The sequence below is a fragment of the Prosopis cineraria genome, unplaced genomic scaffold (assembly GCF_029017545.1).
Source record: "Prosopis cineraria cultivar Desert tree isolate PC_DT_omini unplaced genomic scaffold, ASM2901754v1 PC14, whole genome shotgun sequence".
Lineage (NCBI taxonomy): Eukaryota > Viridiplantae > Streptophyta > Magnoliopsida > Fabales > Fabaceae > Prosopis > Prosopis cineraria.
Window position 1 is genome coordinate 27,320,600 of NW_026555345.1, and position 67,486 is coordinate 27,388,085.

Below are 67,486 nucleotides of genomic sequence, written 5' to 3' on the forward strand. Positions count from 1 at the left end.
AATAATGATATTAAAGGATGAAATGTGGAACCATTGAATAGTAAATATGTGACGGATGAGAAGTACATATTTTTATATATAAGGGAAAAAAATTATGTCATACTACTTCCTTTGATTTTATTTATAAGACACCTTTTAAAAATAATTATTGGTTCAAAATATATAATACCTTATAATAATTAAATTATTTTTTAATTTTATCCCCTTTTGATTAACATGAAAGTATTTAATGTAATTTTATTATTATTTAAAACTAAGGGTAAAAATAAAAGTATATCTCACTTTTTACAATATCAAAAAAAAATTAATATTTCTTAATATGCGTGAAATGGTTGAAAGGAGGGAGTATTTAAGAAATTCAATTAACTATAATAATTATGTTCAAAAATAAAAAATTGGACTAAAATATCTTGTATTAATCAACATAAGTATATATTAATTGTTTTTTATTAATGTAAATCATGATGAGTGATTTATGAAATTTATAATAAATTCCCATTAAATTATGTGATTTTACTTATAAAAAATACAAGACAAGAGTGATAGTTTCTCTGTTAATAAAGAACGGAGGGAGCAATTAAGAAGGGAAAGTTGTAATTAATATTTTATGTTGATTTTTGTAATTAAATACATTTTATGTTGATTTTTCTAATAGAATTGTTAGTGTTACAATACAAATTTGATCATTGAACTTGACGAGTCCGATATTAAATAGGGATAATGACAAAAAAATTTTAAAAGGATTAACTAATTTAAGTTAAGTTTTAAATGTTAAACTTCATAAATTTATAATTCATCTCTCAGTTTTATAACTACATTCTGATAAATTTATAACTTTTTTTTTAAATTTTAAAATGGTTGACGAATTATAGAATTTGTTTTTTCTATAAAAATTTGAAATACAAGTTGTAAATTCATCATAATAGAATTACAAAATTAAAAAATTGAGTTATAAATTCATAAAATTTAATATTTAAAATCTAATTTAAATTAATTAATCTTTTTAAAACCTCTATATCATTCTTCTTATTAAATAAGTTGGGTTGAAAAAAGAAATACCAAGGTATTAGGAAAAGGATAAACAAATTTAATTTATTCTGCCCTCCAAATGCATGTTTGTTTGTATTGCCAATACCCAATCAGACCTCTCTGAGACAGTCCCTAGCCCAATTTCTAAAATTAATATTCATTTATTTTATACTCCTTTCATCCTAAATTATAAGACATTTAAAAAAATTTATATATCAATAAACTTCATTAAATATACTTAACAATATCATCTTTCCAAAACAAAAATATAAAATTTTAAAAATATTCATCATTTAATATATTAAAAAAGAAGACATGAAAATTAATTATGGAGAGAGAAAAGATAATATTGAAATTAGTGGATTTAATGAAATCTTAATTTATTAAAGTATCTTATATCTTAGAATGAAAAAATCTTTTTAAAAGTTTCTTCTAATTTAAAACAGAAGGAGTACTTAATTACAAACACTTCACCCGCCGTCCTAGGTTGCCTCATCACAGCAATTATTTTGAGCAAGAAGTGACTAATAGTAAATCTTTATTAAGATAATCACTTGTTTAGCTCGTTGGTTAATTATTACTTATGTTTTAAATAAACATCTTAGGTGGCAAAAAAAACTAGTGAAATTTATAAAGCTCAAAAGTATTACTTCCTTTGTCCCAAATTATATGATGTTTTTGAATAAATTTTTTTGATCCCAAAATATAAAATACTTTGGGCAAATTAAAGTTTTATTAAATGCATTAATTTTAATATTATCCTTTCTCTCTTTATAATTTATTTTTGTCCCTTTTCTTTTCAATATTTTAAATGATGGGTATTTTTAAAAGTTTATATTTTTATTTTGAAAAGATAAGGTTGTTAAGTGTATTTAATAAGGTTTATTAATATATAAAATTTTATTTAAAAGTATCTTATAATTTAAAACAGAGAGAGTATTTTATAAAAACAATCCTTAGGTAGATTTTTTAATAACCCGATGAGTAAAATAATGATTGATGATGTTTATTATATTTTTGTGATAGTGTCCAGGCTATATAATATTTTAAGAGTTAAAATGCACGGCAATATTTTTGCTTCATTTGCCGTGACATATGGTCATTTTGTAAGAGTGAATCATGACTCAAGTCCATGCGCCATGGTGCACTAAATTCATTGAAGTCCCTTCTCTCTATGCGCATGTGCCGCATATAAAGTTGATCAATATTCACCTGTGGTCCATTATTTATTGCCTTTTTTTGCTTTTAATTACATCTTCAAGCATTATTTAACTCTTCATTATTATGATTGTCTATTAGAAGTCGCTTAAAACAATAGAAATATTTTAAAGATTAAATTAAGGCAAGATTTTTACAAAAAATACCAATAAATGCTATGACTAAAGCCAAATTCAGCCAAAGTTATTTTTCTATATTTGAACTTAAAATATTTACAATTAAATCAAATAATATATAAAAGTAAGGAAATTGTGTTGAATGGACATCAATTGCAATAAATTATCACTAACTAATGATTGGGTAAATTTAAATACAATGCTAAAAATAGCGAGGAGATTGTACGAACATAACTTTTAATTCCAGAGGATTTATATAAGTTTTTAAACTAATTAAAGGTCGTTGTAATTAAGGGGGAAAACACGAGACATCAAAATATTTAATTCAATTAAGTAATATTTACTTTTCCTTCCATATAAACATATTTTTCAGCTAAAAAATAATATAAAAAAAATTAGGTTGTATACTAACTACAATCTTATTTAACTAAAATACCATTATTAGAATATTGAATATCATGGCATTTGAGCTCTGCTCATCATTGTGTTTTTAATCATGAAGTTTAAAATAATTCAAAATAATTAATATTATACTTCCCTCTAATCACAATATCAAGTATTTTGTAGAACTCTTATTTGATCTAAAATATAGGATATTTAGTAATTTTTATAATTATTTTTTAATTATATTCATACTTCACTTATTACTCTTTTTAAAAGAATGATATATTAAAATTTTAATTATCATTATCAAAGTATTTATATAAAGTATTTAATGAGAGTAAACTTAAAAAAAGACAAAAAATTTTAAAAAATCAAGATTTCAAAAGAAATATTTAAAATAAAAATAAAATATTAAGGGATCAAGTACTTACTAGTTTGGGTTGAATATAGTAGCATGTAATTAAACATACAGGAACAACGTGGCGAATAGAACCATGAGTGGTAGCTTTCAAGGCAGCCGAGCATATGGAAAATAATTGTACTGGACAATATTTGTTGGCCCACCAGGCAGCAGAAGAGATTCGAATCAGACACAATTTTGTACTCCACCAACAACTAAAGAAAGTCGAGCATCACGCGCAACCATTATTTTATTTCCGTACCTTCCCTCGTTGTCTGTACCCACCTCGGCCATCCGTGTTTCTTGGGTCGAATTGACATTTTCGCCTTCATGAGAACACAATTACCTAAATATCCTTTATTTTCAGATACGAAAATTGAAGGGGTCAAAACTAAACACAAGTACTATCGTATACTGCACGTGAATAATTGGTTGACAGATTATATTATTAAGATTAATAAAGGGAGACTCATGAGACCCCACCTCTTTTAATTTCTTCCATGCCAAGCTGGCTGGGCTCCTACTTCATCAACCGCGCATGGTACCGAAAATATCCCTCAAGAGGGCTTATAAATAGCCTTCCCTAACTCCTCGCCACTTCACAAGCAAATCTCAAACAAACCATCACATTTACAGAGAGAGTGAGAGAGAGAGAGAGAGGATGGCGGGTCTGAACAAGAAGGCAATGATGAAGGTGGGTCTGGTTCTGTTCCTGATGGCCTTCACTGCAACTGTGGAGGCTCGCTTCGATGCAGACAACTTCCTGGCTCAGGTGATGAATGAGAGTGGCGAACCCAACTACTTCATCAAATCCACCACCACTGCCTGCTGTGACAAGTGCATCTGCACTAAGTCAATCCCTCCTCAGTGCCATTGCAGAGACGTCGGAGAAACCTGCCACTCTGCTTGCAAGGCCTGTATCTGCACGCGCTCATATCCTCCACAGTGTCGCTGTGCTGACACTACCAGCTTCTGCTATGATAAATGCTCCTCTTCTGCTTAATTCTGTAATGCTACATATGTATGAACCGCCCAGCCTACTGCTACTGCTTTAGACTTTGTTTCTCTCTATGTCAACTCTATCTCATCCAATAAACTATCTTGTGCCTTGTTTCCGGTTTGCACTTTTGCAAACTGGCTGCTTGCAAGGTCTTGATCCTCTTCTATCATCCAACTTTATGTCACTTCTCATTGTTCTTTATCTTGGTCTGCTCTTCAATTTATCTTAGCTCACATTCAAAATAAAAAAATGCACACAAAAAAGAAAGAAATGCACCAGATCGATTATATTCCTAGACAAAGCTTTCTTACCTAGAATTTTGTGCCAAGGAATCTGATTCCATTTTCCTAAAGCTATAATAATAAAATCCGGCCTTTATCGTTAAATTATTTTTATTTTTTAAATACTTTCCAAGAGGGCTAAACATATGACAAACTGAGTGGGGAAAAAAAAGAGATATGGACAAAGGTTGAACCATTGAATGGTAAATATTTGACAGATGAGAGGTAATTTAGAAGGAAAAGTTGTAATTTATAAATTATACTTTACGTTGATTTTAGGTTGTAATTAAATGAGCAAATTACTTCTAAATTTATTGTGCAAATTATTCTTTCAATTTTTAAGAATAGTGCAATCTGGTTTCTGTTATTAAAAAATTAACTTTAATTATTAGTTGACCAAAAAATAATAAAAAAGTCATTGCCTATAAATTTTAGGTCTTTTATTGTAATTTTTTAGTCATTTTTATGTAACTTTTTTATTTTTATGTAACTTTTTTGGCTCAGAAGAAAAATGTTAGAAAGTTGATTATAAATTGAGTAATTATCTGTGGCCAAAAAATTGTGTAAATAAAGAAAAATAAAAAAAACGTGTTTAAAGAAGTTAAAAATGTTACAAGCATGTGTTGGAACCTGGAAAGAAAGTGTTAATTAATTAGTCCCCTGGTTTTAAAAGTATTATTTCACTTTTAACTACCTTTCTCATTAAAAGAAGAAAAAATTATCTTATTAAAATGATCTTAAAATTGAAAAAATTACCATTTTTACCCTAATTAACACCATCAATAAAAATAAAACTCCTTTCATTTTGAAATATAAACGAAATTTTCATTGAATGGACAATCTCTGCAATGTCAATTGAGGCGTGGGACAAAAACTCTTCACAAGTAAAGCTCTCAATATCACAACTAAGTCACAGAGAAGAATATAGAGCGAAAGATCGATGGGTTTGAACCAGAAGGCGGTGGCTATTATTTTCATGGCGACATTGTAATAAAATAAATTATTTTTTAAAAAAGTTAAAAATAAATTTTTAGTGACGAAAAACTTTAAAAATATGTTTGTCGTCACAAAAATTTATTAGCTATGATTGTTAGAGTGGCAAATTTTTTAAACTCGCCGCCAAAAATATATTTTTTTAATGAAAATGCAAAACTTCTTAATAATTTGAAGATTTTTAATTGAAGCAAGTTCCAAGTTAGTGAAAGCTCATTTGTACGGAGCACATTACTCAAAACTTGACTGTCTGTTCATTGGGTTTGTTTATTTATTTCTTTATTTCAACTTGGTTATCTCCTATATATTACTGTTACAGAGAGGTTGATAATATGTTAATATATTAATAATAAGTTATGGATAGTAGTTTTAGAATTTATATTTTATACAATATATATGTCAATAAGCCTTTTTATTTATCTCCCTTTTTTTAAAAAAAAATTAACTTTACAAACTTTTTAAAGTCACTTTCTACACCAAACATGTGTGTAAAGAAAAAAAAAATCTTTAACCGACCAGGATCGTTATACACGATAGGTTAATAAATTGGCTCACGAATCACGTGATATTATAATATCCTAGAAATGGCCTTATAAATACCTCTCACGATGCGATGATCTCTTCACAAGTAAAGCTCTCAATATAACAACTAAGTCACTGAGAGAAGAAGATAGAGCGAAGATGGGTTTGAACCAGAAGGCGGTGGTGAAGGTAGGCCTGGTGCTGTTCTTGATGGCCTTCACATCTGCAACAGTGGAGGCTCGGTTCGATCCAAACACGTTGCTGACTCAGGTGATGAGGGTGGCGGAGAAGGGTGGAGAAGGCAACTACATGATCAAGTCCACCACCACGGCCTGCTGCGACAATTGCGTCTGCACCAAATCGGAGCCACCTCAATGCCAATGCAGAGACATCGGAGAAACTTGCCACTCTGCTTGCAAGCTCTGTATCTGTGCTCTCAGTTATCCTCCACAGTGTCGCTGCGTCGATACCACCAACTTCTGCTACGATAAATGCTCCTCTTGATCTACTAAATCATTTTGTAATATCATCAGCCTCTTGCGATGAAGCCTCCTATATGTGTGTGTGTCAATGTGAGGGCACCCTTTATGATGAAATAAAATATGTTGCGCCTTGCTTCCAGTTTATTTGCTTCATGCAGACTGGTACGTTCTTGCAAGGTCTTGATCTCCTTCTATTTTCAATTATGCTTTTAAGTCAATTTGCTATTGAAAATAACAAGTCTTGTACTTGCTAGGTAAAAGTATATATGATGTATGAAGAATATGGGGTGGATTATATAATTTGGTCTAAATAACTTGTTGTAAGTGTTAAGTTGGATTGGAAAAATATTGACTCCTATAAAAATGGATCATTTTTGGCTCTGACTAGATAACTCGTTATAGGGTTAGCCCATTTAATCCATGTTCTTTTATCAAAAATAAAAGAAAATTGATGAAAAGTAAAAAATGGAGGGAGTTTTGGTGCTAAAACCTCACAAATTTTGAAATGAGTCATGATGAAATTTATTAATCTTATGCATGTATGATGTGAATTTTTTTAATTCTGTAAAATATCATATTAGAACTTCTCATTTAGGTGTGATTGTCTAAAAAAAATTATGAAGGTTGGGTTGGGATTTTTCCAATGAGTTGAACCTAACCCAACCCGTATAGACTATTCCCACCTCTAGGTATAATTAATACTTTTCCAAATTAAAGTATAGGGCATTAGTAACTAATTCACAATTTAGGAAAAATGTTAGTTAAAATCTTAGTTTCTTAAAAAAATTACATTTTTTTCAATTTTACCCTCATTAAATATTCTAAACAAGTGTTTTGATAATAATAATTAAAATTTTAATACATTATTTTTAAAAAAGAATGATAAATAAAGTAGAGGTATAGTTAAAAAAAATTATAAAAATTATCTAATGTCATATATTTTGAATCAAACAAAGTTTCTAAAATTAAAGATGCCCTATATTGTACATGGTATAGAGGGAATGTCAGGATTTGGAATCAAATCCTCATGAGAGTGATCAAAAGAAAAGTTTAAACGTTGGAAAATTTTATGTTGCTTATTGTGTCAAATTATCCCATATGGGATAATGGATTTATCTATCGGATTGGATCTCCATAAATTATCCCATGTAAGCGGACCAAGCCCACATGCATGATACATGATATCTTCGAATCAGTACTTAGTTAATTAATTTATTCAACCATTCACGTGAAACCACGCATCTATTAATATTGGCTCACAAGGACAACTAAATATGATGGAATATTTTCATATGTATGTAATTATTATATGCATATATTATACATATCCATTTGACCTGATCAACAATATTTATTAGTTTCTCTATACTGTCTATAATTATGTGTCATGTGATGGAATCTGTGAAACCTCAATCACAAGCACTTTTATCTACTTAACCTCCACTGCAAATCTGAATTATCAAATTTCCAATAAATAATTCAGATACATATTATAAATTTTAAATTTGAACAACATAATTCATCACATATCTATTGGTCCAGGTGGAGATAAAATTGATGGCGGGTGCTCTGGAGTTATCAAACTTCCAACAATGAATAATGCAAGCAACATATGACAAATTTAAAATTTTGTACGATTGAAGTCGAATTATCTGGTCATTTAACAAAAACTAAGCATATAATACGTCCTTTTTTAAATATTGAAACTGTTCTTAGTTTTATATACTTAACATTATGAGTTAATTCATCGATCAACAAGCCTATTAAACATTGAGGCAAGGCATTCGGTGGAATTGAAATTCTAGATTTCTATTAATTAGATACCGACATTTAAAGTAATTAAATCACTTCATTTTAATTTGATATATTATGGATATCCCTCTAATTCTAGAGTAATCTAATTTTGAGTAGGATAAGGATGCTACTTACTCCTAATAATTTCAAATATATACCTATATATAGACTATTTTTATATTCTTCCACAATGGCAGTGGCGGAGATAAATGGAACTGGCTGGGTAAAAGCCATGGTTTCTCTTAGCTAGTTCAATTTTTTAATTCTTAGTATTATGTGTTATACAATATTATACTAAAAAACTTATATAAATTTCATAATGTATAAATATTAATCTTATGATATTTTCTATATGTTTCGGTTTATTCAAGCTAGCCTAAATATGTATCTCCGGTCTAAATATATTGAGTCAGATAAGAATAAGCTCTTCCTGTTCGAATAAGTTCTATACATTAATTAAATCCAATTGACTCCATTGTCCCTGTCGAATAGTGTACGTACGTATAACAAAACGTGATCATTTCTCTTATAAATGATATTTCGTGCTATCTAGATTAATTTAAGTCATAATATAGACCTTCTACTAAGAAGGGGAAAAAATGCTTCTACCCCAAGTCTCTGAGGATTTCAAATATTATATAGGAGGCTGGATATCATTGGCTGGAAACATATGCTAATTATGAAACAGAAGTTTAATTACTTTTCAAAAACACATCACACACTAATTTAATATGAAAAAAAAAAATGAAGCTGTCATACATGGATCGACATTTAATTATAAATTTTCACATTGATCACATAATCCTATATATGGGTTGGATTTATCAATGTGCCGGCCACCAGCTTCTGCTGTGTGAGACAAACACTGTAGTATATATGAATAATTAAGACAAGCGATTCTCTGTATTATTGACAGTAATAAGTTCTGGTTAGCCAAAACTACAGAGAAAGTTCAAGTTTAAATTGGTAATCTGCAATAAAAGGTACGCAGAAATATAACCACAAACAAAGGAAGAAAATATCAGAAAGGAAAGGCACAGAATAGTCACAGAGAAGACAAAAGCATTTAACCAAATTTGATGAACGTGGAGACAAAATGTTTATAGTTCCGTGAGCAAATACATTATTCAGGCGGCCATGTGATAGTTTTATATATTATCCAAATGAAATATAATTATTTGACCGGCTAGACGATGAGATCAAGATATCGATATTTTAAGGGCATCTCAGAATCTGGATATATCGAATGATATATTATTTTAACTATTTAGTTTTAGTTCTTCTTTTAGGATAAGTCTTAATGGTTATTATAATTTAAAATAATTTAAGGTAGCCCTTGGATTGATGGATTTAGACTCAAATTTGGATTGATTTGAAAAATATTTCAAATGCATGTATTTAAAATTTTTGTTTGGATAGTTTAAAAAATTTTGAATGAAAAAAAAAGATATGAGCTAAGATTCAAAACAAAAATAAAAAATTGAAAAACACAAGTTTATTTATATTTTTTTAATCAACATGAGATGTGAAAAGATAAAAGGGTTGTAGGGGAATGTATCAATAATGAAAATGTAAAAATAATAAAATGTTTGAATGATTAAAATTTCAAATGACTAAGATGTAAAGAAAATTTAAAATTACAAAGGAATTATAATTTGAAATGGATTTGAATTTGAATCAAATCTAAGTTTATACTCTCTCTATTTTTTTATTATTAGAGAAACTATCACTTTTTTATTTATATTTTTTTATAAGCAAAATTACTCATTTTAATAAGCATTTATTACACATTTTTTAAATCACCGTTCGTAATTTACATTAGCAAAAAATAATTAATACATGCTTATATTGATTAACATAGGTCGTTTTAGTTTAATTTTTAATTTTCAAACATAATTATTATAGTGAATTAACTTTTTTAAACTATGTAATATAATTTTTTCTCTTATATATAGAAATAGAGGGAGTAAATTTTTGTATATCTAAATGAGGAATTTGGTCTAAATCCAAATCCAAATCCCCATTGATCCAAACACACTATTATAATTATACTTCTCCCAACTAGATTATTATATTTAAGAGTTATGATTCAAATCTTTAAATATTTGTTTAAGTGACGAGAGGCATAGTATTTTTTTTGCTAACATAAGTTGATTTTAGTGTTTTTTCAATAATATGACTTTTTATGTTTATTTAGTAACACATAGTGATACACCTACAAGTATATACGTTTTGCTCAAAAAAAAAAAGAAAGTATATACGTGAGAATTCTATCTACCATGCTTTCCATCCGCTTCATATTCACTGCAAATGAAATCTGAACCATTAGATTTGCAGTACTGAATAGTTTAGATGGACATATTATATTTTTACATTTTAATAATATTTTTATAAAATATTAAATGTCAAACTTAAATCTGAACCGTTCATTATAAATTTAACAGTTTAAGGAAACCAAAGATGCAAAATCCAGATCTTACAAACAGAAAATAATCCAACAAATTAAAGCCTCTCAGGCAAGTGAAGAGAATATTTATTTGGTTTGATTATTCTCTACACTAACACCAGGATATCAACAAACAGGAAATAAACTAAATATATGACAAACTATCATAGGCTGAAGATAAAGGCATCACGAGAGGAGAGTCGTGTCAGATCTACGTGTGAGATTGGTACTAATAGATCACAAATTCATTATTATATTTATGTATACACACATGTAGCTTTCTGAGCTCCTTATGATTTATAAAATATCATAGGCCGAGGATAAGGCATGTTTTGTCCTTAAATCTCAACCCTTGGCTAATCACTTGGAACTGTAACATTCCCTCAAATTGGATTATAAATAAACCCTTAATATCTTCCCACTTCTTCACAAGAAAATCTCAAGCACACCAACACACTTACGGAGAGAAGATGATGATGAAGGTCGGTCTGGTTCTGTTCTTGATGGCCTTCACTGCAACTGTGGAGGCTTGGTTCGATCCAGACACATTCCTACAGGCTCGGATGATGAATGAGAACGGTGAAGCAAACTACATGATCAAGTCAACCACCACAGCCTGCTGCAACAACTGCGCCTGCACCAAGTCAGACCCACCTCAATGTCAATGTTATGATTTCGGAGAAACTTGTCACTCTGCTTGTAAGGCTTGTATCTGCTATGAATCTTTGCCTCCAAAGTGTCGTTGTCTTGATACCACAAACTTCTGCTACGATCCTTGCTCCTCCTCTGCTACTTGATTTACAATCATGTTTGCGTTACTGTAATATAGGAGCCTAGCTCCTAGCTACTTCTACTTTAGGCTTTAATTTAATTTCAATATGATGAACCCTTTCGGATAATGTAAAATAAAATATCTTGTGCCTTGCCTCTTGTTTTGCGTTGTATATGCAGAGTGGTAGCTTTGCAAGGTCTTGATGATCTTCTTCCACGTTTCTTTTTCAAATATTGCTTTTTAAGTTGGTTTGATTTGATCTCGAAGTTATTAAGTACAATAGCCGAATGAAAGTTACAAAAGTTTGAACTAGAGTTGAGCGAGGAATTTTCTTGTTTCTTCTAATTTTTCATTAGTTAGCCAATATAATTCACTGGTTTTCTGTTTGACCAGTTCTGTAGAGGCTTGGATCATTCTGTTGGATATTATAAAATATTTTTTGAGTATTTCAAAAAGGAATTATTATAAATTAATAAGATTAAATATAACATATATATTATACCACATTATTACATGAAACTGTTTTTTAGTTGTGTTAAATGTGTTTTATTGCCCAATCTTGACGTCTGCTCTTGACCCTTTTGGTCTCCTAGTGGCCTAATAGTGATTTAAATTTGATATTAGAATTATTAGTTTGAGTGTGTGTGTGTGTGTTAGTCTAAAATTTTATAGTTACTATTCAATCCGTCAAGATCGAATATATTATCCAATCACTCTTTGATTAAAGAAGACAGAGGCACACAAATTCGGGTGAAATCACAGGGGGCAAAAACTAAAAAATAAAAAGAAATGAGAAAGAAAGCCATCACCATTGAGTTAGGGGACGTTAGAACATATATATATAGTTAAAATGTAAAGCCACATGATTTCCTTCACATACACAAACTGTTGACTGTTTGTCAATGCCGACCCAATGAAGTCGTCTCTATTCTATAGTCTCATATTTTGCTCTTCATGATGTCAATTAAATAGCTACAGAAGAAAATAAGGACTAATTAATTAAGAGACTCTTTTATATTGAGAAATGCTTAGAGATGGATCATTAATACTAGACTAACAGTACTTCAAACTATTGTGAGCAATTAGGAGATCATGAAGGTAATTCATATGCTTTGATATAGATTAAGCAAAAATAATTTTCAGTTGCATGTCTTTATACATGATCTTGTAAAGAATTATTGCTAACACTTAATCCAATATCGTTGCTAGTTTATTTTTTATTTAACTTTTTTTATTAGTTACACACAGGTATCCTCCTATTAAAGATGTTGGCGGTAGTTAGGAAAGTGAAAGCTTGAGTCGTGTCAAATGACACTATCCTTAAGAACTATTTCGACACACTAGTATGGTAGATTGATAGTTCTTTAGGATTAAATAAGCTCATCCTGCAAATAAGCAAGGCCACAACAACACAAACTAATAGAAGTAACTCAATCAGCATAGCACATATGCAGGAGGAAAGAAGCGGCTTGAAAACTTAAGAGCCAGGCGAAGTGTTTTATCCGCATGCATGCCTATATATAGGCCAAGATCCTAGACATAAACGTTGGGTATTTAATCACTGAAATAAACCACTATTAAACCTTGATTACATGTGTATTACTTTTAGAGCCATTGGGGGACAAAATGCTAATGAAAATTGATTAGTAAAATTCATTTAATAAATTGCTTAATGCCAATGGTTAAGGTTCAAATTCAAACTTCAAACAGCCAAAAAATAAGATTTTTTGGTAAGCTAATTTAAATAAATAATTATTTATTTTTTGTAAAAATAATTTAGTAAAAAGAAACCAGTGCCTCTTTAACTCGTGTGTAAAGGGCAAATCGGCTATTTTCCAACTTTGATTGCCCCAACTTGGCTTGTTTTGTGTGTGTGACCCACTTCTCCTCCAAGTTTATTTTTCTAGCACATTTTAACACACACAATAACTATAACAATCCCCACGTGTGTCAAAAAAACTACTGTCATCTGAGTTATTCACTTGGAAGATAATCACTTTAAATTTAGTGTCTGTCAACTTAAACTAAACCTAGATCAATAAAACTTAGTATATAGAAAAGTCGGTGTAACTTTGTTATTGAACTAACAAATCTTAAGTGTGTACGAGAGGTTTTATTAATCGGATTATACCCCCATAGTCTCTGCTGTTAATATCAATTTTGCATGTTATCGACCATGCGTGCACCGAGTTTTAACAAATGCTCTAAAGATTTCACCATAATCTCATAGGAGTGGCCCTACTTTACATTTGTATAGGTGTTTTCATCTAGTGTATCTATAATGAATGCACCATCCACAAGGATTATGAAAACAGTAAGTTTTCTCTTAGCCTTCATTTAATGCATTTTAGCATTTTCTCAAGCTATAGGAAGGGATAAAAAATTTTAATGCTAGCAAAACTAACAAGTGACTTATTCCTACCAGTTGAACCTTCTTCATAGAATCTCCAATCACAAGGGTTGGGTTGCCATCACTGTTAATTTCAAATAGGCTCAAGTCTTATTCCCCTCAACATTTTGATAATACATTTCTTCCCCAAGGGCTTAGTTAATAGATTTGTTAGATTTAACTTTGATCTTACATAATTGATTGAGATGACCCCATCTTTGAGCAACTACCTCATAATATTATGTCTCAATTGAATATGTCTATTTTTGGCATTAAAGGTCTTATTTTTAGTTGTTGCTATTGCAGATTGGCTATCACAATGTAAAGACACTGATGGTGTGGGCTTTTCATCTATTGGAATACTCACTAAGAATTTTTCAACCACTCAATCTTAGTTCTAGCCAGTTCCATGGCAATAAATTTAAAATCCCTCGAGGATTTCGTATTGATTGTCTGTTTTGCAAACTTCAGGTTATTGTACCCCCACCAAGAGTGAATATATAACCACTAGTGTATTTTATCTCTTTTAAATCCAAGATTCAATTAGCATCATTGTATAACTCTTATACTATAACAAGAAATTCACTACACAATATACCATAGTTCATGGTATCTCTCAAATATCTTAAAACTTTAACCAAAGCCTCCTAGTATTTACTGCCTGGACAGTGAATATATCTGTTCAATCTGCCTACAACATAAGCTATATCAGGCTTGGTAAAATTCATCAAATGCAACAGACTCCCAATAATCTTGCATGCTCAAATTGACTAACTAGGTCACCCTTGTGCTTTTTTAATTGCACACTCGTATCATAAGGAGTATTCAAAAGAGAATCTTTAAGATGTTCAAACTTTTTGAGAATTTTCTCAACATAATATTCTTAGAAAAGTAAAGTTCCATTATCATCACTTATTATTTTCACACTCAAGATAACGTTAGCTTCACTTATATCTTTCATATCAAAATTTAAAGAAAAAAAATGTTTGGTTTCATTAACAACATACATACTGGAACCAAAATGAGCATGTCATCCACATATAAGCATATAACCACACAATCATTATTCACAAGCTTTGTATAAACATATCTTTCTACTTCAACAGCAGAAAATTCATCATTTGTCAAAACTTGATCAAGTTTTTCATGCCCTTACTTAGGTACTTATTTTAAGCCATATAAAAATTTGACAAATTTATAAACTTTATTTTCTTAACTAGAAATCATACATTCCTCAGGCTACACCATATAAATCTGTTTTTCCAAATCACCATTCAAAGTTGTTGTTTTAACATCTATTTGGTAAACAGAAAACTTGTAAATTGAAGCCAAAGAAATAAAAATTCTTATAGAAGAAATTTTAATCACAGGAGAAAAGGTGTCAAAATAATTAATATTTTTCTTTTGTATAAAACCCTTGGCTATTAGCCTTACTTTATATTTATTGATTGAACCATCTGAAAAATATTTTTTTTGTTAAAAATCCATTTACACCCAATAACCTTTGCTCCTTAAGGCAAATATGCTAAAATCTAAGTTTTAGTTTTCCTTATGGAATCAATTTTAATATCAATGGCTTCTCTCCAAAACTTAGCATCAAGAGAAGAAACAGGTTCACAAAAATTCAATGGTTCATCTTGCACTAAGAAAGTATAAAAATCATCTCTAAAACTTGTTTCTTTTCTTTGCCTTTTACTTCTCCTTAAAACTAAATTCTCATTCAAATTTTGTTCAAACTCAACATTTTCAATATGTTTAGAAACACGCTCAATTTTCAAGGAAAAAATATATTCAAAAAATTTAGTATTTTTCATCTCGACAAGTCTAAAACATCACTTTTTAAAATTAAAAAATGATAAGCTATATTTTGTTTAGCATATCCAATAAACATTCAATCATAAGTTTTAGAACTAATTTTTCTCTTTTTAGGATTAGGCAATAAAACTTTTGCTAAACACCCTCACACTTTCAAATATTTTAAATTTGAGGTAAATCCTTTGCACAATTCATAAGGTGCTTTCTTTATTTTCTTATGAGGTATTATGTTTTGTAAAAAACATGCAAACAAAATTGCTTGACCCCATAAGTTATCAGGTGTAGAAGAACTCATAAGCAATGCATTCATCATCTCTTTTAATGTTATACTTTTCCTTTCTACAATACCATTAAGCTCAAGAGAATAAGGAGGTGTTTTCTTACAAAAAATTATTTAATAAAACATATTTTCCACCTCCATCAAATCTAACTCTTTTAATCCTTTTATTTAACTGATTCTCAACTTCTGCTTTATACAAAAGAAATTTTTTTCAAAACCTTAATCTTTATTTCTTAACAAGTATACTTTACTATATCTTAAAAAATTATTAATAAAAGTAATATAATATTTTTACCACCTCTAGTCATAGCTTGTTTCAAATCACCCAAATCAATGTGAATTAAAGACAATAACTCAGATTCTCTTTGACTAGAAAAATAAGGTTTTTTTACTTTGTTTGGTTTCAACACACATTTCACATTTTTCAAAATCATTATTTTTAATTTCAAAAAGAAGTCCAAGTTGTCACAATAACCTTTACTAGAGTGAATAAGTCTAGCATGCCATAAACCAAAAAAATCAATCATATAAACAGGCATATACTTAGAAGATACAATATTATTCATTTTATCAACATTCAAAACAAACAATCCCTGATTACAATACTCTTTTTCTACAAATACATTATTCTTTGTTATTACAATCTTGTTAGATTTAAATGACACTTTAACCCCAGCTTTTCCTAATAAAGCAACTGAAACTAACTTTGCTCTAACTTTAAGAACATGCAAAACATCTTTCAGTGCTAGAGTCTTTCCTAATGTGAGCTTTAAGACCACTTTTCCTTTTCCTTAAACTTTAGTAGCTTAGGAATCAATAAGGTAAACATGATCTTCCCCTTCCTTTATAGGATCATAAGAGATAAACATCTCCCAGTTAGCATGTATGTGCCTGATAGCCCTAGAGTCTACCACCCATTTCTTCACATCAAAAGTTAAGAGAGCTTAAGACACACCGCAGCAATGATGCCATCATCACTGTCATCTCCTCTTAAAACCAAATTCACATTTGGCTTTGAAAGGTTTATGATGATTCGCTCTCTTCCTGCACTGTACTGTATAATGTCCTGGTTTACCATAGACAAAATAATCTCCTTTTTTTTCTTGAAAAAGGGGTTAGAAGCACTAGGTTTGTAATCAGATTTCCTATTCTTTTTGTTATCTTTGTTTTTAGGGTCATGCCTCTTGTTGTGAGGCTTTGTCTCCACCAAATTGGCTTTGGATGTCATTTCTTTGCTTCTAGCTGCATGAACTACTTTTCAATTAGTTTCTTCAATCATGATGTGAGTGATTAAGTTAGTTAAAGATAATTGCTTTTGTTTGTGTTTCAGTTATTGCTTATAGTCATTCAATGATTCTGGTACCTTCTCAATAAGAATTTTAGTAATGAACTCATCTAGTAGGTTGATATTCTTAACACGAAGCTCCTCCAGCAACTTATGATACTCATTTATCTACTCTTTCACATCTTTATTCTCAGTGATCTCTCATCTATAATAGTTTCCCACAATGAACTTTTGCTTGCTAGCATCCTCAACAGTATATTTTGTCATTAAGGACTCCCATATCTTACAAGCTTTCTTGTAGATGCAATAGACATTGACCAAATTATTAGATAAAGTGTTAATGATAGTGTGTCGGCATACCTTATTTGCATGAGTCTATGTGCTGCTTACCGCAAGTGCATGGGTTGTAGCAAATAATATAATGAAAGTAAAGTATCATTCCCTCGAGGATTTATTCAAAAATAATGATCAAACAAAAGACTTAGTGAGTTCAATTAAGTTGAGCCAAATATAATTAAAAAAAAGTTGATTTTCCAAACTAAGCTAATACTAAAAAATAAAGAAGCAATTGATTCACACACTTCAAACACAAATTGAGACCTAGGATTATTTATCCCCCTTGTATTTCATAACACCAAAATTACCTCCTCTCATTAATGCTTGTAATGAAAATAAGTGCTAACCTAGGGTTCTAAAAATATTTGGACAAGCTCTCTCAAGTCATGAATAAGTGTTTAGTTAAATTAATTGCCCAATCTCTTGTTACAATTAATAAAATTTAATTTTAATGTGGCTATGCAAGCTAGCAAATATATCTCTATCTTACTAGCAAAACTATCTATTCAACATGCAAATATCAAATTCTTGCACAATTTTACTTAAGTTCTACACTCAACCTAACCCTCTCAAGCATCAATTAAGTGAATCCAACATCTAAATAGTAGCTAATCACTTAGAAGTATTAAGGAAAGAGTAAAATAAACACATATATATCATTAATCACAAAGAGAGGAGGAACTTAATGTTAATCCATATAAAGGTTCAAAACAATCTTAGAGCAAAGAGTTTAGCTACTCATAATAAAAAAACTACAAATACACAAGATATTCACAGTCATTACAAGATTACAAGAAGAAAAGGGAAGAGAAATAGAAAAATCAAAGAAAAGAAACTTTAAATGTCTTCAAAACTCCATTTTCTTGCTTCAAACACTTCCAATGCCCAAACCCTATCACATCCAAGCTCCAAATGTGGCTAAAAGTTTAAAAAAAATATTTTAGGTTGAGCTCTCAGCATATATATGTCCTAGCTAATTAATTTTTGATAAATAAAATATAGCATTTTTCTGACAACGACAAAAGTCGTGAACGAAAGTCACAACTTTTTGACAAATTTGGCATTTTTAAACTATTTTCATAATTAACAAAATTTATCCCTTTTGCACTTGATTTCTTCATCCAAAAATATTTCAAAAAGTCTAAAAAATATGTTTTGAGTTGAGCTCTCAACATATATATGTCCTAGCTAACTAATTTTTAATAAATAAAATATAGTATTTTTCTGATAGCGGCGAAAGTCATCAACGAAAGTCATGACTTTTTGACAACTTTGACATTTTTAAACTGTTTTCACAATTAACAAAATTTATCCCTTTTGCACTTGATTTCTTTATCCAAAAATATCAACAAAGCTTTAGAAATGCATCTAATCAAATCTTAAATTAAAATAACATAAAATTAGGCTGAAAATATTAAATTAAAGCTAAGAATATAAATCTAAAGCAAAATGCACATTTTTCTAGTTTAGACAATAAAAATATATATAAATGAGACAAAATGGATTAAAATATAAAGAAAATGTGATGACATGACATAAAATTTTAGAGGTTAACATTATGCAACTCTATAGGCCTGGTCAGTGTCAACAACAGGCTCGAGTTTAGCAAGAGCAATAACTACACCATACAAATCAAGAATGGTGAAGACTCGTTCTTGCCATCACTTAAAATTATTGCCATCAAACACTTCTATCTTTAAAATATTTGAGAATGGCCTCGGTAGGGGAACAACAATAGTAGGAATGAACTGATCTCCACCAAAACTACTAGGGACATCCTTGGGGACGATGTTCTCAGCATTGGATGCCATGTTAATTCTTAAAGATTGTTGGCGGTATGTAGGAAAGTGAAAGCTTGAGTCATGTCAAAAAACAGTCCTTAATAACTATTCTAACACATTGGCATGGTAGACTGTCAGTTCCTTAAGATTAAACAAGCTTGTCCTGCAAATAAGTAAATTTTGGAGCTTTCAGGAGACAAAATGCTAACAAAAAAATTGCTTAAAGCCCATAAAAAAATTAAGCTAATTTAAATAAATAATTATTTATTTTTCACAAAAACAAACCAATAAAAAGAACCCAATGCCTCTTTAACTTGCACATAGGAGGCAAATTGGCTATCTTCAACTAGAATTACCTTGAGTTGGCCTGTTTTGTGTAAACAAACATACTTCTTTACCAAGCTCATTTTACTAACCCATTTCATTTCTTTATATATATATATATATATATATATGCATATACATACACACACATACTAAGAGCTCTCTTCGTGTGAGTAATATGAAGCTTTTTCTTTTGCACACACAATAACTACAACAAAAGATATTCTTGCTAGTCAGGCAAGTAGAATAATGGATTATTATATGGGAAAATGGATTTATCAATCGGAATCGATGTCCACAAATAAGCATGGTATAGTCAACAACTGGACCAAACCCACATGCATGATACCTTTGAATCAGTAGTTAGTTAATTTATTCAACCACTGACGTGCGTGAAACCATGCACAACGTGAACACATCTCTTTAAATTATATTGGACTGATCTGGATTAATTGATCTCATGATAATAAAGAACTTCTACCTATTTCACCAAAAAAAAAAAGAGGAGGAAAAAAAATTTGCTTCCCCACGAGGTGCTTATCACTTAAAAAAAAAAAAAAACCACATCTCACACGCACACATATTGATGTAAAGCGGGAAGGAAAAAGGGGAAGAGAGAGAGAAAAGAAAGAGAAGGAAGAAGGAAAAAGAATGAGGGAAATACGAAAGTCTTATAAACTCTTTTTTAATAATTCTAAAAAGCTGAATATAAATGAAAATTTCTAAATCTATTTATAAAGCTTTAAAATAATGAAATATTATAATGATGATTTAAATTCAAATATCAAATTCTAAATCTAAATCAAATCTTAAAAATACTAATATTTACAATAACAATAAAATAAATAATTAAAGCTAATTCTAATGGATTAATATCCTTATTTAAATATTTCTATTAGATAATTCTAATATCTTAAATTAAACCTAATTATATTTTATCCCATGTTGCATTATTTGTTTCCCGCTTGAAGAACTCAGCTCCTGACAAGTTAAAATTAAGGCACAAATTCAGGAAGGAAAGGGTAGGATAAATTTCAACAAAGTGCTTGAATTTGGAAACCCTTTCCAACAAGTGAGATTTTGAAAAAGTAACCTCTAGTAAGAGCAAGCAACATGAGATAAGCGAGCATCAAGGAATCCCTTCCAACAAGTTAGGTAGCAAAAGAACAAGCTCTTGGAAGAGTGAGTAGTTTGATAATTTATTTTATGTTGGATAAGTTTTCCTATTTAGATTATTTTACTTATTTTCTAAATTTCTAATCATCAATAAATGTTTAATAATTTTCTATATCTTGAAATTCCTTTCAAATGCTTCGAAATTACATGTAATTATTTTATTATATAGAGACAAAATATAGGATATTACACAAAGCAAATCTGAATAGTTAATTTATAAAAATTTTAAAAAAAATAAAATTGAATTGGACCACAAGATTAAATTTATATTATCCAAATTAATAATAAAATAAATTTATTATTTTTTTATAATTTTTATTTTAATAATTATAAAATAAAAAATAAAATAAAAACTTAATCTGAACAATTCAAATTGCTTATCATGTGATGAGCACCCAAATCGAATCCATGATATCCCTACCAAGCAGTTGCTCCACAAATTGAGGCATCCACTTTCCAATCATGTTAGTGGCAAACTCAGTTTGGGTAGTCATCATTGTGATAAGATCTGTGGTCCAAATTTAAAATATTATTATATATTATATTTATTAAAATAAAAACTTATAAAAATTATAAAATAACTTCAATAATTTTTTTTATTTTTAATATGATCTAGATTTAATTTAAATAGTCTAATTTAATATTAAAATTTTTATAATTGATATATACTGACTATCCATGTGTACTCTGCACAATCTAAATTTAATCTTGTGTTAATCTAGACTATGTAGAGCACATCTAGACAGTCAATATATAGTAATTATAAAAATTTTAATATTAAATTAGACCTTTCAAATTAAATTCAAACCATATTAAAAATAAAAATTTTATTAAAATTATTTTATAATTTTTATTTTAAAAAATATAAAATAAAAATATATAATAATACTTTAAATTTGAACCATTCAGATGGTTTAGATGATGAGCATCCACACCAAACTCTGTTGATGGTGACACGTTTTGGGTCAATGAGGCAGCTTGCATGCTAGTGGATTTAATATAAATAAACACTTGCCCATTTAACTTGTCCTCATTGAAACCATTTATATGAGCCCTGATCCTCCGTCTCATGCGACTATATATATAATTCAGGAACGAACCTATGCATGCTGGGACACTTGGCTCTTGCTCGATCGTATACATGTATATAATATAGGAAAAATTATTTATCAGTCCCATGAAATAAATTTATTTACAAATAAGTCCTATAAAATTCATAAATCACAACTAAATCCCTTAGAACATGAGTGTAATTTAAAGTTAGGATAAAAAGATAATAATTTTCCTATTAAACATATATATATATATATATATATATATCAATCAAATAATTTAGAACTATTTTATCAGTATTTTATAATTATAATTTTAATTTTTTACAACTATAATTTTATATATTTAATAATTAAATTGATCAGTTTAATATTGAATATGTAAATTTATAGTTGTAAAAAGTTAAAGTTATAGTTATAAATTACTGATAAATTAATTTAATTATTGGATTTGTAAAGTTATAATTATAAAAAGTTATTTTATAGTTGTAAATTACTGATAAAATAATCATAAATTAATTATTTAATTAACATAATATATTTAATAGGATATTATTGTCTTTGCAATCTAATTTCAAATTACACTTAAGTTTTAAAAGATTTGGCTATAGTTTCCAAATTTAGTAGGATTTATTAGTAAATAAATTTGCTTCACAGGACCTATACGTAATTTTTCTTATAATATATATTACATGCGCCTTGTGTTTCTCTCATGTTTCAAATTAACACCTAAGAGCATGAAGCCTGCAGCAACATCATTGATCACAACCCTCTCCTTCCTCCTCTGGCTCTCCTTCACCACCACCAAACCACTAACATCACAAGCCTCAGCTTCTGAACAAGTTCTTGACATTAATGGAGATCCTATTTTCCCAGGTCGAGAATACTACTTTGTGTCAGCTACATGGGGACCATTATGTGGTGGGCCTAAACCAGAAAGAACTGGAGATTCCTCATCATGTTCATATTCTGTTATCCTGGAAAGATTTGATGTGATGCTGGGTGAGCCAATAAGAGTCCGTGTTCCAGGAATAAGCACAGGCACGATATCTGTTGGTTCTTTTAATGCAGAAATCGAGTTCGTGAAAGAGCCAACAGGTTGTGCTGATTCATCCAAGTGGGTTGTTGCTTAAAAACCTGGATCATCTTTCCCTTCTTGCAGGCTTGTTATTGGTGGTTCCAAAGACCATCCGCAATGGAGCTTGGTGAATGGCGCTTTCAAGATTGACCAGATGGGAGGACTCGGCTACAAGCTTGTGTTTTGTACCAGATTCAATTTCCAGGCTTCAAATAGTTGTTATGGTGTTGGGATTAAGTATCAAGACGGAAAGAAGCATCTGGTTCTGAAAGAAACTGAAGACGAATCTCCCTTCAGGGTCTTGTTCATGAAGAAAGATCGTGTCTGGTAGAGGAAAGTCCGTCATATGAGTCAATTACATCGCTGATCGATATGAATAAGTGCTATATATAGCTTGCGATATATGAATATGATGATCCATATTTCCCTTCGTGTGGCTTTTAGTTTCACTAAATGTATCGTACAAGGGAATCAAGTTGTTGTGTCCTATGTACTCAGCTAGCTTTGATGAATTAACCACAGCGTTTCTGAAATTCTATAATCTGATCATGCCCCAAAACAACAAGGAACGTGGCAAGGAAGGAAGAACAAATGAACAACAAAAAGTAAAAAAAAAAAATCACATTTGAGAGGGAACAAATTGGCGATGAAAAGTAAAAAAACGACGCCTCTTAATTAAAAACTTAACAATCTTCCTTTCATTTTATTATATACATACATAAATATAGTGTGTGTGTCTGTGTCTGTGTCTGTGTCCGTGTTATTAAACACTAGCCTATGTTCATGTTCGACTTTTCAATTCAGTTCAGGTTTATTCACTTTTGAATATAACATTTTGTAACGAGCCCACAAAAGGAAAACACACATGAAAAGTATGGTGTAGAAATCTAAAAGGCTCTCCAACTTAAAAAAAAAAAAGGCTCTCCAACTCTTTTTGGGCCAGAGCTCTCCTACTTAATAAGTTATTTTTGGGATGGACTTTCGTTTTAGAGTGAATGTAAATTAAGATGAAAGCTTTACTTGAACTTCATTTCCCATGAAAAAAATCCGGGTTAAAATGTAAAATGCCGTCATGAAATCATGATTTAATGACAGATTTTTGTCTAACTAAATCTAATTCTTTTTTCTATTCTTGGGAACTCACAAATGAGCCTAAATAAGAAGTTATTAAAAGAAATTCAAAATACAGAAATCAATTTTTTATTAATTTTCCAAAATATTTGAGGAGAATTTCATTGAAATTCCATATAAAAAAATTAATTACTATAAGGTCCATTGACAACTTATATAAAACCATTTCAATAAAATTTATAATAATTAATTTTTTTATGTAACATTTGTATGTAATTTTTCAAAATATATTTACAAGGCTAATGATGGAGGCGTGCAGATTGACTGACTTAATTGGGTAGGAGGGAAGGACCGGCCCATTCAAGTGGGCTTGAATAAGTCACTTATATCTTAATTTGGGTCGGCATGTTTATTATTTAAATTTTTTTAAAAAAGAAAAATCATATTGTTAATAATTTATTAACCTGATGGAAAATAAATCTCATCTAAACAGACAAATGAAAAAAAAATTCTAGGAAATGGGATTTTTTTTTATAACCAGACAATAAAAAATACTATGAATTGGGGTATTTATGCTGAAGTTTCTAAAAACTTATCTAACATAATTTTTAATAGAAAGTGTAATTTAAGGTATATGGTTAAGTATATAAGGTTAATGTCTAAGTTTTTTCCTTTTAAATTTTAATTGTAATCCCATTACACATCATAAAAACGAATTATTCCATTGCAAGCATAAGATTCCCCCCCCCTTCTTTTTTGTATAGTAAATAACACCCGATTTTTATTTTTTTTATTTTTTTGCCAACAAATAATACACGAGATTTAAACACGAAGCAGGATAGATAGAAGATTTACATGAAGCCTCTGGAAAGTGTAGGAAAATTCCTGCACCGTCTTTAATAGTACTTCCGAAGGTGAAACACAGCTTTCCACCTCCTATACCAAAGAATCATAATCATATTGCTAAGCGAGTCCTCGAACTTTCTTCATCTCTCTACACTTCTCCTAAACGCTTCCGTTTGCCTATTCATTTGACAAAATGCATAGAATTTTCAGGAAGCGAGTCACCTCTCTGTCTCCCTATAAATATAAACCAGACTCGTGCTGCTATTTTCGCTGTAAAGCAAGAACACAATTCCCCAAGTGCTAGAGATCACTGTCATACCATATCTTGTCCAACACTTCTTCCAAACACTACAACAGAGGATATATATCAAGTAACAAATGAAGCAACAAGTACTCAACTTGTTGCCATTTATCCTATTTTTTCTTGCTGCTTTCCCATTCAAAGCAAACGGGTCTCTCCTACCATTTATAGATCGTCCTGGAAGTCTTTTGGCTGATCTCTGGTCCGATCCTTTCCCAGACCCATTTCGCGTGCTGGAGCATATCCCATTTGGGTTTGACAGAGATGAGACTTCATCCGTTGCTCTGTCTCCAGCCAGAGTAGACTGGAAGGAGACACCAGAGAGACATGTGATAATGCTGGACGTGCCAGGGTTGAGGAAAGATGAGATAAAGATAGAAGTGGAGGAGAACAGGGTGTTGCGTGTGAGTGGAGAGAGGAAGAAGGAGGAAGAGAAGAAAGGGGATCACTGGCACAGAGTGGAGAGGTCATTTGGCAAATTCTGGAGGCAGTTCAAGTTGCCAGACAATGTGGATTTGGATTCTGTGAAGGCTCGGCTGGAGAACGGAGTGCTTACTTTGACATTGGAAAAGTTATCACCTGATAGGATTAAAGGTCCTAGGACTGTAAGCATTGCAGCAGAGAATGAGCAGCCTGCCAAGCTTGAGAGCAGTGAGGCCAAGCAGGAGCTTTGAGTCATGAGGGATATAGAGAAAGGCCTTTGAATCTTGTGTCAATAAAAGGGTTTCAGCTGGACCAAGACTTTCTGTTTCTTTACTTTGTCTTCTTATTTTCTCTTTCCTTTCAACGTATGTGTTACTTTGTGATCTTTGCTGATGATGAGAATATGCAGCGTTGTACTGGCTTTGCTGTAATCTTCTAATGAATGTAAAGGAATTTTCCTAATATGTATATTATGTCTTCCAGTCATCCAAGTTCCTCTATTTCTTGAAGCACTTTCTCCATTGTCTGTCTTTGAGAAAAAGCAGTTGATAAGGCTTGCTTTCTTATGCAGCCTTAGCCCGAGTGTTGACAATGTTGATAAAATAATCACCTGGAAATAACACGATTACCAAACAACAACAACACGCACGATTTTTAGGAATCCGTGCAAACAGGAGATCAAGCTCAATCGTCATCTACAAACTATTCCCTTAAACTGCGGTTGAACATATTTACATTGGCTTTCAACGAATTCCAACATCATACAATTGAACAATCTAAAAGTTAGCTCCAAGAAATTTCAAGAGCTATAGCACAGAGAATGTTAATTCTATTTGACATCCCGTACATGACGAGAGTATCCTGATCCTCAAAGCAAAGCAGTGGAAGCTAATCTTCGAATCAAGTCCTCAACTCTACCATTGATCATGATTATCTCTCTGAGGTCTGAGTATTTTCTGTACTCGCGTTGCATTAGAAAGCTGAGCATGTAAAAAAACCTAGTCTGGATTCTGGCATCGTGATTGTGGCCAGAGCTACAAGAATACTGAATCTTGAGTCTTGTCTTGTTATGTGGGCATGCGACTTGAATGGATGAGGTATCTTAGGCTTAATCATGGGGCAGGACCACAATTCAAGATTTGCAAACCTACGACCCAAATTTCTTATTCCTTTCACTTCCATTCTAGTCCGATCGATCTTCAAAACTACAAAAGAACCAATCCATTGAAATTTTTGGCTGTGACTGTATTCCAATCCTATCTGATTTTTATCCTATTCACCCCCAAAAAACAAAATCATCAGCAAGCTTTGTGTTGCCTAATGTGATTAGTTTTGAGTTTCGATTCACACTTCCTTTTCCTTTTATACCACCATTGCAGGTACGACATCAATAATCTCCCTGCTTATCTCTCCTCACTTTTTTGGCTCTTCATTTATCACCAGAGATCTCAAAAACTTGTTTGAAAGCTTCAAGGTTGAGTTTTTCAAAGTCCAAAACCCTTCCTTGATCGCCATCTGTGCAGGCAGAACCATTAAAGAGGCAGATATGATTTTGATGCCTTCCTCTCTTCTTTGTTTACGTACTACAAATCTGGCAAGGTGGATTTCTAAAGCGTGAGGGGATCAAGATCAACGATGACTTCATTTCTAAAACCAGTGAGGCTTTCCAAAATACTACATATTTCTTCTGTTCTTGGATTTGATTTATCAACAGAGTAGAACTGACAAACTTGATCATCAACCTCAATCCAGCTACAGCCTGGGATTTTATAAGAATTTTGCTCCTTCAATGTTCTCCATACCTTCCTAGCTTCATCCCACTTTCCTAACTCCTCATATATGTTAGCCAGCACTGTGCCATAACCTCCATTGTTTGGATTAATTTCAATTAACTTTTGGCTGCCAATTCTGCCAAATCTGTACGGCCATGAATTTTGAAGCCATTAAGCAAAGAACCCCAAACAACCTCATCAGGTTCCATGCTCATGCCCCTCATAACTTCCATTGCCTCATCAAATCGGCCTGCTCGACCAAGAAGATCTATCAAGCATCCGTAGTGTTCAATCCGTGGCTCTATGTTGAATTTTTGCACCATCATTTCAAAATAAAGTAACCTTTTTCAACTAATCCTCCATGAGTACAGGCATTTAACAAACCAATGAAGGTGACCTCATCAGGTCTTATACCCTCACAACACTCCATCATGTGCTCAAACATGGCAATTGCGCAATCACTGTGCCCATGAAGCGCAAAAGAATTGATAATTGAATTCCATGATGTTAAGCCTTTTTCTTGATTCATCTCAAAAACCTTTCGTGCCTGTTCAAGGTTTCCACATTTGCCATACATATCCACAAGAGCATTTGATGTAAACGAGTCAAGAACAAACCCGTTTTTGTATAAGTAACCATGTATCCACTTTCCAAGCCGAAGCATCCCAGTGTGGCTACATGCAGAAAGCGCGCAGACAACTGTAACTTGGTTTGGCTTCATATATCGAAATTGCAACTGTTTCTCCATGGCAAGAATAACCATTTTTCTAAACAGTCTAATTGCCTCGGAGAAAAACCCATTCTGAGTGCATCCCGCAATGATAGCATTCCAAGAGGGGACGTCTCTCTCAGGCATTTCATCGAACAACTTCATGGCATTCTCAATATCCCCCATCCTCGCATACCCACAAACCATGGCCGTCCAAGACACAATATTTCTCTCACACATTTCATCAAAAACCTTCCTAGCTTTCCCCACATTGCCCAAAATCCTCGAGTAAGAATCCACGAGAGACGTTTGCACAACGGGATATTGCTCAAAACCCGATTTCAAAACCTGGGCATGAACCAAACCGGTGCCATTCGATCCCAAAACCTCAGGGCATGACTTCAAAACGTGAGGGTAGATAAACTGGTTGGGTTCGGGATTTCTTCGGCGAACCATGTCGCGGAACAACAGGAAGGCGGAGACGTGATCAGGTTGAGAGGCATAAGCGGTGATCATGCCTGTGTAGAGAAAAATGTTGGGTGATTTGAGGTGGTTGAAGATAACGCGAGCGTAATGGAGATTGAAAAGAGTGAGAGTACAGAAGCGGACGAGCTTAAAAGCGTAGAACTGGGTTTGGGCATGGCCGAGGGCGGTGAGGTAGCCTTGGAGTTGCTTGAGATGACCAAGATGGTTGCTTTTTGCAAGGAGTGATAAGACATGTTGATTCAGATTCATCGGATCATGCACCGCTCGTTCAGTAGCTTCCGCGAGTGAATGGAAGTGATGCACATTTGCACATAGAATTCGCAAAGGCATGGCTTATGGTGAACTGACCATAGTATCGTCATTAGAGTTGAAAAACGAGTTCCAGCACTTATAAACCTAACCTTTTAAAGTCTCTAAGTTCTAAAGTTTAATTTTTTAAAAATGTTTTTTTAAAATCTTAAGGCCTTATTTTTATGTAAAAGGCTTAAAATTGAGGACTTAAGTCAGATTAAAAAAATAAAAAACTCATATTATAATTTAATTATAAAATTAGTCAAAGTAATTATTCTAGTAGGTCAAAAAAAAAATTTGGTTGAACTTGGTGAAAATTAGAGCATTTACATAAGACAATTAAAAATCAAAATATTGGTCACCTAACAACCACAACAAGACAATAGCTGCAAGTGAAAAGTAGATCATGAGAGGTGTGAGAGAGAGCAAATGTAATAGATGTGAAAGGTGACAGGGCAAGTAAATATGGGAGGGAGAGCCTAGTGACTCCAAGTGAGGCAAAGATTAGAAACAAGGTGTAACACCCTCAAATTTATAAACTGGTTTTTCGCAAATTATTAATTTAATAAATTATTTTTTTCATTAAACTCTTATCATACCCTTATCATGGTAGAAAAATTTCTACCATTATACATTCAAGACAATATATCACAGGTCTTAAAATATCTTAAAAAGCAATTAGAACCATGAGGGACAGACAGGATCCTTATGGCATGATATTTAAATCAGGTCATGAATCAAGAGGGACAAACATAATCCTCTTGGTTATATAAATGCATTTAATAAAAAGGATTAGAGTTTACATGTTGTCAAAATAAGAAATGTCCTAGGTTGGCATAAGATACATTGTATAATACAAAATGGGAGGCAACGTAAAAGATGGTGTCTCATATACCATAGTTACACCTCTGGTGCTTTCTCTGCCGGACTCACTCTTGTAAAAATATTAACTACGGGAATGAGACTTAAAAGTCCCAGTAACCAAAAATTAATATGTAATGATGCATGCGGATGTAACTAATCATGCGATTGTTAAGTGGGCACACAAAAATATTTAATCGAACAATATTTCCAAACAAACTGAACAAGTATTTAATTGTATGACTACACCTTATATCCTCCTCTCGCCATGCTCGGACGCCAAATCACCCGACCAAAGGTGAGTTAGACCAAGCGACACGCCACTCATTGGGTCCAATGAGGGCTTACCACGTGGTAATAATTAACCGAATAGAAATTTCATTAACACCATACATTAAAATACCCTGACAAGTCATGCATCATTCAAATATCCAAACAGGAATATATCGAAATAATAATATCTCATCATGATAAATAAAAATAAATTTTTAACCCACTTGACAATAATTTCAAACAAGTATATATACAGTATTTATTTTTAATAATTCATAATTTTTTCAAACAACAAAACAATACATAACCATTCACAAACACACCCATCACAACACATTAATAATGGTTACCTTGTGTCTTGAATAACAAGTTTTCCTTCGCAAATCCTCTTTCACCACTATCTTTGTCAACACAATCTACATAATTATTTCATAATAATTTTACATTAAAATAAATAACTAATTTAAAAAGTTAGAAAGTCTTAGACTTAAAATTCATATTAACACTAATTTAAATTTATGCTTTATTTAACTTCTCAAATTCTTTTCTAAAATTCTCGTACCCTAATAAACTATTTTTTTATCCTCAAATCACTTCTAGTATCACAATTTCATCCTTCTATATTCTAAAAATTCATCCAAAAATAAATTAAAAATTTTAAAATTATCCTGAAGTCTCAAATCACCTTTCTATAACCTCAAAAATACCTATTCATACTTAAATAAATATTTAATAATCAGAGATTCATCCCTACATCTCAGATTTCACATAACCATATAGATTTAGATTTTAACTCAAAAATTCTTAAACATGAGTTTCAACCTCAAGAAAATATTCTATAATATTTATTATATCTCTAAGAGTTTTAACCTATATTTTTAATCCATCATATCATCAGATTAACTATCTTATAGAAAAATTCTAATCAGAATATTTACTCTATCCTACAAAATAATCATATCACTAGAAAGCTAATATTATTTAAAAAAATAACTATAAAATTAATTTTGTAATTAAATAAATTTTTAAATGCTAATCTAAACAGGAAGTTAGAACATACCTGAAGAAAAAGAAAATAATTCCCCTTGCGAGAAGACACCGAGCAACGTGAGAGGAAGAGAAAAAATAATATAAAAATTAGATTTTAGGTCCCACAATTATATTAAAAAAAACTATAGGTTTAAATTTAATTATTCAAATCTTTGGGTCATTACTTGCGATTTTCACAAATTGCACCTTGGGTTATTAGTTGCAATTTTTACAAATTATAGAAATATTTCTTTTTGCTTCCTTCTGGGTCTCGTTGCCTGTGCCTCCTCTTTTTATATGTGAGAGACACCTCACCTTCCCACATCTAATCGATGTGGGACTTCTACAGTAACCCTTTTTTTTTTAATGCACACACACACATAATTTTTTTTATTTTAAATCTTAAAATTATATCTTAACAAAATATTTCTTATATAATTTTAAACCTAAATTTTTAATTCATAATTAAATTTCTAACCATATTATTATTTTTGAATAATTTCAAATAATATAAATTCCTATTATTATTATTATTTTTTTAAAATCAGGATGTTACACAAGGCAAGGAGGACGAATGGCTAACAAGAGAGCAAAGATGCCAATTGAGGTAAAGATAAACAATGATCAATGGGAAAGCAGATGAGTGATTGTGAAATCTTTAATCTTCAAATTGAGAGAGTGAGAGTTTTGATTGAACAAAGAAGGTTGAGAGAGTGAAAGTCAAGAGATCAAAAATTAGAAAAGTTTAAACCTTAAATGTTTCATCCATGCATCATTTTTATATAGATCGTAAAAAAAAAAAAGATAACAAGGCTTAGAGGGTTGTCCGGCTCGAGCCCATTTTTCAGGGCTTATCAATGCCGAGCCTAAAAGCTCGATTATCTTAAAAAACTCTCATTTTTTAAACTCAACCCTTTATTTAAGTAGGGCTTGTAAGCTCGACCCTTTAAGTCTTGTCCTTATTTCTAACTTTAATCATCATACATTGATAAATGAAATTAAATGAAATTGAAAAGAATAATGAACTGAGTAAGTGGGATTGGCGTTGGCTCCCTACTTCGACCAAAAAAAAATGGTGAGATCGATAATTGATTAATTTGAGATGGTCCCAAACCTCCCATTAATTTTATAACTGGATAATAACTTGGAATTTTGACCATGTTCCTTTTTCTTCTTTTTAGAAAATTATATATAAATCTCACTTAATATAATTAATTACTTTCAAGTATATTAACAATTAAGTTTAGTTAAAGAAAAAGTAATTAATTGCGTTAAGTGAAATGTTATAATAATTTTTTCCCATGAAGAGACAAATTTATATTTTTAAAAGATAACAAAAAAAGAAAAATACTTTTAAAAAAGGAAAACTTCATGTGAATTTAATTTCAATAAGCTAGTTAATGTCATTAAAATTATACCCTCTTTTTATATTTATTCTTATTTAATATGATATTTTAATTACAAAATCTTGTTAATTAGACCCTTTAATTGAGGATATTTTTGAAAAAAATTCCAAATTATATCTTGAAAACCAAAAGTGCCTTATATTTTTTACCATCTTATCTAAAAAAGTATCTTACATTTTTAAATGGAGGAAATATTTTTTTTTAAGATAATTTTATAGACATTTTAATTAAATCACATGAATTAAGAAATGTGATTAAAATTCGTGAAGAAACTTGGTTTTTCAAAATGATTTATACAAAATTTAAATTATCTTTAATTAAAAGGAAAAATACAATTATCAATTTCTATAATTTTATCAAATTTTACTTTTAATCTTTATGGTTTTTTTTGGTGTTTTCAATACTTATAATAACTAAAAATGCTGAAAAAAATTAAAATTATATGGGCCTAAAGAACAAACGTCACCTACTTTTTTTAAAAACTATAAAAACTAAAAATACTAAAAAAATACATAGACTAAAAGTAAAATTGAATTAAAACTATAAAAATCGATGATTGTGTTTTTTCTAATTAAAAATATTAATTTTACCTTTAAATATTAAAATTAAAAATTTCTTATTTAATTGAATTACACTTTCAATAAGTTAGTTGATGTCTTTAAAATGATATATTTTTTCATATTTGTCCTTATTTAATAAAGTATTTAATTTAAAAAAATTATTAATTGTGCCCCTTAATTAAAGGTATTTTTTAAAAAATATCATTAATTATATTTTAAAAGACTAAAAATATATTATATTTTTAAATATCATATCTAAAAATTGCCTTATATTTTTTTTAATATAAAGAGTATTCCCTTTTTAAGATAATTTTATAGACATTCTTAAGTAAATCATCTAAATCAAGAAATGTGATTAAAATTAATGAAGAAACTTGACTGTTTTAAAAAAATTTATAAAAATTTTAAATTATTATTAATTTTACTTTTAAATTTTAAAATTAAACTTACCATCCAAATGAATTAATGAACTAATTGGATATGTGGATATTTTAAAAAATAACTTATTAATACTTCACCAAGTTTAATAAGGTGTCTTATGTTCAAGATAGAAGAGAATACATTTTTATTCTAGACAAAGTATTTTTTATTTTTAAGAAAATTGAGAATCCTAATTTTTAAAAATATAAATCGTGTCAACTTGTATGTATACTTAAGCCAGAAGCAAAATCAATTAAACTCACGAATTTACTCTTTGAGTTTACCTTTATTATGTTAACTTATAAAATTATATTAACTCATTTATAAATTTAGATTAGATATAAATTTAATTAAACTCACAAGTGATTAGGTTAAATTTGCTAAATTTATTGATCTTTTAACAAGTTGAGTAAGTTAAATATATAACTCTTAAAAGTTGAATCACAGAAGAGATACACGGTTCAAACAAAAATGAAAATAATAAAGCAAAAACTAATATTAATAAAAAATGAAGAAGAAATACAAAAAATAAGCTAGTTGCCCTATTTTAAAATTTTTATTTTAAATATGATAATCTATCAAGGTAAATTTATTTAATTCCAATGATTTAAAATTGAAATATATTTAAATCAAATTGTCATCATATTATATATTTTAATCATGGAAAAACATAGTTTTGGATCTCTGTAATTTGTTCACATTTTATTTTTAGTTCCTGCATTTTTTTTGATATTTTAGGTTCCTATATTTTTATTTTTTATTATTTTAAGTTCCTTTCAAGTCCCTCAACTTTATTCATAGAGGGATCTAAAATAATAAAAAATAAAATTATAAAAACCTAAAATATCAACAAAAATATAGGGGCTAATAGCAAAATATAAGTAAAGTGTATAGACTAAAAATTATATTTTTCCTTTAATTATTTAATTATATACTTTTAATAATAATTTATTAATAGAAATAAATTTTTACAAGTTTATATTCACATTATGAATTTATTTAAGCTCGCAAGTTTGACAACATTGATTATATGCAAATTAATTTTTTAATTTATTTTGAAATAATTTTAAATTTAGTAAATATTACAATTTTTATATGTTTCAGATTAATAATAAATAACCAAAATTTATCTAACTTTCATTTTAGCTCCTTCAGACGCAGTTTACATAAAAGTCTTAAATTGATACATGTAATATATGATATATATATATATATATATATATAAATAAAGGTATATGTATAATATATAGATAATTTTGAAGAAAGAAATGAACAAGAACATTTACCCAAAATGAGTAGTCACTTTATCCAGTTTCTTTTTTAAAATTATCCATTTTATTATTAGATGATTCCATCGGAGTTGAACTTGCCATTACACTGGGATTTTTTATTCTTGTAAAATACTAAAAATACTAAAAACTGATTATAAAAACATGGTATGCAGATACGGTTAAACTGTCAAAAATAAGAAAATGCTAATTTGCTGCGTAACCGCATTCGATGGATGAGTCACTAACCCACGGACACGGTTTATTTGGTATTGGTATGCTTGCGGGAGTATGCTTGTCTGGCAGTTTCCTTTTCGTAGTTTCTTCTACGAGAAAATCTCTCACTTTATCTTGTTGCTTAATACTCTCCCATCCAAGTTTTCTTCTTTCTCTCTGTTTTTTTTTTTTTATTCTATCCAATCCAGGAATTCAGATTCAGAGTATAAATAATAGTTCATCGCAGTCTTGAATCACGCATACGGATCGCCAAAGATCTTTTCTTTCACTTGTCACCTGGTCATTTCTTTGTTGGGTCAATCAAACTGAATCCCAATTCTCTTCAGATGAAACACTAGTGTAGAACTCAATCTCTGTATCATTCGTCGTCCGTCGTTGTTATCTAGCTGTGAAATTGTACTTTGTTTTTTTTTTCAAGTGAATTATCTATGTCTCGGATATTCTCGAGATGGAAGAAGGTGAAAGAGATGGCGATGATTTCTTCTGCAGAGACTCAGTTCGCTGTCTCTGCAACAGGTGGTCATAAATGGACGAGGTTCAATTTTCGACTCAACCAGGTTTGCCCAATCTCGACTCACTTAAATTATTTTCCCATCGCCACCCATAGACGACGGGAATCGTTCATCAACGTTCAGGAGCGGTACAAATGGGACCACGGTGGCTCCGGCGATACCCGCAATCGGAATTCTCAGGCCCGAAAGATTCGAGCTGATGCTAATTGCCCACGTTGCGCCAGGAACATGGATGTATTTTTCTCCAATCGCCATTTCCCCACTTCCACTTCTGATTCCCATTTGATTTCTCCGGTTCCTCCTTATGAAGAAGGAGGTTATCAAACTATGAATCTCTGTCCCAATTGTAAAACAGCTTATTTCTTCCGCCCTTTTGAAACTGCGCCAATCCAAGGTACATTTGTGGAGATTGGTAGGGTCATAGATAATAAAGTTAATAATACCAGTAATAAATTGCAGAAGAGGATATCCCATGGAAAAGTCAAAGATGACCGAGAAAGTAATATTAGTCATGGCAGTAACAATGTAGCAGAAGATTATGCCCATGGGAGTAAGAGCAATAATGGGCTTAGAGAGACATTCTGGGATACCTTAAGATTCTATAATGATGGAGATGGTGGAGATCCACCAGAAACTTGGTCTCCTCCACCTGGTTCTTCTAATGGGAATGGGATTGCTGTGCATACTCCTCCAGGTCCGCCTTTTGCTCCTGGTGTTAATGTTGTTCGGGCTTCAGGGCCACGGGAGGGTGGTTCAAGCGGTGGAGGTGGGAGTAATGGAGAAAGGGCAACATGGGGAGGCTCCAATTTGGGTAAGGATTTACCCACACCAAAGGAGATCTGCAAGGGTCTTGATAAGTTTGTCATTGGCCAGAACAGGGCCAAAAAGGTATACTCTATAACCTGAACTTACTTCACATTTAGTCCAACTTCAAGTTGATGCTTATCAGTTCAGTATGTTATTGATTTAGGTATACCGTCTTTTTTTTCCCCCCAGAAGATGCGATTATGTATCACTAATGCTTTTGTGTAATATTTGATGTCATAGTAAATGCATTTTCTGAGTTGCACTCTTTCATTGTGATATGATGGATGATTTATGTTTGTGTTGAAGGTGCTTTCTGTAGCTGTGTATAATCACTACAAAAGAATACACCATGCCTCTTTGCAGAAAGGGTTAGTTAAATTATTGTCCCCTTCATTTGTATTAATTTGTGCTCCTTTGTATTTTGTAGTCTTGTAATTGTCTCTAGTGAGTTCCTCACTCCTTCCCTTCATTCTTGTTTAATCTCACTGAGTTTGCAAGTGTCCATGTATCTTTATACAATTGTTAGCGGGAATTAGAATATATATATATATATATATATTTTCTCCTTTATTCTTTGAGATTATTTATTTGGTATGAGCCTGTGACTGAATTGGTGGGTTTTGATGCTAGGTCAGGGGCAGACTCAGCAAATTCAAAAGCTCTAGATGATGACGATATTGTGGAGCTAGAAAAGAGTAATGTTCTCCTGATGGGTCCTACAGGTTCAGGTATGACTTGTATAATAGCTATGTATGAGATGAGAACAGGATGCATCCTCATGTGGGATTACAACACAATAGCTTTGCTAATTAACAATATCTTCATTAAATAGGGAAGACATTGCTGGCGAAAACTCTGGCTCGATTTGTGAATGTTCCATTTGTCATTGCTGATGCAACAACCTTAACACAGGTAAGTATTCTATCATTGATGAGATGATATTAGAACTTGATGGAATTAGTGTTAAATACAACCAAGATGGTTAATACTGATCGAACCATCTCACGTTGAATGTTGATATTTCAACTCATTTGAATGATATATATTTGTTTAGTATGCTTTACTAATTTTTATCAAATTTAACTTCCAAATGAAAATCAAGATATTTGATATTGGTAGTGGTGGTTATTTATTTGGTTTCATGGTTTGTTCAAGGACATTTTTGGAAGTTTTGGTGTTGTTGACTATTTGTAAACTAAAAAAAGAAAGTGTTCTGAATGCAGGCTGGGTATGTTGGAGAAGATGTCGAATCAATATTGTATAAACTACTTGTGGTATGTCAATTGTTCTCCTGAATTAGCTTGTTATCATTATTACCAACTTTAGAAGATTGGATGAATATTTAGAGGGCAATGTAATTTCATAATTTCATTAAAACCTGATTTACTGACGGCAGAAAAAATTTGCCTGGTTCCTTTGTTGACTATTTAATTTCTATTCTCATCTCAGACAATGATCTATACTTAGTTGTTTACTTGTATTGATTCATTGAAGGCTAGAACAATGCTGATATGGTTGGTTATTCTCATTTGATGGTTTTGTATACTTTACACTTTCTTACACTGGCATTAAGGTGCCCTAGATATTAAGTAGTTATCCTCTGAACATCTATCCTCTGCTTCAGATGCATAGAGTACCAAGGACTTAGTAGGTTCATAAAGACACCTCCATTAGTATGGCTGACACTAAAGTTTCCTTGAGCTATTGAATATGATGATTTAGAGAAGTTGCCAAAGGTCTTTCATACAGATGAGGTCTTCAGCCCCCAAAGAATGGCCACGGGGCAAACATCCTCCTGTGTACTGCCCCTTCTGTTGGCACTTGGGACTTGAGATGTGGTTCTGGGCTCATTCCTTCATTGTGCTAAAGTGAATAGTTGTTTGCCCCCTCCCCTTTTCCCACTCCCCCTTCTGCTATCATCCGTAATCTTATGATATCTTGATATGTTGAATGAAACCAGCATCTTTGATACTGATGTGTGCCAAACACAACCATCTTGTATGCCACCAAGCCTCCAAGATATCTAAGGTCAAGATGATAATGGACTGGATAATTTTTTATGTTGAATGAAACCAGCATCTTTGATACTGATGTGTGCCAAACACAACCGTCTTGTATGCCACCAAGCCTCCAAGATACCTTTGAAGATTGGAGTATTTATGCCCTTTTTTTTGGGGGGGGGGGAGGATGATAAAGCTCGAAGTATTTTCTTTGCTTATTAGATTCTTTTATATCTAATTGTGCTTTATTTATTCCGTATTTGCTCTAAAATTATCTTGAAAGATGTAATTTTATGGTGTTTCTACTTGTCAGTATGGTTCTACATAAATTTCATATCTGGTGTCAGTATGGTTCTACATAAATTTCATATCTGTGCTGGTCAATTTTGCAATGTAGGCAGCTGAGTTCAATGTTCAAGCTGCTCAACAAGGGATAGTTTACATTGACGAAGTTGACAAGATAACTAAGAAGGTTCCTTGTTTATTTGACTGGACAAATACATGATTATACATCCATCGTATCTGTTTTAAATGTTATGGTGTATTACAGGCTGAAAGCTTAAATATTAGTCGGGATGTTTCTGGCGAGGGTGTTCAGCAGGCACTACTGAAAATGTTGGAAGGAACAGTAAGTAAATTAATTCCCGACTGTAGTTGTTACTGATTGGAATATCTACTTTTTAATTGAAACATGATGAATTAACTTATTCTTTACATTTTCCCCTCTTATGAGTCCTTGTAATCATGTACACAAGAATGCCTTTTCTTTTATATACTGGGCCTGAAATGTCAGTTATTTAAGACTGGATAAGATTCATGGTGGGTCCTGGGTATTTTTTTGAGACTAAGATTCATGGTGGAACTGCCTTTATTAGCCAGCGTACAAATTGTATGTAATTTTAGTTTGCAGATACTTGCTCTGATAATCCACATTAGGTAACATTGTTTCTATGAGGTGCTTTCTGTTCTTATATTATTTTCATTTTCTTCCAAACTAGAGTTTTTCTTATAAATATATTTGAAAAGATATTTTATTTTGAAAAAAAACAGAACGCTAAACTTGGGATGATATCTTATTGTCTAGATAGTAAATGTTCCTGAAAAAGGTGCAAGGAAGCATCCACGGGGTGATAACATACAGGTATGTGCTTTTGAAAGAGTAGCCATTTTCCTTTGCTTTTTCATTTCTTGTTTGTTCATGGCTTTGATTAGAAGAACTTTACTCTCAAATTGCATATTGTTTGTTGTAGTTTTGAATCATGATGTTTATTAGAAATATATATTTCTATGATGTAATTGATCTTTCCTTTCTTTTGAGGAAAAATAAGGAAATTCGTAAAGGCATTTGCTGTCAATTCAATCTTGAAAGTTTTATCGAGTGACATATGGATCTCAATTTTTTTGGTGGGGACCAAAAATGGAAGTTTTGGTAGTGACAAGTAGTTAAGAACACTATTTTTATATGCAGATTGACACAAAGGATATTCTCTTTATATGTGGTGGAGCATTCATTGACCTTGATAAAACAATATCAGAAAGGTAAATATTTTGCCTTTGCATTGCCCAGAATATTTGTTCCATATTTGTTCGGAGTGTGTCTTGATTTCTATCAGAATACTTTTTAACATTAAGTTATATTTGAAATAAACCAGACGACAGGATTCTTCTATTGGTTTTGGAGCTCCAGTTCGTGCAAATATGAGAACCAATAGAGTAATAAATGTTGAAGTAACATCAGCATTACTTGAGTCGGTGAGGATTAAGATTATCATTAACTTATTTTGGTTATCCTGATTTCATGAATAAATACTTGAATTACTTAAGGCTCACATTTCATGCAGTAAGTCGCCTTGCTGCCCTGCATTTTCTTGCCCCACTAGTCCCAACAAAATACATAAGTAAAAGAATAAAATTCTTATAAATTATAACCTTCAAGTTATCTAAAATTTGCAGTAGCTATTTTCAGGTGGAAAGTTCTGATCTGATTGCATATGGTCTCATACCTGAGTTTATTGGAAGGTTTCCAATTTTAGTTAGTTTATCCGCCTTAACAGAAGATCAGCTTGTGCAGGTATTCCTTTATTTTTGAAAGATATCATTTGTCGTCATATGATCAATGCTTCTCATATTTTCTCAAAAACTGTTCAAGTGCTCTCGGGATATATGGTTACACAACGATTATCATTCTGTTGATTTGTCTCTACTGACAATAGCCTATATATGATGCCTTATGTGTCCGCAATCGTTACCCAAGTAAAAAAGGGAAGCCTTGATGGAGGAGTGATAGTTGATACTTGATAAGTGTAGTTGGGAAGTATTTAAAGGAAGAACGTAATGGGAGAAGATAAAAACTTTGAGACCTGGAGGAGGCTTGGCCTCTCAAAAGCCAATGATCATCTTCGTGATCCTCAGTTCTGTGTTTGTCTTAACTACTGTTTTGGTGCTTCGCCATTTGCTGCTGTGATTTGTGTAAATTTAGTTGCTGGAAGCTGTACCATTATATCATTTTATGCGTTGTGGGGTTGCAGTGTTGAAACTCTTGTGGGTATCCATACCAGTAGCTTTTGACGTTCTTTTTGAAGTCTGTATCGGTTTGGTTAATGCATGATATAACTCATTTAAAGGTGAAAAATACATTTTAGTATCAGTTTCCATGCTCCTCTGTTCTCTTACATAGCTTTCGGAGGGTATCAGCGAGTTTGCCTCATGCAGCAACGTGTTTATGTTGGTCTAGAGTTTGGATTTCTTTAATTGTACATTAATTGTACATGAAAATGGGCAAGCCAAAACTTGAGGAAAGAGCTAAAGTTCTTTTACATTTTGAATACATATCTCATCATTGTATTTATAGAAATGTTATTGGCCTGACAGGTCCTCACAGAACCAAAGAATGCTCTTGGTAAGCAGTACAAGAAATTAATTGGAATGAATAATGTAAGTATCCCTTAACCTCAATCTGTGTCTGCAACCCCTCTTCTGTTCTTCTCTTCCCTCCAATCTTGGCCGTTCAATTCTAGCATATGCTTATTTGCTTTTGATTTTGATTTCCTAATGATTCACCCAGTCATTTTTGTGAGGGTCAAGAGTGAGCGGTAAGATAGCTTGGTATGAGTGAATTTCTCCCTGTGCGATTCAGGTTGAGCTTCATTTCACGGAGAAGGCACTCAGATTGATTGCACAGAAAGCAATGGCCAAGAACACTGGCGCCAGGGGTTTAAGAGCCATACTGGAAAGCATCCTAACTGATGCCATGTTTGAGGTTTGGGAGATTCTTTTTTCCCCCCAAATGACCTGGTTACCTCAAGACTCTTTTAAGAATCATCAATTTCTCTGGTTCTCTACTGACATATTCAATGCGTATATGGACCAGATTCCTGATGTTAGGACTGGGAATGATCGGATCGATGCAGTAGTCGTCGATGAGGAGTCGGTTGGATCAGTAGATGCCTTGGGATGTGGAGGCAAAATTCTTCGTGGACAAGGTGCTTTGGAGGATTACCTTGCGAAGATGAAGGATTCAGTGGTATGATTGTATACCTGATTGTTATCTGCTGCTGATTTATAACTAGTTAAAATTGATCACAGGATCACAAGATTCCATATAATTGATCAAGTTCATTTTTTTGTGTAGGTCAATGGTGAGGTAGCTGAATCAGATGTGCAAGAGGGGGAAACAGAGAGGGCCATGAGCATGTGACAGAATTCTGTATTTATGGTCGTGAAGAAGGGTATAATTTATCCTTGTCATTGTTATTTTGTAAAGATCACAGACATGATCTGCTGTAATTATTCCTTGCATAACAGCATAGCTTCTTTCGAGTTTCTTGGATAGGAAGGAAATAGAAAGATAAATAAAAGGAACAGGGGGGAAAAAAGATGTATCGTTGCTAATTTAGGAAGCACTTTTACACCACCAAAGAAGAAATATTAAGGTCTCAGCGAAGAATTGATTTTCTTTCTATGTAGGAGTGATTTCTCGAAGGATAAATGTTAGCTAATATGACCTTGAATTCTTAGACGAGCAATTATTTTCTTTCCATGGCTCTGTTCACAAAAATTAAGTTGATTAGAAAGTCTTGACGTGCTTGCCTCTCTTCCTATAATCTATATCTTAGCTCTTTAGGAAGTTTCTCTTCATGGAATTTATGCCTTCTCATGTCGCAGCTGTTTGTAAAACCCTTCTCAGCGTCTTAAGAATTATGTTAGGATTTATGAGAATTTGAATTTGAATTTAAGTTAAATTCATTGTTTGAATACATTAAAAAATTTTATACTCTGCTTATTTGAAATTTCAGCCACTCCACTCTTTGACGCCCAAGATGAATTGATTCTCTATTTATCTTAACGTTGAACAAAATGATTTTTTTTTTTTTTTGAATCATCCACATCAAATCTAATCGATATAGAGTTTACTTCATTTTCAACTAACATTTCTACTCTAAAAGATTTTGAACATTAAAAAAAATGACAATAAGGTTAATATTGATTTTCTGCTTTCAACTGTTTTCAAAGGCAAACATAACATAGCTCAAACCCAAAATGAGATATAAAATGTGCAAATCTAATTAAAAGTTTAGACAATCTAGATTTTGAACTTTTTGATTTCTAAATTTAAAACATACTTCTAAAAAAATGGCAATTGAAAGTTCCTTGAGAGGATCCTGACTCTGGATTGCACCTACTACCTATTATTCATTTAATATTTTACTTATACTAATCACACATCAACTCCTTTCATTGCCAAGCAAAGGTAATGCAAAAGAGCCCCAAGAAAAAAATGGGCAAATGAACACTCCAAAATCATCTCAACATCCATCATTGATTACATTCCTACAGCAACTAGCAACTTTAGCCATAGAATAGAAAGCAATCATTTTGTCAAAGTTCATGGAGGGCAAGATCCAGCCATTACATATTGCAGTCTAAGGCCTTATTTATATGGAAGCACCAGTTACATTTCCTTTTCCAAGTTGTAGTGTTTCTTTACAGCTTCAATTACTTCCCAAGTGATGTTCATTCCTTTAGGGAAGACGACTAAGTCACCACCCCCAATTTCAAAAGATCCATCATCACCATGTCCATCAACTGTGACCTTCACTCTTCCCTTTAGCAGATACATGGTCTCTTTAGCTTTGAATGACCATGGGATTTTGGTTGGACCGCCTTCCCACCTATTGGGGGTGTAACAAATGCGTCAAAATGACAGAAAAACCAACAGCAGATATCACAATGCACGTAGAGATTCATGTTTGTCATGACTCAAATGAGTAAGTTATGGCTTCTTTTCTGCACTGACGAACATTTACAGTTGCAGTATCAAGAATCTGAAAAACTCAACATCTTAAAATTTGAAGTATCTTACTGTGTCTGATTCTGAATGCTTCATCGAACTAGTTGGTAGTTAGGGTGTGCTTGCTGGACCAGGGGAGTGAGAATTTGAGATTGGAAACATGGTGTGTCCTTTTTAAATAATATATATATATATATATATATATTATTATACATTTATGTAAGGGTATAAGGTTCGTTTCCTATCACATTTCCTTTCCCTTCTATCTATTTTGAAGATTTTGCGTGCCAATCATAACGTCAAAGACATATAAGCATAAATCATATGACTTTCATGATTAGAAATGTATGTGTATCCTGTAATCTATAAATTCATCTATCCAACTCTAAGTTGATCACTTTTTCTTTTTGGATTTGTATTGCTCAAACTAAACAAACCTCATCAGCAGACAGAATTGTCTGGAATTCGTTCATCTATTCAAAGAGTTGTTGCTATCAATAACTTGTGGACAAAGAAAGATTTGCTAAACCATAATTTTCACTAAATTTTTTATTTCTCATCTATCCATTCGACTTTCACATGTCTCTCTGTTGAATCCCTTAAGACACAAATAAAACGAGATGAAGCAATTGCATAAGCTTCTCAATGGCTTCAGCTCATGACACTACTCTTAAAATTTTATTCATGTGAAGCACTCCTTAAAACTCAAATCTCTGGACTGAAGATGGTATAGTGAACCAAGAGAACGTAAACCATCACCGAACAGAAAACAAAAATATGAAACCGCTCTGGTTGGGAAAAAGAACTTGTAACAAAAACAATTTTTTTAATCCAAAAATTTGTCTGATCATCAATTTCACACTCTAAGGATCTTTCGTGACATTTTAGTGTCTTCAAGCACATATGATCTCTTATCAATTTCACCCTTCTAAAAATTCTGAAATGATACCATACCAACGATGTTGGATCGGATTGAAAGAAAATCATATTCTCCTATACAGAACCACCGAACACTGAGACAAGATTTTTGTCAAGAAGACCTATCAGTGTGCAAGCTATGCCTGAATCAGTGGATTGACGAAAGCCTAAACTGAAACATTATCTTTTTCTCACCAAACCGAACATACAAAAGCCCTATTTGTCATGTCAAAACTCCTCAAGCAGACGAAACACGCGGAAGCGAAAGTAAAATAAGTCGAATCAGAACTAACAAAAAGCCAAAGAAGCGAAAAAAAAGCGAGGGAAAGAAGGGTAAAAGAAGCATACGTGGACCAAGTAGAGACTCCTAGCTCAGTGAGTTTGGATTGAAGAGGATTCTTCTCAATCTTGACTCCGAAAATCTCAGTAGTTACCGGAGCAGTTTCCTTCTTTGGGATGAGCCTGACGGACAGCAAAGAGTAAAGCAAAGGAATTAAAGGTAGAAGCAGCAAAAGGGTTTGATTTGCAAAAAGGCGTCTTATCGCCTTCCACATTTCGGCTTCAGTTTGATGATTATTCTGTTCTGTCCCTTTCTGTTAAGTGTGGACTTGTGGAGGTTGATGAGTTGATTCAGGTCATGAAGCAATAATGTCTTCTCGCGCACTTTTGCCATTTGTACAGTTTGAACTGAGAGTCAGAGTTAGAAGCAATATATTAAATAAATCATCACTTTTTTTGTTGGCCCAGAAAACCGATGTTTCAGAATTATTCTAGCGTACCTTCGTTGGAGCTTCTTATTGAAAAATTTGGCAATAAATTTGAAGATAGCTGAATAAATCTTATCTTTATAATAATGTTTTTTGGACAATTATCTTCATAAAATATAAAAAAAATATAATTTTAAGTTCTTACATTTAACTGTATTTATTATATATCTCTACACTTTTTTAATATTTAAAATTCTTATATTTTTATTTTTTAATATTTTAAATTCCTTTAAAATTCCTATACTTTATTCATTTACAGATTTAAAATATTAAAAAATAAAAATGTATAAATTTAAAATATTTAAAAAAAATGTACAACAATTTATAACAACACATGAATAAAGCACAAGCATTTAAAATTATGTTTTTTCAAATTTGAATCATCGTTGGCTGAATAAATAATGGACTCGTTTGAGAGAACTTAACTAATTAAACTATGAAAAGCTATTCTATTAAATTTTGATGGTTCATGGTAAAGAACACTCCACGCAAGCTTCACCAATGAACGATTTCAGTTCTCATAATTATCTACGTTTTTTTTTCCTTAAATTACATAAAATTTAAAAAATAAAGCATACAGATCATTCATAACTCGGAACTATTTATATTTATATATGGCGTATTCCTTAATTATTCAAAAAAGACTTGATCAGACAAAACCCAAAGTAACATCTCCACGTTCTAGACACACTAGCAACTAGCCCTTGAAGTGGTACAGCACATGAACACAATCATGCAATCAGTTTAGCTTCGTCAGCACCAGGGATTACAACGTCAAGTCTCATCATGGGTTTGTATTCATCAGGAATCTCTGCTCCGGCTTGCATGCACACTTCAACCACAACCGGAGCCTTCCCGTAGAATCTTTTCAGAGCACCACTCAAGGGAGGTCCCGCAGGATATCTCACATGCCACACATAGTTTGGAGGAAAAACTTCCTCCACTGTTGCATCTTGCCAGCCATGTTTCCCATCCCTCCATTGGTGTTTGAATGCTCCACAGAGCTTGGCATTGTGACCCCATGGCCCCACATGAACCTCTGAACAATATCCACACGCCTTCACTGAGTATTTCTTCATCAACGTTCTGACTCCCTTTCTGACAGTTTCATACGCGTTGATCGTTTCCTGGGCAATTCTAGATATGTCTGACATTGGCGGGGGTGGGAATCGGTCACAAGCTTGGTAAGTATCGAATTCAATAAGTGCAGAGGGATCTGCTGTGCACCATGGCTTAGGTTCTTCAACATACCCACCTCTGTCGATGACTCTCTTCCCTAGCATTCTTATCGGTGTGGTCCTTCGACGTGAAGGGTACTCTGGTATTTCTACTCCAGCTTGAATGCATAGCTCCACAACAGCTGGAATCCGGTCATAATCAAACCGTGTCTCATGCTTGATGCGCCGACCAAAAGGATCATAGAGATGGTATGACTCAACGGGGATTAGCACATCATTGATAGAAGCCTTGACCCATGCATGGAAACTATGACGCTGTGCACTGGTAGGACCAAGGCAACTCTGAATGTGATGAGCTGAGTGGCCCACATGAACTTCTGAACATTCACTGCATGAAACATTGGCTAAAATTATATAGTCTTACATTGCATTTTTTAATTATTTGACTGGACTATCATCATTAAAATAAGAGAAGACAAGGCAACCAACTAGGACTCTTTAAACAGAATTTTGGAAGTGTACACAGTATACCTACAGCCATGTACAGGAATAATGTGCAAGAGCTGTCCAAGACCTCTAATTAGCAGTTTCCAAGCATCAAATACTTCATAGGCAACAGGAATTAGGTCTGGCACAAGTAATCCATTCTTTGGAGGCTCAAGAGGTTTCTCTATTCCCATTTGTGCAAGTTTTTTGTCCTCCCTTGCAGCTTGTTTGATCTCCTTAATGGGAATAGGGTATGGTTTTTTCTTTTTCTTAGGTAACACGGATGGGAAATCAACATTTTGGGGTAGCCTTTTATTCACAGTTTTATCACCTCTGGGCTTTTGACTGGCACATAGAAAACTTCCAGATAGCATTGATCTGTCGTTGTAAATTTTTTCGCACCCTAACTGCAATAAAGACGAAACTCAAGTTTACATTCGAATCATGGCAGGGGAATAACAGTTCCAACTAAGCTGTTGGGAAGATAGATTGAAGGATGACAACAATTATGAAGACTAGAAGCACTTTCTAAGAGATGGGAGGAAGGCTTATAATTTTTCCAGCAATCCTTGGTTAATTAATATTAGGAATAATGACAATATATTGCTTCTAATCAGATATATATTATTACACTTCCTAACGTGATGAAACAATATTTTGGGAATAGCAACAAGCATAACTAGTACTGAAGTAGTCAATTAAAGAAAAATGTAAATGAAAAGGCACATAAAACCTTCAATCTAAGAGCATGTGGCTCAGAAGTCGAAAGTTGTGGCCTCAAAAGCTCCATGCCTGGGCACGCACCTGGACATTGAAAGTCTCATCATAAGAAGTAGCATGGTAGGTTAAAGGGGCACAAGCTTTTAGTATTGCCGCCCTGAAGTCGTGGATATACCAATGATAATAGTTTGGGCAGAGTCAACAGAGGGGATAGACTCTAATTTAAAGAGTACCGTGCAATAATTTTGTTCTGACATATAGTTCAATACTAGGTTTTTTGGTCGATTTGAGACAAGGAATAGATACTTTACACATTTCACTTTTCACATTATTTTATCAATATCTGAGGTGGGAGGACAATAGTGAATGTGTCATTTGCCAAAGAAGCATGTGCTACTCAAGAATGATGTGAATTCAACTAAAAAGCTGATAACCATGCCAGCAAGCGAAAACAACACCAAGCTGCTGTCATACTGTACACTGTACAAGCGAATTTGACCACTGATTAAATAGCTCAACCAAATTATTCCTTTGTTCTCTGTAGTCTGTAGAAGACCCAAAAAAAGTATTGCCATTATTGTGCATGAAAAAATAATGCAGGACAAATCTTATTTATCCTTTATTTAGCAAAAGTTTCAAAACAATCTTCTACAAAATTAAGTTCCTCAACAAGATAAAACTCTTTCAGATTTCATCTCAAATAACCTCCATTCTACTGAAATGGTACATTACAACTACACGAAACTAAGTGTTGCATGTCCGAAGACAAATCTCGTAGTATTGGCAGCAGTGAATAAGAGCATCATAACATGTTCAGTTTCTCTACACATGAATTTAAGCACCTCTACTGGGAACTGAACTCAAGTTGTTTCTTAGTAACATTAACTAAAAACTTAACGATATGAAAGGAAAAAGTAACTCACTTTTATAAGATAAATTCCATAATGAAGAAGAATCTACAGGCGGTCTCTGGATCATGGGATCTCCAGTAGGCACTGAAAAAATATCAATTACAAAGAAAAACAACCAGGATTCACAAATCAGACTACAAGTATAAGCACTAACAGAATGAGAGGAACAGAAGGAGAAAACCAGCCACCTTGTTTTACTTTCGTCTCTATTTGCAACACTAGAAAATAAATCCGAGTTAGCCCGCCGAAATGTGCCTTTTTTCTTTAGCTTTTTTACATTTATTTTAGCACACAAGATTTCTGAAGATGAGTGGCAACAAACACACACACACACACACAATCTGATATATGTATCCTTGAGTTGGAACAGATTGCCATAGAATAAGAATACCTTTACAGCCAAATTCACCTTCGAATATCATCATCACTTCCCTATTATATTTCAATCTTCATTCAGCTAGGGGTATAATCTCAGCATTTGGCTGAACTACAAGATTGGAAAATAAAAAACACCTGAAAAGCCGAGACCAGGGACTGCGGAACCACCGTACCAGAACCAGTGAATGAAGGAAGGGAACCAACGAGGCCGGAATCTGAACCAGTGACGTGGACAGTGAACCAGTGACGCTGGAATCTGAACCAGTGAAGGCGTGACCCCGAGTGAAGCACCTAACGCGCACAGACGAGGTCGACGATTTCAGAGCCCTCGAGGTCACACTCACACACACAGACGCCGGTATCTCCAGCAGAGGAAAGGAGAGGGGACGTCGCCGCCACGCACACACTTAGCCGTGAGCCTGAGGTGAAGTCACACACTCACACCCACGCAACGACAGCGAGATGCACCAGCCACCAGGACGACGCCGTCGCACAGTCACAGACGGTGGAGGTCGGAAGTTCGGAGGAGGAGGTCGACGACGATAAGTGAAGCAAACAGTAAATTGAGGAGTAGGAGAAAGACCGAAATGCGAAAGACGAGACTGGAGGGGAGAGGAGTGGTGGAGCCTGGACGCCGGAGGCGCTGGGATTATGAATTAGGAAAAATAAAAAAAAAATAAAAAGCGCAAAAAAACAAAAAAAAAAAAAAACGGCTTAGCTCATTTTGCCCCCATTTTGTGGGCCGAGCCGAACAAGACCAATTTTTCAAGCTCGACTGACAAATGTTGGCGGCTAAGCGAACTAACCCGCTGGATTCAGCTCGGGTTTTCCGGCTCTGCGGCGAGGGCATAAGGTGGAGTGGCACCCGGCGGCGGCTGAAGCTTACAGCCGTTAGTCAGATGAACGGTACCAATGCTGCCACGTGGATGAGGCTAACCCCGCACAGAACACACGCAAATATGGGGCAAATTTACCATCATGCAAAAAAAAAACAGTTACTGACCAAGATGTTGCAACTTTCAAAAATATTCAGCAAAATAATATTAGTTGATATCCGTTCTAAAATGCCAAGTTCTAATTTTTCTTTTGTATCAGACATGCACTCTTGATAAATAGTATTTTTGAAAGTGTAGCTTTTTAGTAAATAAAAATTATTTTAGCTACAATAAATTTGCCCATATAGGATAATATTGTTATAAATAAAAAATCATTATTTTAAATGACACACAGTATCAAAATTATTAAGTTGTTGAGGAACTCACATAGACTACAACTAATTTCATAATTTGCACTATATTTTCTCATTGAACTTTCAAAAGTTAAATACACACACATACTCTCTTTATTAAAAAATATAAAATATTTTTAATCGAATCTGGTTCCTCAATAAAATAATTACTTATCTTTAAATTTATATCATTTTTTTGTACTTACTTCACTTAATATAGTATTTCACTTTAAAATAAAGGATTGTGAGGCAAAAACATCCAAAAAGACATCATCCAAGAGCATTCAATAACCTAAAATTAAAAAAAAAAATACAAGAATGCTCATGGAGTTATTTTTTTTAATACATTTGTGACCAAATCATTTGTGACCATTATGCTGTAGTAACAATTTGGTCACAAATGCACTGAAAAAATAGCTCCATGAATACTATACTTATATACTTTTTCTCATTTTAAGCTGTTAAATGCTTTTAATTGATGACTTCTTAAATATTTTTGCCATTTTATTTTAAAATAAATATAAAATAATTTATTTATTGTAAACACTTTTAAAAAAAGTACATTAATTACACTTTAAAACACTAAAAATACCTTATAATTTTTAACATCAACCCCTCAAAAAATATTTTATATTTTTTAATAGAGAAAGTATATTCAATTAAATTGACATTTTTGTCACACAAATGTTTTTTGAATTGAAGAAAATCCTATTTAAAATAGGATTAAATATTAAATGTGATCACCCTCTTCCAATAAAAATTTTAAAAAAAATTAATCTTTTAATCATTCAACTTTTAACTCACTTATAACTCAATCCCTTAACTATAACTCACTGCAACTCAATTCCTCAATTTTTGATTCACCTAAAACTCTGTCCTTATTTTTTAATTTTTTTAAAAAAATTTCTTATCAAATAAGAGAATAAAAAAATACTCATATATTATTCTAAAATACCCTCCTCTTACTCATTGATGTGAGATATAAGCTAACATGAAAAAAAATTAACAAAAATTTAAGAATTAATTTGTAAATAATTCAAAAGTTAAAAACTAAGTCATAGACGAGTCATAATTGAGGGACTAAATCACAACGAGTCATAATTGAGAAATTGAATTACAAATGAATTAAAAATTGGAGAATCAAAAGATCAATTTTTCCAAAATTTAAACTCACTCCATGCACGGCAAAGGAGCCAAATTCTAGTTATTTACAAAGTATGGTTTATATCTTTAACTATCTAGGCCAACCAAAGTAATTTTTGTTTGTATAAAAAGCAGGTTAATAATCCCCTCGGTCTCTCCTCCTTCCCCATTTGACATTACAAAAAGCCATTTGAGGATCCCACAATGGCACTATTGGTTTTACCGTTCCATAAATATTGATGGACATGTGCTTTTCTATATGTCAGATAAGATTATTCTGTAAAGAGCCATCATATTTTGGCCTAATAAAATGCCATCTGCAGAAAAACACAGATGAACATAAAATACGGAATATAATGCATGATTTGGCACTCACATTGGTTCTATTCCCTATCCAAATTAGCTTTTTGATCGTTGAGGATTCTTTCCAACAGCACCACGCTTATCTTGCTTTTTTTCAATACATTAATTGTTTATGTTTAATAAGTATGATTTATGTTTTATTTTCTTCAAAAAAAAAAAAAGTATGATGCAGACTGACATTTCAATCAAGACAGACAGAATCGCATGCCCATTAACAACCGGCAATGAAGAAGCCAAGTCTTCACTCTAGTGATCAAGTCTTAACACAGCTACAAATGCTCATATAACTTACCTCAGAGTGCCTATCTTGAAACCAGCTCACAGCAAGCTAATAATTAAATCTTTTAGTGTGTATATATAAGGAATCCCTAATGGAAATGGAATTTTTTTATTTTAGTCAAATTTATAGTGCTTGTCCACTCCAACAGAGACATCCCAAGTGCAACTCATCCCTTTTGGGAACACAACCAAGTCACCAGCACCAATCTCCACAGCTTCATTTGACCCACTGGGTGTCACCTTCACTTTCCCTTCCAACAGATAGCATGTCTCCTTGGCATCATAAGTCCATGGGAATTTGCTCGGAGGGCATCCCCACCTGTACACATCAAGATGTGACCAACAATCATATATGCATTTAAGTCCAACAATACTCAGACCTGACCTAGTAACGGATACTACCTAATTGGAGAGCTTTGTGTTTCAACAGTTTGAACCTTTTAGCCGGTTGGTGCACTTTGTGATTCTAATCTTACTAAATAAGGAATTAGAAAGAGAACTGGGATTTTCAAGATACACTTCAATTTTTTTTTTTTTGGGGGGGGGGGGTCTCCCTCCCGGGAGATAAGAAATTACCCATATATAAGCTACTCCCAATCAGGTCCGAGTGAATGCTTGAATCTGAACCTAATCTCACAGTTGTCCTAAAGAATTTACTTCATGGATTCGAAGTCATGATTTATGAGGTTTTTAGAAAGTGTAATAATTTCTACAATTGTAATGTATAATGTTGAATTTTCTCATGCTTATCATAAGGAGGAAGGGTGATTTAGTTCATTGTTGTTTCGATTTTTTTGCAATCCATTCCATTCCCATCCTTTCTAACAATCAAACAAGACCTTAAGAATCTTAAATGTCATGCACTTCCTACTTCAGTTCCAATATTCTACTCTAGCATCTGATCCCAGGCATCCAAAATGACAGCAAGTGTAAGATGCTAGTAAGCATCAAAGTCCTCCTCATTCATCTTTTGATCATACATGAAAGAATTTTCAGGGGAATTGATGACAACGAAAAAAATTTGCATAACACTTGCACTGCAACATGATAAAATATAAAGTATCCATGTATCATCATCAGAAAAGTCAGATCATGCCTAATTCAATAAGATCTCAACCGTCCAAAACAAATTTGTATAGTTTAGGAGAGAGATGCATTCTGTGAGCATACCTCCATATGTGCAGGAGATCCAGAGTACATATACAAAAGTCAGACTAGGACAATAATCAGTTTTTTGAAGTAAAAATAGTTCATAGTGTGGAAACAATAAAATTTCACTATTTAATAAGAATTAATGGTCACAAGATCCGAAGATTCTCAGCCGTCTGTGTCATATTAATATAATAAATTTTCTGATGTTAGCGTATATTACAATGACTGAAGGATGCATTCAGGTTAGCAGGTCAAAACCACTACAAAATTGAGGAACATGGCAGGAAAAAACAGAGAAATACAGCACAACTCATTCACCAAATATAGGAAAAAGAAAAAGAAAAAATCGCCACCCCTAATTCCACAAGCCAATTTGTTAAGGGATTTACAACAGACTCCAAGAAATTATAGAAAAATTTTCAAGTCAAGGAACCTACACAACTTAATAGTGAAAAAGAAACAGCAAGATGATACCGAAATAAGCTTTACTTGCATCAATGCCTAAAATCAAGTTGAGAGATTTTGACCTGAGGAGGGTTATTCACTGACCCAACATGAAGAAAAGCAAAACTTTCCTCAACCCAAATCACATAGGCCAATACAAAAAGGGACTTTCCATCCAACATAATAGATTTCAACTGAAAGAAACCTGCGTATACATGTAAAATTGAACGTGACAGTGAAACAGAAAGAGGAAGACGATGAAGAAATAAGCATTGTTACTTGGGCCATTGCTTAACGCCAAGTTGTGTAAGTTTGTCCTCAGGAGGATTTCTCTCTATCTTGATTCCTAATTTCTCGATCGTCATACTTTCAGCTCGTACTGCCGCAACGCCTCTCCTTCTGGAAGGAAGATGGAGAGAGTGTTTGGTTCCCGAGAAAAGCAAAGATTGGGTTGGGATTATGCCCACACCGGCCATTGACACAAAGCGAGAAACTTCTGGGAACTTGGGCTTGGATTCACGTCCCTCTACAATCGCCATGGACATGGACAGTTATAATTTACAACTTTCGTCATAACATTTATCCGTTTTTAATTTGGATCACTCATTTCTAATCTTTTTTGCAGTTGGTGGACAAAGAAAGAAAGAAGACAGGAATTTGATTTGTTCATGCCATTTTCTTCCAATTTTCATAATTTTCTGTGACATGAAATTTTAACCAAGCGCCTTTTTGGCTTTGGGAATTTTTCAGTTTGATTTTTTACTAAAATCATTTACACTAAATGATTTTTTCCCCTTTCTTTGGGCTGACTTTGCACAAGCGTTAAGTTATCTATCAAAATATTGGGCCGAAACACTTGTCATGAGACACACACGTGAAGAATTATTTTGTGTGTACCTAAAGCAAACTTCTAAAGGAGAAAATTATATGTAAAAGTACAATGGAATTGTATTATTTTCTTCTATTTTATGCATATTAAATATTAACATCTACTCGTTATTAAATTTTCTCGACCTGAGCGTTGTTTCTCCATTATATTATATCCTAAGAAGAATTATGAGTGATTAGCCAAGTTTTAATCTTCACTTTACAACAAAGCCCTAATCAATTTTGACCATTTGCCTTTAACAAATATATGCGCAACACCATTTAGGAAAAATATAGAATAGAAAAACAGAAGTTAGTCCTATAAAAATGTTATTTCTTTTATGTCATTCCATCTTTTTTTCTAATACATGGTATATTACCAAGAAAGATCACATGTTCTCACCACCAACTTTCCATTACGAGGGGGATAAAAGAAAAGAAAAGGGCAAAAAATTGTATAGATATTAGCATTCCCTTGTCAATCTATATTCTGAACTTTAATCAAAAGGTTTAGCTCAACAATTTTCCTGAAAATTCTCTCTTTTAGTCTTTCTCTGAGATAGAAATACTGTCAATGTAGAGAATTTACATTTAAAGTTAACCAATCATAAAATGCAAAAATGGTGAAAAGCGTTGAAATTAAAGATTCATTATGTGGGAAAACATAGACAATATACATTAACTAATTAACCTTCTCTAGAAATAAGGTATATTATCTTTTGATAAAAAAATGAGATATATTATAAGAAGAATCATATTCAAAGATCAATCAAGCAAATTAATTGCAGACAAGAATTAACAATAAATTCCATTTCACAAAAAACAAGTTCACATTTTTATTTTAACAACAATCCATTCTATATTGGTTCTTATATGCTAATAATTTGCTTAAATGGTCCTTGAATGTGATTCTCTCTATATTATATTATGCATAAGGGGAAAGGGAGATTATCAAATACATTTATCATAAGGTTTTGATTTCTCTATCACAACCTTGCACTTTGCATCCCTTTTCCTCACCTGCAAAACCAGAGCCACAGTTATAATTTGATCAGTCAAAGCACAACACAGACTTGAAGGATAATATTACGATCCAGAATTATGGGCGTACACAGCATTTTTTTTGTATTAACCCATCCGGTAGTGAAGCCGCTGGGTCAAGCCCCAACTAGGGGTAGCTCTCCCAAGCACATCATCTCCATTGTCATCACCCTAGGAATTGAACCCAAGAATCGATGGCTAAGGGACTCAGTCACTCAGACCCCTTCCATTGGAGCCAACGTGCATTGGAAGCACACAGCATATGTATTTATTAGTCAAAAAGCTCTGACCCCAAATAAAATAGAGTAAATACGTACTACTGTTCCTATACATATATATATATATATATATATCTTTCAACAATTTAATTCTTGGATTATTACTCTACTGTCTACACATATTTCAAGGGACTAATTCACAAGGAGTAATACATTGCAGAGCCAATATGAAAGGAGGTATACTATTAAGGAATCGAGTTGTATATTTAATAAACAAATAAAAATATGACAGGAAGAGCCCCAGGACACAGAAACTCAAAAGAATATTTCATTGTCCACGCAATGAGGAAACTGGATATCGGGTTTGAACCTTGAAATGACTACTAATGTCTTTTGTTGTTCATCTCATATTCTTTAGCCATGGAAGCAATGTTGAGACCCGGACAGTTGAACTGTTACCTGATGAAGAAAGTGGTTTGATTTAACCATTTAACTTGTTCTAGTAGTTGGTTTGAGTTAACCCACTATAACTCGAGCAGCTTTTGAAAACCCAGAACGATTGGACCATTTTGACCCTTTTTCTTTAACTCTTATTTTAGTAATAACTTTCTTATTCAATTTTAAAATAGTGCCAACTTAATTTTGGTTATTATAGTAGAATCTTGAGTACACGATTTTTTTTATTGACATTATATGAATGAAAGTATAGAGAAAATTTAAAACTCATTTACTTTAAAATAACAAATCAGGTAAATAAAAATATATACATATGAAACAAAATGAGAAAAATAAAATTCAAAAATGTTATGACTGAGCAATTCTGAACCAGAAATGATATTGTTAGTATCTTTAATGTTTTATTTATATATATGCATATAAATATCATTTTTTATTTAATTATTCAATCATCAATCTAACTTGTTAAACCATAAAAACCGTGACCCACTAATATTTCTGGTTTATTATCCAATCCGGTTTTTAAAACAATGTATGGAAAGTTCCTTAGGCATTGATCATCCATAGCATAATGACCTAAATCCCATTAAAATCCAAAGTCTAGACATGGATACCGATTATAAAAATTTTAGTCCAAACAAAATCCGATAATTAAAAAAAAAACACATCTTTCATATTCAAACTAGGATTATCAGAAGAAACAACTAGACTCCTAAAGGATTACCTCAACCTGTGGACTCTTTCCTCGAAGCAACATATCTACACTTTTGTCTGTCTGCAAAATTTTAAAGAACATAAGAAATATAGAATATAAAGCCTACTGATGTTTTATCTTTACCTTCATTTCATCTCCATAATAACAAAGAATAGAGAGTGTCTTTTTCGGTTTAATTTGGAACCAAAACTTTCGTTCACCTATCACTCAAATGCAATTTGTTGGTGTTGAAATATATGTAATTCATTTTGCTCAAACATTGTTTTCCTAGTGGATTTGGAACCAGAAAATCAGTAGCCAAGATAAAACTGAAAAGGAACATGGATATTTATTGGCCACTCTAATCAGCTGAATTGATCTCAGAATCACATTAATTTTCTCAGATGGTATGCAAATAGAAACCAAGTTTTGGCCCAGCTGGCATGTTACAAACGTATGTCTTACTTATCAAAAGATTAATAAGTGAATAACAATAAAAGATTTGTTCAATCAGCACACCTGATGAGTAATCCAGTAGTGCCTGTCTCTCATCTCAATTAGGAAATCAAATGTTGGAGGAGCTTTCCTCTCAAGAACTATCTTCTGACAATTTCTGGCCCTGGCTTCTGCATCTCCCAAAGTAACTGCTTGTATTCCACCAATCTGGGAAATCCAACGGAAGTAAATCTTGCATTTAAGAATTGTCTAGATTCCTTACTGCCACAAAATCTCCTGCACCGAGCTTCTTTAACTTCCATACTTGAAACCGCTCAATGTGAAATTTAGATGACTTTATTAGGAGCATGTTTTTCTGGAACGTTCTAAAATACGAAGAAACTATTGCACGCCATAAAATAAGGAACATAAAACTAACTCATATGAAGGTGTAATAATCAGAAGAAAAGATTACAAGGGATGGGGATAAGGCATCCCACAGTAATTAAAAAAAAAAAATAGAAGCCAAAAAGAAAATGACAAAGACTCTCCTTTGAAGTAGCCATGTGAAGGCTGAAGAGCACCCTAGGGGAGTCAGAAAAGACAGTATAATGCTTCTTCCACCAAGTTGTTAAGTCAAATTTATTAATGGAATAGACCACAAACATCGAATCAAATAAATGAATCCTGAATGGCTACAAAAACTTGTAACCAAACAATAATTGATGTAGCTCCAAGCATCAGTATATATCCAAGAACGTGACAATGGGAAGTCCAAAATAAACAAAGTAAATAACTGAGAACTTAACTTGTTAAAACGGAGAAAGAGTCTCAAGTTGCTAATGGCAGAATCATAAAAGGATGAAAGCGTACCAGATCAGAGAGTATAGAATTCTTCATGATATTCTCAAGAAGCTGTCCATGAGCAGTCCCAATAAGCATGATTCCTCGCTCAGCAATTGACCGACAAGCATGAGCTTCAGCTTCAGTGCCAATTTCATCTACTATTATCACCTCAGGCATGTGATTTTCTACTGCCTCAATCATCACTCTATGTTGCATTGATGGCTCAGGTACCTGCATTCTCCGAGCACTTCCTATTGCTGCATGTGGAATATTGCCATTCCCTCCAATTTCATTGCTTGTATCAACAATTACCTACCCAATTTGAAAGTATTTTTCAAATGACGAGTTGAACAAAATATATTTCAAGTTAGAAAGAGTACTGCAAGATGCTGAAAAAACAACGCACCACTCTCTTATGAAATTCACCCGACAGCACACGTGCAATCTCTCGCATGACTGTAGTCTTGCCAACTCCAGGCCTGAGAAAACCCAAATTATAATGACTTAAAAGAAAAAAAAAAAAACCTAAGCTCTTGTACATAATACCTTACCTGGTGAATCTTGAAAATATAACATACATTTCTAGGGACTAGCAAGTCAGCAGAACGTGATAAAGTGACTTTCACCATTTATTACATTTTCCCTTGTCACATATTAATAAATTTCTTAAATGAAGGTATCATACCAAACTTTACAATTTGCAATGCCAAACTTGGAAGCATTTAAGCACGTCTTACTATAATGCTTGATTGATAGTGTGTTATACCTTCCAACAAATAAAATGCTCCTTCCATATTGAAGCAGGTCATACACCATGTCAATATGGCCACTAACCGCCCTCCCAACTCGACATGTCAAACCAACTATGCCACCTTTCCTACTTCTGATTGCAGATATTCTGTGCAATGTGCCCTCAATGCCAGCTCTATTGTCCCTCCCAAATTCTCCAACAGCTTGTTGAGCACGTTCCAACTCTTCCACTGTTACCTAAGCTACACATTTCTCAGATGGTCATGTAACCCTTTGAAGGTTAATTTTGTCTCAAAATTAATACATATTATGAATGAATATTCAGGAAAATAAAATCTTAATTTACTCTGCATACGAGACTTCCATGTAAGTGGATAATGGATATAAATAAATATAGAATCCAAAGATGAAAATGGAAAGTAACTATTCAACTTCAGAAAATATGACCTTTAGTCTAAAAGGTGCTTTGTTACCTCAGTTTTCCTAATATATTTCCCGCCATCCTGGCCAAGATAACGTGCCTCTGGAAAACGACCCAAATCCAATATAACCTGATAAATGAAGGCAACACATTATAATGGATGGTCGCCGTTGGTTCACTTAGAGCTAAACAAGCCGTTTTACATTAGCAAGCCTGTACAACATCTACCTGAATATTAAGTAGTTAAAATAATCAAACAGAGAAGGGGTATCAAACTTTAATCTGTGTAGTCAAAATAAGTCAGGTCTCATGAACAGAAGCCACCTGAACTTCTTAATATTCCCTAAACAGTAGGCCAAAAGAAGTGCATCCTTTTATAAAATTTCTACAATCAAGAGAGTCATCTTCTTGTGAGAGGTTCTTCAGTTAAAGAATCAGAAAAGATTCAAGGCATGTGACAGAGTTTTTTGAAGAGTAACAACGCCATTTGGAAAAACCAAATTTAGTTGCAAATACCATAATCTGGCAGGATAAATGTCACTGCATTACAATACTTTCTAGAAATTCGATGAGCAAAGAATAACTTTTGCCAATCCTATGGAGTATATTGATTGGAAGTGTTTAGAATGTTCGCTACTGAAAATTATAATCCCTACTTCCCCCTTATATGGTTTATCTTTAATAATTCCAAAGAGAAAGGATGACAGTAAATCCACAATGGTATCTCACCTCCAAAAGTTCATCCCTCTTTACTTCATTTAGGAGATTGTCATGCAAATCAGATGGAAGGACCTGCGAGGAAGACGAGGTATTTACATTAAATTCATTAGGGATGCAACTCATTGAGAATAAAATATCAAACAGAAAAACGCCAAACATAAATAAGAAATTGGACATCTTTAGCAGTCATAACATCCAATCCAAGTCTGATGGTTCATGTTGAAAAACAGAAAAATGATCAAGTAATACTTGTTCTTCATCAAAAAAGAAAAAAGACAAACCAACTCCAAGAATTCCACACGCATTTGAAAGAAGTGAATGATGTTTGAGAAAATCTAGCGAGAGCAAGTGAAGTACCTGCAACAGAGCTTGCAGATCGTCCTGCACAGTGAACAAGAATGGTCTGATGATGAGGCCCTACATATCGCTACACCAGCAAGATGCTGATGGGTTCGCATTTGGAGACTAAAACTCAATTTCTGAGATGAAATACGGTATCTTTTAAGTGGCGTAGAGCTTGAATTCTTCAAACAAGTCGACAAATCGGCCGGCACTAACGATTTTGAACCCATTTCCCTCCGACAAAGTGGCCGCTAGCTAGCCAGCTGCTACGGCCCCTGCTTCCCAATCCGAAAGTAAATCCTGATATTTATACGTTTTTTATTCAGTTCCTTTTATTTTTTGGTATTTATTTTCAACTATTCCATTTAAGTATTAAACTAAGTTTATTACTCAAAAATCTTGATTACCTGTTCATAATACCATACACAATAGCACAAGTGGGGGTCATAATCTAATTTGAGTTATTGTGATATTAAAATACTTTAGATATTCTGGCAAAAAAAAATTACTTTAGATATTCAATATGTGCATTTTCACATTAACAAATTAATATTTTTTTCCTTGATTACATTTAGTTTGTGGCTTTAATGGAAAGATAATTGTATACAATTAAAAAGTTTGATAACTTTTTTGTGGTCATAAATTAAATTATTATCAATGTAAAAACAAAATCTTTGTATTTTGGTAAAATCTAGTTACCATTCAAAATAAAAATGAGAAAAAATAATTTAATTTACACAATCAAAATAAAAAAGACCTTATCACAAATTTAATTACTCATAAAGTTTTGAAAAATTTTATGAAATGAGATCTTTCGATGGCATAAATTCAGAGCTTCAAATTGATTAATATGCCGTCACAAATTCTCTCCCTTCTCCCCCCTCCTACCAACCACAATATCCAACGGTGACTTCTACACCACTAACAATACCCTCTTCTTCTCCTTACTTCTTAGGACCTTGTACACCTCTTTCTTACTTAATTATTCTTCTCTATCCTCACATTGTCCCTCTCCTTCCTCCTCCTCTTTAAGTTTGGGCTTGCAAGACCACCACTATTGTTGCCCTTTTTAAAGATGTTCTCTAGCCCGCCCTTTACATAATTCATCATCACCTAATCCCACTCTCTTGAATCGACGACAAGATTTGTGTTCATGCCACCGCAATCCTATGATCTAGTTCTCAAACACTTCATTGGTAATGGCTAAGAAGAGGAAGTCTATTGCCTTGAAGAGTTAGATTTGGCTGCAAGCCACCTTGTGCACCAATTCTCAATTCATGGTGCTTGTTGGATTTGGGTTCAATTTGTCTTCCTCTTCCAAATTGATATTGGGTTATACATTTGCCTACTGTGATTATATGTTTCTTGCATGGAATTGAATACTTGTTTAAAAATCTTGGCTCGAACTCTTGTTATACCTGGCTATTTGTTTAGATTTGACAACGAACTGTGGGTCATTGCTTTTATAATTGTATGCCTTGGAATGGTGATTTATTGGTTTGCCAAACACATTTGGTCTTCTTTGGAGTAAAAATGTTTACCATTTGTCTTGTAGCTAAGCTGGATGGGTTTAGTTCGATTAATCACGTAGCATCTTTTGCTTCACAAAAGTGCAAAAGAAGGATTGGCTGCTTCTAGAGATTTATTGGATTTTATTTAGTTAATTGTGGGGTCTTTTGAGAGGAATTAATTACTCAACATGATCTTATCAGAAAGTAATGGTGGCTGTAGGTGCCCGATTTCTTGATAAATGATTCAACTGGCACAAGAAATTTTGGGGCAAAGCTGATCTGAGCACTCGGTGGTTAATTGTATATATTTGGGGTTCTTTGGGGAATCATAATTGTCATCCTTCTTTCACTCCAATTCACTAGGTGAACGGCTTTGCAATGATAAATGTAGTTTGTGTTCCTCATCACTCATGGTTATGATTGAATATGGGATCCGATAAATTCATCTGTAAGTAATAGTAAGAGTGTCATGTCCAGAGCATTATATCTAGATTTATTTATATCTAGATTTCTTTATCAAATGCTGCATGTTATTGATTGTTCACAAATTACAAGGAAATGAAGGGGAAAACTTAGCTTTATATATGTTGGTTTTCCTTGTGAGAACTCAGCGTATGATTATTTCTCTACCTGGTAAAATTACATGACAACAATGCTTGTGCTGGGGAAAGAGACTTCATATCCAGAGTATGGGACACAGTGAAGAGGAGAGACCTGTAAGAAGCAACTCTCAACAAAGGAAAGCAGATGACGTTGCGATAGAGAAGTCTGTGAGGGCAAACAATGCATCAGATGCTATCAGTGCTACTGCCAATAGCATTCAGGAAATGCTTAAGGAATTTTGGCAACAATCTCTATATTGTAGGGATAAATCATAATAGCTTGGAGAGATCAATTCTAATAGTATGTAGGGATTGATTGTACATGAAAAGTTCAAATGAATGCTGACAAGTGTACTTGCAAAATCCATATGAGCTTGCTTATCGGTCTTCGCTAAGTTGCAAGGATCCTATTGAAGAAGATCATCTAGTTATAGCAAAAGAATGACTTAATAGGAGAGAAATTTGAAGGCTTTGAAGAATAAATACTACCCTATTTATGTATTTTCTTGTTATAACGTAGTTATGTTACCAAGAGGTGTAAGAGCGTGTTATCGTCTAATAACTAATGGATTTGTTAGTATTTAATTATTTTTTTAATGCTTTAAGTTGGTGTCATTAAGCTTTACATATAACAATAGTGACCATTGGTGTTTTCTTGAAAAATTTGAAAATATTTGAAATTTTCATTTACATTTTTAGAATATTTATTAGTGTTTTTGTGAAAAATCATACTCCCTCAATTAAAAAATGTAAGGCATTTTTAACTGAATTTCACTTCCCAATGAAGTAGTTACCTATTTTTAAATTAAGGGATTTTTCCATGTGCACCCCTATTAAATACTCTATAATAAATATAAAATTATTATCAATATAGACACTTTTGAAAAAAAGACAATAATTACACCTCGAAAGATTAAAAATGCCTTAAGTTTTTAAACGAAGGAAGTATAATTTTTAGAATATGCAAATAACATATTCAAATATAAAGTGTATTTCATGTAAAGTTTTGACATTGAGATTATTTTTTAAGAATATTCAAAAAGTATATTTGAATATAAAATGCATTTCATGTAAAATTGTAGCACTAAGACTTTTTTCAGAATATGCGACAAGCATATTTGAATATATGAAAGAAAATATCATTTCATTAAAGATTAATTACATATCTTGGAAGAAACATTGCATATATTTTCATAGGTATTTATAAGGGATATTTGAATATGCATAAATGTTATTTAAATATAAAAAAGAAAATTTCATTCTATTGAATATTAGTTGTACATCATGGAAGAAACATTGCATATGCTTCTGAAAATATTCGTAAAGGATGGTTATTAACAAGGGACATTCAAATATGCAAAAGTCATATTTGCATATGTGAAAAAAAAATTGCATTTTATTGAAAATCAGTCACATACCATGGAAGAAATATCTCATATGCTTTTAAAGGTATTCATAAGGAAATGATATTAGTAAGAGATATTTGAATGTGCAGAAGAAAATTACATTCCATTGAGGATTACTAGCATATCATGAAAGAAATATCGCATATACTTCTAAAAGTATCCATAACCATAAGGGATAGATATCAATAAGGGATATTCAAATATGAAAAAATGATATTCAAATATGTAAAAGTGTTAATATGTCAAGCATAACATGAAAGAAACAATACATATACTTCCAAAAGGCATTTAGATGTAAGGGATATTAATAATTGATATTTAAATATGTAAAAGTTAGAGCCGATAATTCGGGCTGAACTCAACGGGCTAGCCCAAACTCACTCGAAAAAAGTTATGGCCGGGCTTAAAAAATATAATTTTTTTTATGTTCAAGCCTATTCGGGTAACCTGAATAGGTTTGAGAAAATTTAGACCAAACCCGATTGGGTTCGGGCTTGACTTGAATGCCCGAATAAAAAACTTTTATTTTTATAAAATATGATAAGTATTAATTATTTAATTAAGTTTTAGATTATTTTATACTAAAATACCATATATTTGAGTCTTATACATCATTTGAGTATCAAAAAATATATATTTTATATTTTTTAAAATAAAATAATTAATTTTAAGGTGAAAAATAATAAGAAATGATTTTAAAAATAAAAAATTGAATATTTAGGCCGAATTTAGCTATTCTAGCTTAATTGATAATGAGAAGAACTAGCACTTGTAACTTGAAAAAATTAAATTTAAGTTTTTATTGAGAAAGATATTCATATTTTAACTTGCAACTCCACCTCAAATAGAAATACATATAGGCAATGAAGAAAAATTAATAAATTTATTTTTTATCAACAAAAACTAATAAATTTATAATTTTTTTTACAAATAGTTCTTCAGCTAAACACTGTTTTTTTTTTAATGGAATAAACACTTTTTTTCATGGGTCTTCATCTCAAGTCTGAACACTAAAACATCTATATATAATCGATAATATAATATTGATAGTACTAATAATAAAATATTATATAGTTGTGAAGAATGAAGATCGGATCCCAGCATGCGACACAATACACATCACGGAACAGCGGCTTTGTCCGGGAAATTGCAATTGTGTTTCAGGTAAAAACGTTCGATTTTCATAGGCTGACCTTCTTGAGTTTCCCGTCGGCGGCTACCTTCCGCCCCTCTGTTTGGGGATCTCACTGCTCCGGCGAACATGTGCATATCTTTAAGGTATGCCTTCCGCAAACATATTCACTTACTTCCATCTCTCATCCTTCTCTCATTCCCTTATTCTCTCAATCTCAAGTCCCAAGCTTATTCCCAAACCCCATTTGCTAATAACAACGATGACGGCGTGGCTTCATTCAATGGCCTGATACGTATGCACCCCCCACCTTCCGTTTCCAGATTACTAAGATTTTAGGTTCACTTGCAAAGAGTAAACGTTATCGCACTGCTATTTCACTTTCTGCACAAGCCGAGCTCAATGGCTTCACGCATGATTTTTTTACATTGAGCATATTGATCAATTGTTACTGTCAGGTGGGTCAGGTGTACTCTGCTTTCTCAGTATTGGGGAAGATTCTCAAGATGGGTTTTCAACCGAATATTATAAACTTGACTACACTGATTAAAGGACTCTGTGTTAGTAACAAGGTTGGGGAAGCACTAGACTTTCACGAGGAGTTAATGGCTAAAGGATTTCAGTTAAATGAAGTCAGTTATGGAACCTTAATCCATGGGTTGTGCAAAACAAAGAGAACAAGATCTGCCATTGAGTTGCTGGAAAAGATGAAGGGGCTTGGAATTAAGCCTAATGTGGTTATGTACAACACGATAATTGATGGTTTTTGCAAGGATGGGCAAACGTATGAGGCCCGTGATTTATGTTCTAAAATGATTGATTGTGGAATTTTACCAAATAATGTCACTTACAACTCACTTGCCCACGGTTTCTATAGTATGGGCAAATGGCAAGAAGCTACTCAATTGCTCCTTGAAATGGTATTGAAAGACATCAAACCTGATGTTTATACCTTTAGCATACTGGTTGATGCATTTTGTAAAGAGAGAAGGATCACAGAAGCTCAAGCATTGTTTGCTAGGATGATGAAATGTGGTGAGAGGCCTAATGTTGTAACTCATGGTGCTTTGATGGAGGGGTATTGTTTGATGAATAATGTTAATGAGTCAAAGAAAGTATTCAACAAAATGATCCAAAGTGGTTTGACACCTACTGTAGTTAGTTATAGTATTTTACTTAATGGACTCTGCAAGGCTGATATGGTCGATGAAGCTTTGGATCTCTTTAAAGAAATGCACCGGAAAAACTTTGCCCCCAATGTTGTAACTTACAATGCTCTCATTGATGGCTTATGCAAATCAGGAAGAATGTCATCTGCACAAGATCTTGCATGTGAGATGTATGCCAGTGGTCAACCCCCTAATATAATCACATATAATACCTTGTTGGATGCATTTTGCAAAAGCCAAAATCTCGACATGGGAATTGTGCTAATTAAGCAAGCTATTGATCAAAGAATTTGGCCTTGTAAGTACACATATAGTATACTCATTGATGGTTTGTGTAAAGGTGGTAGACTAGATACAGCCCAAGAGATTTTTCAATACCTTTTGGTCAAAGGCCATCATCTAGATGTTTGTGCATTTAACATTATGATCCATGGCCTTTGTAGAGAAGGCTTGCTTGATGAAGGTATGATCTTGCTTCAAAAAATGAAAGAGAATGGCTGCCTCCCTGATTTAATAACATATAGAACACTTATCCGAGCCTTTTTGGAAAAGAGTGAGAATGCTAAGGTGGAGAAGCTTCTTTTTGAAATGACTGATAGTGGTCTTCTAAAACAATAAAACTAGGTCAAATACTCTAGTTGTATTTATATTGTACATATTGAAATTTGTCTTCATTGCCTAGCAAGTTCTTGCTTCTTTCTGACCTAAATTGTTAGATTATTCAATGGCCAGGAAGGCATTCAAGAATTTTTGTTCAAAGTTATAGGTTAAATATATTTTTTTGACTTTGTATACATGTTAACCATGATTATTACTTTTGTTTTAACATGAAATTTGTGCCTTCTTCCTTCATGTCTCTTTTCTAATTTATTTATTAAGTTCAAGGTGTGTCACAGTTGTTGCTCATGAATTAGCATTTCTGCTTTTAAATTGTAGCTAAAATAAAATTTTCTTGAATTACACAATCTAAAATGATAATGGCTTGCAGAATATTATGGACCACATGAAAAGTTCTTTTATTTGTTTTACAACTATGAAAATAATGTGTGAATAAAGCATAAATAATGGTTTAAGAGTGTGTACTATTCTAATGTTATGTTGGATTTTCTTGAAGGGTTTCCAAATGCTTGTTTCTTTAGGCTTACTAAATAGGTTTGTTTTTTGGGTCGTTGTTCAAATGTCCTTTAGGTTAATTATCATGAGCATGAAATGTTTGAGCCCTTGAATCTCCAATTTTTGTTTTTATAATGTTCTTCTTATTTTTATATTCAACCACAGGAGGCTTAGCAACTTGGGAGTGTGAGCATCAATACCATAATTTAGTTGTTTGATGCAATTTAAAATGTGTGCTGAGATATGATCAGAATTTTTGCCTAATTATTGGTAGATATGAT

The 67,486-nt window shown here is 32.6% G+C and overlaps 12 protein-coding genes across 19 annotated transcripts in view; 7 read left to right on the plus strand and 5 right to left on the minus strand.

The window, feature by feature from the left end:
* The first annotated feature begins 3,743 nt into the window (after positions 1–3,743).
* On the plus strand, positions 3,744–4,321 carry LOC129292575 (Bowman-Birk type wound-induced trypsin inhibitor-like). Its single transcript, XM_054930146.1, has one exon. The coding sequence runs from the start codon at positions 3,809–3,811 to the stop codon at positions 4,148–4,150; it is 342 nt and encodes a 113-aa protein (XP_054786121.1). The 5' UTR covers positions 3,744–3,808; the 3' UTR covers positions 4,151–4,321.
* Positions 4,322–6,059: 1,738 nt separating this feature from the next.
* LOC129293653 (Bowman-Birk type proteinase inhibitor-like) lies at positions 6,060–6,626 on the plus strand. Its single transcript, XM_054931728.1, has one exon. The coding sequence runs from the start codon at positions 6,103–6,105 to the stop codon at positions 6,445–6,447; it is 345 nt and encodes a 114-aa protein (XP_054787703.1). The 5' UTR covers positions 6,060–6,102; the 3' UTR covers positions 6,448–6,626.
* A 4,509-nt stretch (positions 6,627–11,135) lies between these two features.
* LOC129292433 (Bowman-Birk type wound-induced trypsin inhibitor-like) lies at positions 11,136–11,462 on the plus strand. The gene has a single exon (XM_054929986.1). The coding sequence runs from the start codon at positions 11,136–11,138 to the stop codon at positions 11,460–11,462; it is 327 nt and encodes a 108-aa protein (XP_054785961.1).
* A 9,316-nt stretch (positions 11,463–20,778) lies between these two features.
* LOC129293975 (uncharacterized) lies at positions 20,779–54,047 on the minus strand. 2 transcript variants are annotated; one of them, XM_054932139.1, is made up of 3 exons: positions 53,762–54,047; positions 51,984–52,205; positions 20,779–20,789 (listed from the first exon to the last, which is right to left on the minus strand). In XM_054932139.1, the coding sequence occupies exons 1-2, from the start codon at positions 54,025–54,027 to the stop codon at positions 52,001–52,003; spliced, it is 471 nt and encodes a 156-aa protein (XP_054788114.1). In that variant the 5' UTR covers positions 54,028–54,047; the 3' UTR covers positions 20,779–20,789; positions 51,984–52,000. The 2 variants fall into 2 exon arrangements, with proteins under 2 accessions (XP_054788114.1, XP_054788113.1); XM_054932138.1 differs by lacking the exon at positions 20,779–20,789 and having other exon boundaries at positions 51,787–52,205; positions 53,762–54,046.
* On the plus strand, positions 22,613–23,284 carry LOC129292434 (kunitz-type serine protease inhibitor DrTI-like). Its single transcript, XM_054929987.1, has 2 exons — positions 22,613–22,992; positions 23,038–23,284. The coding sequence occupies exons 1-2, from the start codon at positions 22,613–22,615 to the stop codon at positions 23,282–23,284; spliced, it is 627 nt and encodes a 208-aa protein (XP_054785962.1).
* Positions 24,973–26,080, plus strand: LOC129293974 (22.0 kDa class IV heat shock protein). The gene has a single exon (XM_054932137.1). The coding sequence runs from the start codon at positions 25,249–25,251 to the stop codon at positions 25,843–25,845; it is 597 nt and encodes a 198-aa protein (XP_054788112.1). The 5' UTR covers positions 24,973–25,248; the 3' UTR covers positions 25,846–26,080.
* Positions 26,286–28,899, minus strand: LOC129293972 (pentatricopeptide repeat-containing protein At1g33350-like). Its single transcript, XM_054932129.1, is given in 3 exon segments — positions 26,286–27,488; positions 27,491–27,703; positions 27,706–28,899. Coding segments are annotated over 3 exon segments (1,686 nt in total). The 5' UTR covers positions 28,892–28,899; the 3' UTR covers positions 26,286–27,201.
* Positions 34,966–42,262, plus strand: LOC129293971 (CLP protease regulatory subunit CLPX1, mitochondrial-like). Its single transcript, XM_054932128.1, has 15 exons — positions 34,966–36,306; positions 36,532–36,593; positions 36,856–36,953; positions 37,058–37,137; positions 37,449–37,499; positions 38,623–38,697; positions 38,776–38,853; positions 39,310–39,366; positions 39,694–39,764; positions 39,878–39,977; positions 40,192–40,296; positions 41,097–41,159; positions 41,362–41,484; positions 41,596–41,748; positions 41,857–42,262. Exons 1-15 carry the CDS (start codon positions 35,335–35,337, stop codon positions 41,920–41,922), a joined length of 2,154 nt encoding a protein of 717 aa, XP_054788103.1. The 5' UTR covers positions 34,966–35,334; the 3' UTR covers positions 41,923–42,262.
* LOC129293976 (uncharacterized) lies at positions 42,977–45,087 on the minus strand. Its single transcript, XM_054932140.1, has 2 exons — positions 44,782–45,087; positions 42,977–43,396 (listed from the first exon to the last, which is right to left on the minus strand). Exons 1-2 carry the CDS (start codon positions 44,985–44,987, stop codon positions 43,177–43,179), a joined length of 426 nt encoding a protein of 141 aa, XP_054788115.1. The 5' UTR covers positions 44,988–45,087; the 3' UTR covers positions 42,977–43,176.
* Positions 45,782–50,028, minus strand: LOC129293973 (APO protein 1, chloroplastic-like). Of its 6 annotated transcripts, XM_054932130.1 has the most exons (8): positions 49,680–50,028; positions 49,009–49,500; positions 48,887–48,927; positions 48,684–48,713; positions 48,508–48,579; positions 47,598–47,668; positions 46,910–47,271; positions 45,782–46,766 (listed from the first exon to the last, which is right to left on the minus strand). In XM_054932130.1, exons 3-8 carry the CDS (start codon positions 48,918–48,920, stop codon positions 45,932–45,934), a joined length of 1,404 nt encoding a protein of 467 aa, XP_054788105.1. In that variant the 5' UTR covers positions 48,921–48,927; positions 49,009–49,500; positions 49,680–50,028; the 3' UTR covers positions 45,782–45,931. The 6 variants fall into 6 exon arrangements, with proteins under 6 accessions (XP_054788105.1, XP_054788106.1, XP_054788111.1 ...); XM_054932131.1 differs by lacking the exon at positions 48,684–48,713 and having other exon boundaries at positions 49,680–50,027; XM_054932136.1 differs by lacking the exon at positions 48,887–48,927 and having other exon boundaries at positions 49,047–49,500; positions 49,680–49,869.
* A 1,097-nt stretch (positions 54,048–55,144) lies between the features above and the next one.
* LOC129292435 (uncharacterized protein ycf45-like) lies at positions 55,145–60,720 on the minus strand. Its single transcript, XM_054929988.1, has 11 exons — positions 60,680–60,720; positions 60,499–60,547; positions 60,288–60,347; positions 59,940–60,002; positions 59,263–59,340; positions 58,806–59,026; positions 58,446–58,518; positions 58,067–58,351; positions 57,278–57,421; positions 56,789–56,839; positions 55,145–55,369 (listed from the first exon to the last, which is right to left on the minus strand). The coding sequence occupies exons 1-11, from the start codon at positions 60,718–60,720 to the stop codon at positions 55,301–55,303; spliced, it is 1,134 nt and encodes a 377-aa protein (XP_054785963.1). The 3' UTR covers positions 55,145–55,300.
* Positions 60,721–64,875: 4,155 nt separating this feature from the next.
* The window catches only part of LOC129293589 (pentatricopeptide repeat-containing protein At1g62670, mitochondrial-like), an 8,283-nt gene continuing 5,672 nt past the window's right edge, over positions 64,876–67,486 (plus strand). The window contains exons 1-2 of one of the 2 annotated variants that reach the window (XM_054931639.1): positions 64,876–65,069; positions 65,382–66,712. In XM_054931639.1, coding sequence (XP_054787614.1) covers positions 65,430–66,710 — 1,281 coding nt within the window. In that variant the 5' untranslated portion in view covers positions 64,876–65,069; positions 65,382–65,429 and the 3' untranslated portion in view covers positions 66,711–66,712. Of the gene's footprint in view, positions 65,070–65,381; positions 66,713–67,486 lie in introns of those variants that run through there. The other variant, XR_008589178.1, reaches the window with a different exon arrangement.

Excerpts from the sequence above, each read along its gene's own strand:
- LOC129292575 (XM_054930146.1), top strand. The coding sequence starts at position 3,809 with ATGGCGGGTCTGAACAAGAAGGCAATGATGAAGGTGGGTCTGGTTCTG.
- LOC129293653 (XM_054931728.1), top strand. The coding sequence starts at position 6,103 with ATGGGTTTGAACCAGAAGGCGGTGGTGAAGGTAGGCCTGGTGCTGTTC.
- LOC129292433 (XM_054929986.1), top strand. The coding sequence starts at position 11,136 with ATGATGATGAAGGTCGGTCTGGTTCTGTTCTTGATGGCCTTCACTGCA.
- LOC129292434 (XM_054929987.1), top strand. The coding sequence starts at position 22,613 with ATGAAGCCTGCAGCAACATCATTGATCACAACCCTCTCCTTCCTCCTC. Across the intron at positions 22,993-23,037 it reads GGTTGTGCTGATTCATCCAA|GCTTGTTATTGGTGGTTCCA; the intron begins GTGGGTTGTTGC and ends CCCTTCTTGCAG.
- LOC129293974 (XM_054932137.1), top strand. The coding sequence starts at position 25,249 with ATGAAGCAACAAGTACTCAACTTGTTGCCATTTATCCTATTTTTTCTT.
- LOC129293971 (XM_054932128.1), top strand. The coding sequence starts at position 35,335 with ATGTCTCGGATATTCTCGAGATGGAAGAAGGTGAAAGAGATGGCGATG. Across the intron at positions 36,594-36,855 it reads CATGCCTCTTTGCAGAAAGG|GTCAGGGGCAGACTCAGCAA; the intron begins GTTAGTTAAATT and ends TTTTGATGCTAG. Across the intron at positions 39,367-39,693 it reads CACGGGGTGATAACATACAG|ATTGACACAAAGGATATTCT; the intron begins GTATGTGCTTTT and ends TTTTATATGCAG.
- LOC129293976 (XM_054932140.1), bottom strand. The coding sequence starts at position 44,987 with ATGTGGAAGGCGATAAGACGCCTTTTTGCAAATCAAACCCTTTTGCTG. Across the intron at positions 43,397-44,781 it reads GGAGTCTCTACTTGGTCCAC|GTGGGAAGGCGGTCCAACCA; the intron begins GTATGCTTCTTT and ends CACCCCCAATAG.
- LOC129293973 (XM_054932130.1), bottom strand. The coding sequence starts at position 48,920 with ATGATGATATTCGAAGGTGAATTTGGCTGTAAAG. Across the intron at positions 48,714-48,886 it reads AGGTGAATTTGGCTGTAAAG|TGTTGCAAATAGAGACGAAA; the intron begins GTATTCTTATTC and ends TTTATTTTCTAG. Across the intron at positions 47,669-48,507 it reads ATGGAATTTATCTTATAAAA|GTGCGTGCCCAGGCATGGAG; the intron begins GTGAGTTACTTT and ends TTCAATGTCCAG.
- LOC129293975 (XM_054932139.1), bottom strand. The coding sequence starts at position 54,027 with ATGTCCATGGCGATTGTAGAGGGACGTGAATCCAAGCCCAAGTTCCCA. Across the intron at positions 52,206-53,761 it reads GGCGTTAAGCAATGGCCCAA|GTGGGGATGCCCTCCGAGCA; the intron begins GTAACAATGCTT and ends TGATGTGTACAG.
- LOC129292435 (XM_054929988.1), bottom strand. The coding sequence starts at position 60,720 with ATGACCCCCACTTGTGCTATTGTGTATGGTATTATGAACAG. Across the intron at positions 60,548-60,679 it reads GTGTATGGTATTATGAACAG|GGGCCGTAGCAGCTGGCTAG; the intron begins GTAATCAAGATT and ends ATTGGGAAGCAG. Across the intron at positions 58,519-58,805 it reads AGCATTTTATTTGTTGGAAG|GCCTGGAGTTGGCAAGACTA; the intron begins GTATAACACACT and ends GGGTTTTCTCAG.